Source organism: Carya illinoinensis, chromosome 7 (assembly GCF_018687715.1).
Source record: "Carya illinoinensis cultivar Pawnee chromosome 7, C.illinoinensisPawnee_v1, whole genome shotgun sequence".
Taxonomy (NCBI): Eukaryota; Viridiplantae; Streptophyta; class Magnoliopsida; order Fagales; family Juglandaceae; genus Carya; species Carya illinoinensis.
Window position 1 is genome coordinate 23,651,839 of NC_056758.1, and position 72,089 is coordinate 23,723,927.

The following is a 72,089-nucleotide window of genomic DNA, read 5'->3' on the forward strand; positions in this document are numbered from 1 at the left end:
GAATCTCTTGCATTTTTTTCTTGTTTTGTTGTTGACACAAGGCACAACAGAACCTTGAATTTAATCAAGGATTCTTCTCAGCCAAGTGTCATATAAATCTTGGTTGATGGTTAGAGAGGGTCTCTTGTTTTACGCATTGGCATGTTGCTTGAAATCAAATGCATACATTCTGTTTTATTAACTCCTTGATTGGGTTGGTAAAAGAACGGTAATGCCCAGAAGTCTTTTGAGTTGTGGAATCAAAGAAAGTTCTAAACTGCAGCCCAAGTGTTTGTTAAATTTATTCTGTGAATTTTGTTAAACTTCAGCTACTGAGTTGCATTTCTGTTTGAGCTTTGTTAAAACCAAAAATTACATTTCAGAAGTTTTTTCTGCATCCTTCAATCCTTAGCAAGTAAATAACTCATGATTTAGTTCATCTCTCAAAACATAAGTTACATATATAAGACCCTCAAAAGCTCAACCATACATTTCAATTTTCATATTCCTTCTACTGTGAATATACCACTCCTCCTTTGTGTTTGCTGTTTTCATAATCATAAAAACCCAAAAAGAGTTGATATAGTTTTTCTCTCATCACCATTCTTTTTACAATAAACTTTCACAAAGTATCATTGCTGGAAATACCTTTGTCCCTGTGGAAATGACCTTGGGATTTCTCTATTATTACAATTGATCAACTTCTATACTTGGGAGTAATAATTTGGAGACCATCAATAATGTTTATTCATATGCATATTTTATCTTATTTAGAAAGCTTGGTATGAGATAAATTTTGTGTGTGATCCATATGTTAAACTTTTTGAATAGATTGGAAGTCATTAACGCATGCATGACTCAAAACAATGAATTTTGGTTTGTAGGTCCTATACACATGGCATGGAAAGATATATTGAATTGTTGACCACCTCTAGATTGAAGAGTGTCGTATGCACTTCATCCCACCAACTCAACCCAAGTCACTCTCGCCAATCATCCACCATCTCTTCCATTCACACTCAAATAAATCCACCAACTCCTTTCCAACCCACGAAAAAATACTTCTTTTGTCTTCCAAGTGGTTGCATATCACATGAATTTAATCCATTCACATGGCAACAACTTGGCATGTTGAAGAAGGAGCTGAAATGTAATCCCATAGAAGAAATAAAAAGGTGTCGTGCATTACTTGACTTGTGGAGTTGGTGGTGATTATTAATGAAGAGCCGTGAATTGGAGGAATGAGTTTGCAACTTGGGGCAGCTATTTATATATATATATTGATGGATGAAGAAAAGAAAGGAGAGATGACGTGCTTGACTTGTGAAGAGAAGTCGGCTGGAGTGAATTGTAGTTGGGGGAGTTTGGCGCCGACTTGATATATATATATTGCTGGATGGAATGGAGAAGCACCGAATTCAACCATCTATATATATGTGTGTGTGTGTGTGTGTGTGTGTGTGTGTGTGTGTGTGGCTGGACAGTAGAATAAAGGTGTGAAAGGAGAGATGTCGTGATTGGTGTTCAGTGTATGATTTGCTTGAGCTGAAGTGTGATGTGCTGGAATTAATTGAGAGATGAGAGAAGAGAGAAAAAGAAAATTCGGTGCTGGGTCATTAAATCCGTTGCTTTGAATTGACTGGAAAGTTTTACGTGGAGAGGCAGGGACACATTAGAGTTAAGTAGGAGAGTTGAGGTGTGGTCGGTCAGCTGGAATTGAGAGAAGTCGGTGGGTGCTTAATGTGTTGTGCTGAAACTGAAAAATAAAAAGGAAAGAAAGCAAAGTCGGTGCATGATTAGAGAGAGGCATGTGAGTGTTGTGCTGGAATTAATTGAGAAAAAGGAGTGAAGAGCAAAGTCGGTGCATGATTAGAGGAAAGAGAGCCGTGCTTGACTTGTATAAAGCAATGGATGGTGAGAGAGACGTGGGATTAGAGGGAATTTTCTGGAGGTATACATACCGTGTTGGACTTGGTTTGAGTGGTTTGAATTGAAGAGAAGAAATCGGTGCTTGATTGAATAGATGAAGAGGCGTGATTGAAGCTTTCCACCGAATTGGACATCATTGAAGTCGGTGGATTAGCTCTTTAAATAAGGGGTGAAGTCCGAAAGTGAAAAAAAAAAAACTTGGTGCTTCGTTATGTTCTTTGTTATGTTCTTTAAATAATTGGCTCTTTCTTGTGTTCGGCAGCTTGTTTTTCTTTTGGCTTCAATGCTTTGTTGTTTTAGAATTTTTATTAAGTATATTAAGAATTGTTCTAGAATTTTATTTCATTAAGTGTAATACCTTAATTTCTATCAAGTGTGCTAGTTTGTTTCATGCAACAAAAGAAATTGTTTTAGAAGTTCTCATTAAGTGTGTTACCTTAATTTATTGCAAGAAAGGTTCAGTTGAAAGCTTTTGTTTTTGTTTTTGATTTTTCTAAAACATCATACGTGGGGAGTAGAGGAGTTGTTCTAGAGTTTTCATTAAAGGTTTGGAAATTAATTTTCAAGAGTGGTATGTGAGAAGTTGTTTCCTTTTTTCTTTAGATTTCAATTGAATGGTGAAGGGGAGTGTTCGTCTAGACTTTTCGTTTTCTATTTTTATTTAACTTCAGTTTAAAGTTTATGAAATACTTTTGAGATATTTTTTTTGCTTAGAAGTTTGGGTAATTTATTTGCTGTTTACTTAATTCGTGTTATTTATTTTTCTTACTTCTTTAAGCCTTCATTTAATAGTGATTATAATTGTCATGTGTTATTTTGAGAATTTGTGATTTAACTACAAAGATGAATTCTAGAATCTTAGTTTTGGGCATTTTCAATTTTCAGTTCATGTTTTGTCAATTACTTTCTAATTTAGTTTAATTCTTAATTTAGTTTTATTAATTTCTGAGTTTAATCTATTAGTCCTTTACATTCCAATCCGACAATCAAAATCTAAAAACATGAATCTGGTCCATGACTAGTAATTTTTTACATCCATTGCACATATCATCCTCTTGTTTTCTCTTTGTGAAGTTTTTCACATTTTTCAACGAGTTTAATTTTAAGTAACTTTTCCTGACGAAACGATCTAGGAATTTATTCCTAATTATTACACGACATCCTCCTGCACTTAGGATAGCATTAGTGCTACTCATTTTTGAGTGAGTCAAGTTTTTGGCACCGTTGCCGGGGAAAAGTTGTCTAACTTAAAATTAAACTTGTTATTTTATTTTATTTTTCTCTACCATATTATCTCCGTTTACTCATCTCATTTGCATCAACCACTCATCTCTACCATATTAGATTGATGTTTCATGTCATGGGTAAGAGACACTTCAAATAGGTTGCTTAGAGTCACATCGAGTGTTCAAAGTAGTACACACAGCTTGGAGGTAGATAGCTCGTCTGTCTTTTCTTTGAGTGAGCCAAGTGACGAAATTGAAATTGAACCAGAAAACATGGCTGCACCTGCACCATGCACTCTTAAGGATTATTTGCAACCCACTCGTACCACTACACCTTCATGCATAGTTTTACCAGAAAATGCACCTAATTTCTCTATTAAGCATGGCATGATGTTAGTGATACCTCAGTTCCACGGGATGGATTCTAAGAGTCCTTACCAGCACTTGACAGATTTTGAGTTGGCCTTTGCTACTTTTATCACTAGGGCTGTTACTGATGAATTCATTAGACTTCGTTTGTTTCCTTTCTCTTTAAAGGATAAAGCGAAGATTTGGTTTAACTCTTTGAGACCTAATTCTATTTCTAGTTGGTCTGATATGCAGCGTGAATTCTTACAAAAATTTTTTCCATTTCAGAGAACTCAATTTTTGCAAGAGTAAATCAGTCAGTTCAATCAGAGACCTGATGAGACCTTTCAGGCAAGTTGGGAAAAATTTAAGGATTTGATGAACATCTGTCCACATCATGGTTTTGAATCTTGGAGGTTGGTGAGCTATTTTTACACTGGTCTCACTCCAGAATGCAAACAGTTTGTTCAGACAATATGCAATGGGGAGTTCTTTAGCAAGGAACCTGATGAAGCACTATCATTTTTTGACTACCTTACTGAGAGCGCACAACAGTGGAACACTCGTACTGATCGAGTTCCATTAGCAGCACAGCCACTGAGGGCTATTTCTGGAGGGGGTAGGTATGAGCTTAAGGGAGACACTGATGTTCAAGCCCGAATAACTGCATTGACTAGAAGAGTGGAGGTCATGGAAATGGAAAAAGTGAAGGCTGTGAAAGTAGTAGAGGCATGTTCTATATGTGCTGATTCAACTCATAAGACCCAAGACTGCCCGATAATGCCAGTATTTCAAGAAAGTGGGTCTGAGCAGATGCAATCAGCTAACTGGGTCAATAGAGCACAGAATCAGCCCTTCTCCAACACATATAATCCGGGGTGGAGGAATTACCCAAATTTCTCATGGAGAAATGATCAGCCTGGTCGGTCCCCACCACCTCAACAGCAGCCATTTCATCAGGGTGCTCCTCAGCATCAGTATCCGTCATATCAGAATCCTCAGAGTTATCCTCATGTAGCTCCTCCTGGATTTCAGCCTCATGTAGCTGTACAGAGTTCTCAGCCTTCATCATCTGCAAAGAAGACTCTAGATGACAGTATAGCACAGATGGCCAATACACTTCAGCAATTCATGCAGATTCAAACCACCACAAATAATTAAAATACTCAGGCCATAAATGAGTTGCGTGACACTATTAATAAGATGAGCACAACCTTGAGCACCCTAGAGAAAGGGAAATTTCCAGCACAGCCTCAGCCAACCTAATCCTCAAGTATACAGACAACAACAACAACATCCAGTGCATAATGTCACAGGAGACGTTATTGAGACAGCGAAAGCTGTTCTTACTTTGAGAAGTGGGAAGGAAGTTCCCTGACCTGAGATGACCATAGACACAGAGGTAGTTGCTCCTACGCCTAAAGATGCAGTAGAGACGGATGAAGTTGAAAAGGAACCAGAGCTAGTAAGACCAGAACTGAAGAAGCCTGTGAGTGCAGATGTTGAGACTAGTAAGGGATACCAACATGTGGTTCCCTATCCTCAGAGATTGGCAGCTGGCCAAAAGAACAAGTATCACACGGAAATTCAAGAGATTTTCAAGCAAGTGAATATCAATATTCCACTCTTGGATGCCATACAACAAGTGCCTTCATATGCAAAATTTTTTAAGGACTTGTGCACAATGAAGAGGAAGCTGAATGTAAAGAAGAAAGCTTTCCTAACGGAGCAAGTTAGTGCATTGATATTGAGCGAGACTCCTCAGAAGTTTGGAGATCCCGGCTCTCCCAACATTACAATTATGATTGGTGAACCACACATTGGGAGAGCTTTACTTGACTTGGGGAGTAGTGTGAACTTGCTACCGTTCTCAGTATATGAGCAGTTGGGATTGGGTGAGCTGAAAAAGACCCCCATCATGCTACAGTTGGCTGACAGATCAGTTAAGGTACCAAGGGGTATTGTAGAGGACGTGTTGGTCCAGGTGGACAAATTTTACTACCCAATTTTGTGGTTCTTGACATGCAGCGGCCGGTCTCCACTATTTACCAAGCTCCTGTCATCCTAGGAAGACCCCTTCTAGCTACATCAAATGCTTTGATCAATTGCAGAAGTGGAGTTTTGAAGCTTACATTTGGGAACATGGCACTTGAGTTGAACGTTTTCAACGCTTGCAAGATGCCAGCACATTTTGATGACACAAGTGATTTGAATGCTGTGGAGAGTTTGACACCAACAGATTTTATTTGCTCAACTTCTCCCTTCTCTGATGATGATTATATTTTTCAGACACCTAAATTTTTACTTGATGAGAAAATTGATCATATCAATGAAGATGACTTTGATTTTTTTGATTGTTTTGCAGATTCATCTTTACCACTTGAAGTACAATTTGCGGGAGCAAGATGGAAACCCCAGTTCAAAGCTCTACCACCACCAGACATACTTAGATCTTCAGAGGAAGAAGTTCCTCAGTTGGAACTGAAACCGCTTCTTCAAGATTTAAAGTATGCGTTTCTTGGACCTGAAGAAGGCACATTTCCGGTGGTGATTTCCTCAAAGCTAAATCAAAAGGATGAAGCCCAGTTGATTGAAATATTAAGAAAGCATCGAGGCGCAATTGGTTGGACAATAGCAGACATCAAAGGCATTGATCCCGCTGTATGTACCCACAGAATCCATCTTGAAGACGATGCTAGACCGGTTTGTGATGCTCAACGTAGGCTCAATCCTACCATGAAGGAAGTTGTGAAAGAGGAAGTGCTTAAGCTACTCGCAGTAGGTATCATTTACCCTATCTCAGACAGTAAGTGGGTAAGTCCAACTCAAGTGGTACCAAAAAAATCTGGTTTGACTGTCATAAAAAATGATAAGAATGAGTTGATTCCAACTAGAATGGTTACTGGCTAGAGAATGTGCATTGACTATAGAAAACTTAATTCAGCCAGTAGGAAGGATCATTTTCCTTTACCATTTTTGGATCAAATTTTGGGAAGAGTAGCTGGTAATGCATAGTATTGTTTCTTGGATGGCAACTCTGGTTATTATCAAATTGCTGTCGCACCTGAGGATCCGGAGAAAACCACTTTCACCTGTCCTTTTGGCACTTTTGCTTTTACTAGAAATGCATTTTGGTTTGTGTAATGCTCCAGCTACTTTTCAGAGATGCATGATGAGTATTTTTTCTGACATGATTGATGATATTTGTGAAATATTCATGGATGATTTCTCTGTTTTTGAAAAATCCTTTGAGAGTTGTTTGCATAATTTGGCATGTATTCTCCAGAGATGTGAGGAAAAAAAATCTTTTACTTAATTGGGAGAAATGCCAAATTATGGTTACTCAGGGCATTGTATTAGGGCATATTGTTTCTTCTGAGGGTATAAAGGTTGACAAGGCAAAGATTGAATTAATATCTAAACTTCCTATCCCTATGACAGTTAGGGATATTCGTTCTTTTCTTGGTGATGCTGGCTTTTATAGGCGGTTTATTCAAGGGTTTAGTTCTATTGCAAAACCTTTGTGCACTCTTTTACAAAATGATATTGAATTTGTTTGGACTGATGAGTGCCAAAAAGCTTTTGATATCTTGAAAAAGTTGCTTACCACTGCCCCTATTGTGCAACCCCCGCAGTGGGACATTCCCTTTGAGATTATGACAGATGCTAGTGACTATGCCTTAGGAGCTGTTTTGGGGCAGCGAGTGGATAACAGACCTTTTGTGATTTATTATGCCAGTAGAACCTTGAATGATGCCCAGAAAATTATACCACTACTGAAAAAGAATTGCTTGCAGTGGTTTTTGCACTTGATAAATTTCGGACTTATATTCTTGGTTCTCCTGTTACTATTTTCACTGACCACTCTGCTCTTAAGTATTTGTTGACTAAGAAAGATGCAAAACCATGCTTGATTCGCTGGATTCTATTACTTCAAGAGTTCAACATCAACATTAAGGATAAGAAAGGAGCTGAAAACGTGGTAGCTGACCACCTCTCTAGATTGTCATCATTTCCTTCTTCACATGTCAGCCTTCCTCTTGATGATAGTTTTCCGGATGAGCAGCTGTTTGTGGTTGATAGAGCTCCCTGGTATGCTGACATAGTAAATTATCTAGTGACTGAGCGAATGCCTTCTGAATGGTCAACCCAAGATAAGCGTCGGTTTTTATCTGAGGTAAAACATTTCTACTTTGATGACCCATATCTTTTTAAATATTGTTCGGACCAATTGATTCGAAGATGCATTCCTAATGATGAGTTTTCTTCGGTTTTGAGATTTTGTCATATGGGTGCATGTGGTGGTCATTTTTCAGCAAATAAAACAGTGGCAAAAATTTTGCAAAGCGGTTTTTATTGGCCTTCCATGTTTAAGGACACTTACAATTTTTGTAAAGTATGTGAGTCTTGTCAAAAGTTGGGAGCCATTAGCAAAAGAAACATGATGCCCCTTTCCTCCATTCTTACTTTAGAAATCTTTGATTGTTGGGGAATAAACTTCATGGAATCGTTTCCGGTTTCCTTTGGAAACACATATATTTTATTGGTTGTGGACTATGTTTCAAAATGGGTTGAGGCCATTGCTTGCAAAACCAATGACCATCATGTTGTACTAAAATTTTTACAATCTTTGTTTGCTCGATTTGGCATGCCCAAGGTCATCATTAGTGACGGGGGTTCTCATTTTTGCAATAAACCATTTTCTACTGAAGAAATATGGTATCACACACAGAGTTTGTACCCCTTATCACTCTCAAACAAATGGGCAAGCTGAATTGGCAAATAGAGAAATAAAAATCATTCTGGAGAAAACAGTAAATCCTAATAGGAAAGATTGGTCAATTAAGTTTCTTGATGCTTTGTGGGCCTATAGGACAGCTTTTAAAACTAATCTAGGGATGTCTCCCTATCGATTAGTTTATGGTATAGCTTGTCATTTACCTGTTGATATTCAGCATTGAGTTTTGTGGGCCATAAAACATGTTAACTTGTCACTTGATGAAGTTTCAGGGCTGAGAAAATTGCAGATCAATGAATTGGATAAAGCTCGACGGAATGCTTATGACAATGCTCAGCTGGCAAAGGAACGCATGAAAATTTTACATGATCAGAAAATTCATCCAAAGCATTTCACACTTGGCCAGGAAGTTCTTCTTTACAACTCTCGCTTGCACATTTTTCCTGAAAAGTTGAAATCCCAATGGAGTGGGCCGTACATTGTAAAGACCGTTCATTCTCATGGCGCGGTAGACATTGTCAATCCGAAGAATGGTAATAGCTTCACTGTCAATGGACAACGTCTAAAGTCATTTCTGAAGGCCTTTGATCCACATGAAGAGATCTTGCTTGTGCAAGACCCCAAGGAAGTGTTTTAAGTTGCTTTTCCTTCTTTACAGTTTTCTTTACTTGCATTTATTTTATTTGTTCTTTTGCTTTGGTTTTATATTTCATGTTGATTGTTTGTTTTGCTTGCTTAGTTCTGTGCACTTTGTTTTCTTTCGTTCAATTCATTGAGGACTATGTCTCTCACTAGTTGGGGGGTAGCATGTGTGCACAGTTTAAAAAAAAATAAATAAATAAATAAATAAGATTTGTGAAATTTGAGCATCTTGGTGGAGTAGTTGAGCGGGATTATTTGTGAAGATTTATTTTCAAGCTTAAACATAGAGCATGATTTTTTATGCATCATATTTTGTTGATATGTGGCTTGCAACACCGGGATGTTATGCTTATTGAGATGAAACTTGATAAAATTTTTGTAGAACGAAAGGCAAATTTTGAAGGACATTTTGCACATGCTTACGCTTGTAGTGTTCCTTATTTACCATTCATTGATTTAACATTGGAGAAGTAAACTGCAGGACTACCGAACCATGCCAAAAAAAAAAAAAGGAAAAGGATTTGAAAAGAAAAGAAGAAAAAAAAACAAAAAGAAAAGAAAAAAAAACAGAGAGAAAAGGAATAAAGGCAACTTAGTGAACTTTCCTAAGTAAGAAGGATTAGAAACAGTTACCCAAGACTTTGGGGGTTGAGTGTCCAACCTTTAAAAACAGAGCTGGCGTGAAAACTGCTAGACCCTTGGGCTTTGAGGTAGTTAGAATCAGCAATGATTAATCTTAAGGTTGAAAAATCATATGGCAAATCATGGCTAGTAATGAGGAACACACAACCGGTCTAGCTCCACACACACATTTGAGTTCTAAGACAATTGCCTTAATTCTATGTGAAAGATTGTTGAGATAGTCTTGGTGGGTATAACCCTTGGAAGTTGAGTAGTAACGTGTCACTTTTGTGAGAATTCAGAATTGTGTTTGATTGTTTTTGTTTGAATTTCGATCTTTATGCAATATTCATCTCAATTAATGTTCACTATTTTGCTCAAGGATTAGCAAAATGCTAGTTGGGGGTGTGATTGAGCTGAATTATTGCACTTTTAATGCTTTTGGAACCAATATATATTAATTCTTTCATTACTTTATAATTGGTTTTATATGGAAAAATGAATAAATCAAAGTTGTGATTTTAATTGATTAAAAGCATGAATTTCTGCTCTAATTTTATCAACTGTTGATTAATATGGTTTATGGTACATATCGCTCAAGCGGCAGCTTCTGGCCGCTCGAGCGAAGTCAGGCAGATTCAAACACTCGACTTCTGCTCCACAGTGGACTCGAGCGAACTTAGGCAGAGTCGAACGCTCGATGTTCGCTCGACACTCCGCTCGAGCGAATATCGTATTTTACAGATCAGGGTTTATTCTGCCGTTAGAGTATATAAATGATTTTTTACATCTTATGGCAGACTCTTGGCTGGGAGAACTCGGTTTTGAGTAGAAAAACACGTAGAATTCATTATTTTCCATTGATTTTCATTCAGATTTGGAGAGGAGGATTCATACAATTGGTCATTCACGCAGCTACACAATTTCCACTGGATCATTCACTTACACTGCAGCAGATTGAAGAACTCCTTGAGGGGTCCAATTGCCACTGCAGCTCAGCCTCCTCCACCGCTTCGAATCTGCATCTCCATTCAACTGGTTTGATTTTTTCAATTCCCTACTTGCTATTTCATTTCAGTTTTGAGTTTCTGAATTATTTTGGAGAATTTTGATTTAGACGTTTGAGTAATTTATTTGTTATTCATGTTATTTATTTTTATCGTTTCGTTAAACTTTCATTTTAATAGTGATTACAATTACGGTGGTTTAATTTGAGAATTTGTGATTTGAATACAATGATGAACCCTAGAACATTGATTTTGGGGCTTTTCAATTTCAGTGCATGTTTTGTCAATTACTTCCTAATTTAGTTTAATTCTTAATTTAGTTTTATTAATTTCTGAGTTTAATCTATTAGTCCTTTACATTCCAATCCGACAATCAAAATCTACAAACATGAATCTAGTCCATGACTAGTACCCTTTTCCATCCATTGCACATACCATCATTTTATTTTCTCTTTGTGAAATTTTTCATCATTTTTAACGAGTTTGATTTTTAAGCAATTTTCCCTGAGGAGACGATCTAGCAATTTATTCCTAATTATTACACGACATCCTCCTGCACTTGGGATAATTTTAGTACTACTCATTTTTGAGTGAGTCACTAAGCAAGATTGTGATATAAATGGGTCATGGCCTGTTTTTTAACCAAATCTTTTGTTCTAGACTCGAAACGGGCTAAGGCCTATCTTTTAGATCCTTCTAATACCAGCCCATGTGAGGTTTTTAATTTTATAAATAAAAAGAAAAAGAGTTCCTCTAAGCAAACTGGGTCGCGAGCCTAGCATTCAAAAAATAGAACGGCCTGATGGTGGTTTGAACCCTAGATTATAGAAATCAGTGCAAACTACAGCTCAGAGGTGCTTTGGTTGATGGATTGTTACATTGTTTTCTATTTAGTAAATGGTTATGTCGCATGAATATTTATTTTCTGAAATACTTTTTGCTCAATTATGGTTACCGAATAAATGCATGCCATGATATTATGAAATCATTTTGTCACATTTGTTAGGTATTTTTATTTTATTTTATAAATTGCCTAGATTATTATTTTTTCTGAATAATAAATATTTGTGCCAAATATGATGATTTTTTATATGTATTGTAATTACATATAATTGTGTGAGCTTATTTGATCACTTATATTTGTTAGGTAAGTTTTTGGAATTAGTCTTCAAATTTCTAAGAATGTGATAAAATAGAGGACCAAGTAGTGTATAGTCCATGCTTTTATGATTGGCTCAAATGAATTTCCTCAATCTAGTAAGGAATTGTTCTTGCATGTGACTAGCTCAGAAGACTACTTTTCTCCTAGTGGTTAGTTGAGATTAATTTAGAACTAATCTCCTACACAATATAAATTTATGTGAAAATTAAATTAGAAATTAATAATTAGGCATTGTGACGGAAGAGATGATTAGGAAGTTTAGCAAATTCTCCATCTTGCAACGTGTGTTAATTTTTTTTACTCTAACTTAGATTGAAGTGGCAACTCATTTAAATGTGTGTGAAATTAAACGCGCATAGGATAGTAACATTGAGATAACCAAGAAATAAGCCTAGAGATTGGATATGAGACTTAATTGACACATTAATCTCCTCCACAAGCAATAGTTGGAAACAAATGACTTTTCTTATGGGTGTTAGATAGCCTCATGCCATCACTGTTGTGAAAACATCTAAAAGGTATTGAGTGAAATTGTAAGTTCACGTAAGACGCATACACTACAATTTTCATAAATGTTGAAGGAATCAACTAACATAGATTTAAACCATTGTTTTGCCTTTGAAAATCTTGTGGGTGCTAACATAAGTTATGTGTTTTGTAACATAAAGATTAATTGCTCCTATGAGGTCGAGCATTGTAATCTTAAAACAACTTAGATTAACTCACTATTAAGTATATACTCTCTAATTAGTAGGGGCATTAAAATCTTAATGTGCAAGATTGTTAAGGACATTCTTGACTGTCACACTGATTTAAAATATTTTTCAGTGCAGCACTTTGTGGTATTAGTAGTAGTAATCTAGCTCAAGTTCTTTTTCTCAAGAGGACAAGTAGATCCTTAGAACTTTTGAGAACACCTTGAGAGTAATGAAATACCAAGCACATTGCAGGGTTTTCCTGGTAAATGCGGCAAAGTCTGAATAATTAGATATGACTTAATTGAACTTAAGAATCTTGCTCGTGGTTGCATTGATACAAGATATGTTTTCGATAAAGATAATTTCTCACAAAGTTTTTCTCTCTCTATCCTACAGTGGATTGAAAAATAAGAAATGAGAAATAGGGATATATCGCTAGTTAGCTGTTAAAACTTCACATACTGCATTTGTCGCACAAAATGATTTTTTTGCACTTTTAATGTGATATTAACGAAGTCTATACTTAAATTGATTTAAGACTCATTGAATACAATGGTGTTAATAAGAATTCCTAGAGGTTTATAAGTTGGATGGTTACTTATTAATTTAGTGATATTATTTCTTAAGTGGAGATTTGATATAATAAAATGTGTCATGAAGGAATAGGATGATGGATGTGAAGTTTGAGAAATTGAAAGTTTTCTTGCTAATTTGATTCCTTCTCCTCTGTTTAGCATAGTCAATGAGAAAATGCAATATGAGCATTTTCTATGTCAAAGTTCCTATACTTGCACACTAAGGATATGAAATAAGAAAATTTGTCTTGTCATATATTTGCGATTCCAAAAATTTTCTTAATCAAAAGGAAAATATACTTTTCCAGATAAAATCTTTTTTGAATTGCAATTATGAGTTATATGATGAGATCAATTATCTCGTAATGTTATGACTTACCGAGAATGGATTTATAAGATAATTATGGCGCAAAGTAATTATTATGTTGCACTTTGGTTGATGTAATATGAGTTGGCAGCCTTAATCCTACATGTTTTCCTTAGATTAAGTTAATTTCCTTTTAGTAAGGCTGAGCAATTGTGTGATTATTTTGTACAAATGTAAATTCAAATCGAAATGTGGAGGATCTACGCTTGATTATTTATTTTTTTTTAGTCAATAAAATTATTCAAATTTTAGAAGAGGGTGGATATTGTGAATTTTATTAACACTTATTTTTTGAAAGAACATTTTATTCCACATTATCTGAAAATTAATATTTTCAAATTTCTTTTTATAATAGATTGCCTAAGATTATGGGAGTAATTCACCAACTAATGTGAGTATACATTTGAATGAGTGTATACCACTAGTGATAGTGACTCAAAATTTACTAAATTATAATATCCTCATAAATAGCGTGGAAGTAATACAAAAATATTCTCTCATCACTTAGAAACTAGAAAAAAAATTGTAATATATGCTCTGCAAAAAGGTATTGTATCGACATATTAGGAATCCTAGCATAGGATTTTAGATTCACTTCACTTATATGATCCAACCTAGATTATTGTTTGATTGACAGAGGAAAAGTGGAGTTGATACCTATAAATCTCTTGGCACTAATTGAATTGCCTTTAAATAACCATTGATCACAAATTTGTTGAAACGTTTCTAGGAGTTAAATAGTTTGTTCTCATAAGAAAATTAGATGGTTAGCTTTTGTGATGTTTAGGCACAAAGTATTTTGAGTGAATGATTGTTACTTGTTCTGTTTTGGTACAAAGAGCGAATGTATGATGCTGGTACTATTTTCATATAGCCTAAACCAACCATTTATTCAAAAATACCTAATATACCTAATCATTATTATTAGCGACCTATTGAATAAAATGGGTTATTTTAACACTATTTACAATTCTAGAAAAATGTCTTTCCAAGATAGATGACGATTTGGTCCTAAATTATTAATTATCATCTAATGAGTGCTAGGTAGAGGACATGGATTTGTGAAAATTTTAGATTTCGTCTCATGAGATTGTTTACAAGAAAAATAATTTATATGAGCTCTTATTGAAAATTGACAACTAATGAGATGATGTATACTAAAGAATCTATTTTTGCCTACACTATTTGGTGTTTCTATTATGGTTTGCTCGAGAGCTAGGGGTTGAGATTTTGTCAAATGGTAAATATGGCTTATTCGATTAAGCGAATTTGTGATGTGATTTAGACAAGTCATTAAAAGTAATGGCCAAACTATTATGATTATCCTTGGGGGCAAAGGCCCTAATCACTTTGCCCTTAATGAAATATAAAGGTTGGTTATATCACATGTTGTTATTAAGTCCTGGATATTCTTATGAAACCTCGAAGTTGCAAATTAAGTTTTGCTAAATGACATTTGTGGTCACTTTGTAGATTCTTAAAAATCTCAGTTGGACTTCCTGACTAGAATCTAAGGCTTATATTGTGAGTTTGACGCTAAGTGAGATTTGCGATGAATCTCTTACTTCATGGTTGTGCAAAGTCTTTTTCTATATAAAAGTATCATGTTTTATTGGAAGGTAGTAGCACATAAGATTACACACGGAGAAAAAATGTCTTAAAACACCAATTAAGAGTTGTGATTTAATTATTTGTAGTTGACCATGTAATTTTTCTCCCTTATGGTTTTGTTCCTTGTGCACATGATAGTAATGTGTTCTATGATTATGTGGCATGACTAGGAGCATTTAGTGAGCACACATTCACCATGAATTTTGGGATTATGGTTAAAAAGATACATCAACGGGCTTAAATCGGCTCACACACACTAACGATCACCTCTAGCCCTTGAGTAGCAACGGAAATGAAACATTTTGTCATTTGATGCTTACATAACATATAGAGATGGTTGATACAAATATATATGTCGCATTAACTAGACTAAGATGAGATCTTTGCTATTTGTTAAAATCGTATATGAATAGCCCACAATTCATATAGCCCATGATTTAGCCAAATGCAAGATCCTCTTTGGCACTTCGAATAGTATGCAAATAAAGAGACTCAGGTTAGGCACTGAAATAGCAACTAGACTAAGATTCTTACAGTGTATTGAGATTAGAAATATGTTCTTTTTGGAAAGAAAACTTCACCATGGCATATATTTCATTACGTGCTTTTACGACCAAGAGTTGATGTGAGTAAATAGATGCCTGCTTCCTCACCGTGTGAGCCTTATAGGTTAGTATTTATGACCTTAATTTATTTATATCCTTAGGAGACCTTTGACTGTGTCACAAGGTTGGAGTTTTAGTGTATGTTACTTTGGCATGTTGTCTTTGACCATGAATAATGCTGTCTAAAGAGACATTGCTGAAAAAATGATTGGACTAAGGTTGACATGAGGGTAAAGGGAAGACTATTTGGTAAAATACCAATATTATGCTTGTACTCATTACTGGCAAATTGTGTTGCCTCTTGGAAGTTGCAACATAGTTGTGAATAGTAACACAATCAACCTAACTAGAACAGAGGTGAGTTTCAGGTTACACCCATTACATGAGAAGGGACTAAAATGGGACTAGAATACCACAACAATAATAAAGTCTGTACAGTCTCAGATGAATATCATATTGATTGCAGATGTTTAAAGAATTAAGCATCCTCGACACAAACAACAGCAAGCAAAATGCAAAACCAACACCATCTATGGCATGTTGAACATATTCACATTTTTGTATGAAGCTCCTGATAACACAAAGGGCGATAGATTAAAAATAAGTAATGACAACGTACAACATTATTTTATAACCTTAAATACAACCATGTTTTAAAATGATGATATTTTCGTAAAATGAAGATATATTTTTAAATGATTTTATTTTTCAAAGTTAATTTTTCAAAATACCCCTCATTTAAAACATGGTTGTATAAACTATAAAGGGTTAAAAAGGTTGTGTACCTCTACCATTTTCCATTAAAAATTATTGATCTTTTCCAGCACCAAGGATCCACTGTGCAAGATGAGTCAAGTATGGCTCTGCTTGGGAACTGCTGCTCAATATTGGTCCCAAGCTCTGAAGCTCAGCATTGAATTCCCTCTCAAATTTGCTGTAATAAAGTGTAAATAAGAATGTGTGTGTGTGAGAGAGAGAGAGAGAGAGAGAGAGAGAGAGAGCTATGCATGTGTCACTTCACTTACAGAATGGAATCAGTGACCGCAGCATTTCTGGTACTTAATTTAAGTGCTCTTGATGGACTTCTTGAATTCCCGAGTGAGCCATGAGATGATTCATCTAGTTTGGGAATGTCGATGGAAGATGAAACTAACCACTGAGTTGCAGCTGCATACTGTAGGCACAGTGATTTTAGCCTTTCCACCTTCTGTGTTAAAAATCAAGAACAAGAATAAACCTCAAAGATGACCCATGAAAATCTGAAATCAAGTTCTGAACATCAGCATAAGAAGTTAGCTATCCTCCTCCTTTCGACAGTATTCTTCACAGGTGCTGATCAAATATCGTTGGGTTACTTCCTTTCTGAATAAACGTGAGATTCATTCTAACTTCTAAATCAATGTCTTTATCAAAGTAAATTCACATATCAAGTAAAAAATGTGAGTATATATGATAACAACATGGACGTACTATGATTTATAAACATGTTGAATTCTAAACAATGTACAATCCGATTTCCTTCACATCCACAAGTTTTAACTTTAATATATGGGTCTCAGGGAATGCTTATCAAACTGGGAAACTTTGCGAGTTTGTTTGAGCTCAACATGCTGATTGGGAATTTCCTCACTTTTACTCATTCACCATTTCAAGTATTCAGTCAGGAGATGTTGTTAGCCAAAATCTTTAGTTGTCATTACTTGTTAAGATTACAGATACAAGTGTTCAGACTATCTTATGAATTAATCCAAATTTCGAAAAGGTAATTGGAATGCACTAAAGGATTGCCAATAAACAGGACTAACCTTCAAGAGGTCGGGCAAAAGAAGCAAACATTCTCTGAGACACTTATCAAGGAAAAAATCATGGTGCTGAATAACCTGTTTCAGGAGTATTACACAATTACACAAATGGATGATGGAGCGCGCTTGCAAGAACTATGCACATACAAACTTTTGCTCAAAGTCCTATGCAAATTTCTTCAAACGTTGGAAAGACCTATAAGAAAATGAAGATGATACCTCATCTATGCTTTTTGCAGACTGGAGTCTGTTATGCATTATGTGCCAATTGGGTTCAAGAACCTGAGAACAAGAATTAATTTGTTAGGAAAATGCAGGCCTGGTTAGTTTCTTTCCAATATAAGGAAAGAAATAAATGTTGGGTATATAAATATGAAAATACCAAGATGAAGTCTTATATACCCAACATTTTTCCATCTTCAGTAACACTATTTCTTGTATATGACTTAGAGGCTATTTTTTCTCTCCGTACTGCATGCATGCACACACCCTACCCTCCGGCGCTCCTCACCGGAGTTGATTCTCTTTTCTCTTTTCCTCTCTGTTTTTTCCCTATCTCCTTTTCTTTCTTTCTTTTAATTCGTTTTTTTACGTCTAGCATGGCATGGTTTAGAGAGTTAGTTATCGAGTCAAAATTATTAGTGTTTGCAAAGGAGGGAGAGAACTTCCACATCTCGAAGCAGGGATGGAAGGTAAAACATGATGTGGTGGTGGGTCGAAATACTCTTCTCTAGTTCGTCAAAGTGTTGGAGGAGTGCCTGAGTGGAGGGAAACAGGAGGTGTATTCAGTGGTAAGGAAAGGCTATCGTAGTTTCGTCGGTCAACGATGTGAGAATAGACGTGGAAGATTCCTATCGATAGCCAAGTATGATCAGGGGGGTCGAAGGAGCCTGCTCTGTTTTCCCAAAGGAAAAAATGGCTGGGGTTGGATAACTTTGAAGGATATTGCTATGGAGTTGGCTTAGCCCAGGAGTGCTAATTTCGGAATTTCCAAAGGAGCTAGGGGGAGCAATGAGGGGAGGGGACCGAGACCTCTTAATCGAACCTATTCGGAGGTTCTGAAGTCGACCGGAGAACACCAAGCACCGAGGAGACAGGGAGGAGAAGCTGGGATGGTGCGCCGGTCATAACAGTTCGTACGGGGTGCAGAAGGTGGCTGGGCTCGAGGTGGTCAGTTGGCGTGGGAGAGCAGCAGACGTTTGCTGGAACTACAGGGCCAAGTGAGGAAATTACAGAAGGAAATGGAGGATTTGCGAAGATATGTGGGGCTGAGAAAGGAAACTGAAAGGTGGGAGATAAAAGGGAAACACGATGGGTATTCTTCAAGTCATTCGGACGGGCCACATTTTGGTGGGCTTATGCAAGTCCAAACTAAAGGATTAAATGCCCAGAAGGTTGGGCAGAAATCTCAGGCCAGGTGTGGGCCATCAAACCAGCTTCCGTCCCAACCCAAGCCCGATGGCTTTAAAATTTTGGGTTCTCGAGCGGAAGACTCGGACCCGGTATATAGCTGTGGGCCTGGGCTAGCTCCAGTAGCCCAACTCCTGCCCAAAACCCAATCCGGCCCTCTACCCAGCCCGAATCCTGTTGACCCTGTTAGTGGGAGACCCGATTGTAACTCGAACAGCGAAGGAAGTGTAGGCTTTGTACCGGAGACATCAACTTGCCCAATAACGACGGAAAGGATCCCGACGAGTATACAGACTCCGGCGACTGTGTCAGAGGCCTCCGGCGAGCATACCGACTGGCCGACGGTGCAGATCCTGGAGCTTATATCGAGTCTCGAAGGGCCTGGAAAGGTGCAGGGAAGCTAGACTGAGCCGATAACTCTGGCAAGCGTACAGACTCCGGCGAAAAGCTTGCTGGGACTAAGGGCACTAACCCAGAGCAGTTTTTTGAGCTTTCATCGAGTGTTGAAGGGGCTGTTTTGTTGCAAGGAAGTCAGACTGAGCCGTTAATTTCAGTAGACACCGGGGGGGGGGGGGGGTCTTTTCGGAAGGCCTAGTACAACCAAGGACCGATTCTGAGGTGAAGGATGATAAGGGGAGTGGGTTAGAAGTCTCAATATTTTTGGAGGATGACGAGCTTGCATTTCCTGATGTGTGTGGGCAGCTGGGGCTGGACGACATCATTTTGGAAAGCGAAGACAATGGAAATCAGATTTGTAGCTTGGAGGAGCCTATCCCGTTGAGTCTATGTCTTCCGATCCAACCAAATGTTTCAGATTGGGTCTTCCATAAGGTGAAAGAGATACAAAAATTGGTGGGTATTGATTGCGATGGCTATGAGGAACAATTCTTTGCGCTCTTCGCAGCGATTGAAGCAGGTCATAATTAAAAAAGTAAAGGTGAAGCGAAGAAGCATCGAGAACTTAAAAGATTGACGTGGTCAATGAACATGGAGGGTAGTGTCAGTAGAGGCAAGACGAAGGGGAAGGGGCTGGCTATTTCTTAATGAAACCAGAGATTATATCGTGGAATGTCCGTGGGCTAAACGATATTAATAAAAGGCTCCAAATTAGAAACTTGCTGCAGGAGTGGAAGGCAGACATCGTTTGCCTACAAGAAACAAAACTAAAAATGATTGATAGAAGATTGGTGTGAAGTTTATGGAGTGGGGTATACATTGACTGGGCTTTCTTGGCTTCGAATGGAGCATCAGGAGGGGTGGTATTGATGTGGGATAGGGGTGGTGGAAAGAATGGAGGATTTTGTGGGGCGGTATAAGGTGGCTTGCTCCTATAAATGCACCTTCGATAACTTTTTGTGTGCTTTTGCAGGTGTTTATGGCCCGAATCTAGATACAGATAGAAGGTTGTTGTGGGAAGAACTGGCTGGGATTCATAGTTGGTGGGACATCCCCCTGTGCATAGGGGGAGATTTCAATGTGGTAAGATTCCCAAGTGAAGTTTCTGGGTGTAGAAGATTGCGGATGGCTATGGAAGAGTTCTCTGAGCGTATTTTTGAGTTGAGCTTGGTGGATTTGCCATTAGCAAGGGGTACAACAACTTGGTCCAACAATCAATCATGGTCTCGATTGGACCGTTTCCTAATTTCACTAGAATGGGAAAGCCATTTTCCGGATATATGGCAAAAGTGAATGCCTCGTATTGGCTCGAATCATTGGCCTATTATGCTTGATTGTGGAGGTATGCGGAAAGGGCAGCAGCCGTTCAAATTTGAGAATATGTGGTTAAAAGCGGACGGCTTCGTGGATAAGGTCAAACAATGGTGGTCTTCTTACCAGTTCCAAGGTACTCCTAGCTTCATCTTTGCGAGTAAATTGAAAGCTCTTAAACGAGATCTAAAAGCTTGGAATGTGGAGACCTTTGGCAATGTTGGGGAATGTAAAAAAATAAAGATGGTGGAGCTTCAGGAAATCGAGAGGAGGCAAGAGCTACAACCACTTTCCTAGCAAGAACAGGTCCGGAAGTCCAAGCTGGGGGCGGAGATTGAGAGACTGTTATTACTAGAAGAAATGTCTTGGCGTCAAAAGTCCAGGGCATTATGGTTGCGGGAAGGGGACCGAAGCACAAGCTTTTTCCATAGAGTCGCAAATGCACATCGAATAAATAATAATATAGAGATGCTGAAGGTAGATGGGGTGGAGTGCAAAGACGAGCAGGTAATCCACAATCATGTTATTGATTTCTATGAGAACTTACTAACGGAGCAGGTGGGATGGAGGCCGCCACTGAATGGGATGGCCTTTGACTCCATCGGACCGGGTGACGTGGAGCGGTAGGAAAGGGAGTTTGATGAATTAGAGGTACATGGAGTAGTACGGAAAATGGCTAAGGAAAAGGCGCTTGGACCAGACGGATTCTCTATGGGCTTTTTTCAGGATTGTTGGGAAGTGATAAAGGAGGACCTCATGCAGGTGTTCCAGGAATTTTTCAGGGCTGGAAAATTTTAAAAAAGCCTCAACAGCACTTTCCTTGCATTGATTCCCAAAAAGACCGGGGCTACGGAGTTAAAAGGACTTTCGGCCTATTAGTTTGGTAAATGGGGTGTACAAGATCATATCCAAAGTCCTAGCGAATAGATTAAGTGAGGTGATGGGGAAGATTATTACACAACCACAAAATGCTTTCGTCAAGAGAAGACAGATAATAGACGCGGTGTTAATTGCTAATGAATGCCTTGATAGTAGATTAAAAGCAAGGAACACAGGGATCATGTGTAAACTTGACATGGAAAAAGCTTATGATCATGTTAATTGGGATTTCCTTCTTCATATGCTTAGGAGATGCGGTTTCGGGGATAGATGGAGAAAGTGGATTCGTTGGTGTATTTCTTCGGCAAAGTTCTCGGTGTTAGTAAATGGAGCTTTAGTGGGCTTTTTTCAGAGTACACGTGGACTGAGACAAAGGGACCTGTTATCGCCATTGTTGTTTGTTATTGTTATGGAGACTTTAAGCAGAATGCTCTCAGCACTGGTTGATAATGGCCACCTAGCTGGTTTTTTTATTGGAACCCCAGATAGCGGTAACATAGTTATCTCTCATTTATTGTTTGCAGATGACACCCTAATTATGTGCGAAGCTGAGCAAGACCAGATGCGAGTTTTGAAGGCCTTACTTTTCTGTTTTGAGGCAGTATCCGGCTTGAAGGTAAATCTGGAAAAATCTAAATTGGTGCCAATTGGGGCAGTTCCCAATGTCCGACAGTGATCGAGAAATTCGAGCGGCGTTTGGCAGGGTGGAAGAGAATGTATCTGTCGAAAGGTGGAAGAGTTACGTTGATTAAGAGTACACTCTCTAATTTACCCACTTACTTATTATCTCTCTTTCCCATACCAGCAAGTGTGGTGGCCCGCGTTGAGAAACTCCAGCGAGATTTCCTGTGGGGGGGTTTGGGGGATGAGTTTAAGTTTCACCTAGTTAAATGGGAACAGGTTTGCCGTCCTATTTCGGGGGGAGGTTTGGGAGTCAGAAAACTAAAGGATTTTAATCATGCCTTGCTAGGCAAATGGTTATGGAGATTTTCCAAAGAACCGGAATCTCTGTGGAAATTGTTGATTGAGAAGAAATATGGGGGACTATGGGGGGATTGGTGTACTAGTGAGGTGAGAGGGTCACATGGAGTTGGTTTATGGAAACACATAAGAAGAGGGTGGGGGGTGTTTTGTCGCTTCACTAAATTCCATTTGGGTACGGGCTCTAAAGTAAAATTCTGGAGCGATGTCTAGTGTGGAGATAGGGCCTTGAAAGTTTTGTTCCCTTTGCTTTTCCAGTTGGCAAGTGCCAAGGATGTCTCAGTAGCGGAAGTCATGGAGGCAGCGGAGGGACAACTATTTTGGAACATCAATTTTAGCAGGAGGGCACAAGATTGGGAAATGAGCAATTTCGCAGACTTTTTTTTTTTTTGATAGGTTGCAATTTCGCAGACTTTTACAGCCTTATCTAGTCCGTTAGGCCAAACAGACAACAAGAGGATGCCCTGTGGTGGTCCCCTGCATGTAAAGGTATTTTTACCGTGCGATATTTTTATAAAGCCCTCACCCAAGATCCTATTATTCAGTTTCCCTGGAAAAAGATATGGCATCACAAGGCCCCTCCCAAAGTGTCATTTTTTGTCTGGACAGCCTCCTTAGGTAAGATACTGACCACCGACAATTTGAGGAAAAGGAGGATTATTATCGAGGACTGGTGTTGCATGTGCAAAGGAGCCGGTGAGTCAGTGGAGCACCTTCTCTTGCATTACGATACAACAAGGAGTCTCTAGAATGAAGTCTTTGGACGACTGGATATGGCTTGGGACATGCCAAAAACCGTGGAGGCAGCCTTGGCTTGTTGGGCAAGCTTGAGAGGTCGGCAACCTATTAAAGCTATATGGAAGATGATCCCTCTTTGCATTATGTGGTGTTTGTGGCAGGAGCGCAACGAGAGGACTTTTGAAGACCAAGCAAGATCGTTGGAGGAGCTTAAAGCTTTATTTTGAACATTATGTAGTTGGGCTATTGATGTTGACTTCAATGGCATGGCTCTTCACGAGTTCCTTGTCTTTATTGTGCCTACCTAGTTAGGGCATCTTGCCTATTTAAAAGCCATTTGAATAATAAAATTTGTTTATTCATCAAAAAAAAAAAAAAAGAATGTATGTTATTTTTCATTCCCCAAGGGTCAACGGTAATTTGAGCCTCATACACCCTCACCCGTCCACATGCCTTCACCAAGACAGTTTTGGCAGGCTGAGGAGATGATGTAGATTTCCATTATTATACTTGCAACTAGAACTTGAATGTGCAGGCAACATTTGAAGCCAGAAAGCAAGGAGAGAAGAGAGAGACAGACAGATAGACAGAGGAAACCAAAAGGCCTAACCCCACTATAGAAAAAGAAAAGGAACAGAAGTACAAGTAAACTCATGTTACCAGTTATTTTACTTATGATACAAGTCCAGGTATCAAATTCAGTTGATCATAAAGAATTTTCCACTATTGTGAAGGACCCAGCATTGAGCGGTGTAATGTTGTTTCTATATTAATAACTCAGGTGACAAGGTCGTTTAACAAGAAACAAACCAGTAAAAACAAGCATAGTACAAAAGAAACAAGCATTAGCAATCTAGCAATGACTTGTAAAAGCGTTCAAAAAACAATTTGCTGAAGAGATTAAGGTAAGGCCGACCTCAAATGTAAGATAATGCAGAAGGCTATTAATAAATTTGAGCATGCTGCGACACAGCAGTGATGATCTAGAGATTGCAGTTCCTCGCATGTTAAGGGCACGAACTCCCTGCAAAATTTCATCAAGATCGAATTAGAAGAGTACAAAGAGGCATGGAATTTTTAAGAATGCAAGAAAATAATTATATTCATACTTGATGCACTTGCCACGCCCCACAAAGCTGGCGGTCCACATGTTTACAGTGAAAAAGAAAGCGGAAAATCAATTGATACTTTCTTAGGGCTTTTCTTGATATAACAATAGATAATGGCCATTGCACCTGAAAATGAAGAAACCATATATTAGAAATTTATGGTCAAGCCATAGAATGATGTAGGGGCATCATCAGGATAATGTAGAGGCATCATCAGGATAATGTAGAGGAATCATCTGGAGGTCTGAACCTCCGAGATGGACTAATCCAAAATAATGGATAGAACTTATGGTAAGCACATCTTCATTGAGAAATTCATAGTTCACCAAATGAATGTCAACTCTTGCGGGGACACACACACAAACAATCTCCAAAGAACAAACCTTGTAGCTCAGAGAAAATGTTTCAAGGCCAGTAACGTTCAGTGGCTCCTCTAAATTACTAACATCAGAAATGTTCCTAATAGTTTCAACATCTTTGAGTGCACCCAATCCTTTAAGCAATGATGATCTTTCCTGGAAACAGAAAGATGATATAAGAAATAGTGCAAACTCAACTCCACAAGTTTAAAATTCATAGAAGCATAGTCAGTGGCTAACCACACAACAAGTCAAGTCCTCATGACAAGGATCTGCAGCAGCTGCTGTGGTCCGTAAAGCAAGGTCTAGCAGGGACTAATTAATCAACAGGACAAAATATACTTAAGTTTTACCAAGCTTTGGTAACATAAAGTTATTCATGTTATAACGTTCAAAAAACAAGTTGTATGATAGAAAAAGCTGTCTCAAGGTGCTAAATCAAAGGGACCAAACCTGCAACTTCTCCACAGAAATGTCATCGAGCTTTTTAGTGAGTTCATCCCGAGCAATATCCATAAAATGAACCAAGAAATCACCCTGTAATGTCATATTATCAATAAAAAAACAATATGCAAAAACACAGAGAGAGAGAGAGAGAGAGAGAGAGAGAGAGAGAAGCTTCTCCCATGTAAACATGTGTTGGGATCATAAAGGACTCATTTAGCCAACCAATCTAGCTGGAATTAAGGCTTGGTTAAATCACCTAGAACACGAACTCAGCTTTGGGGACTTGCATTAAAATTAAAAATTTCATAAATAATTTCTTTGCATTTATGAATTCACTAATTATATAGATACCTGATCGAGAAGAAGATAGTGCTTTATCGAACGCAGCTTTCCAACTAGATCATACTACAACAATCAACGAGTAAATGATCAAATCAGAAAACATGGAGTATATGGGCAATTCACATATAGCGACTAAACCTCACCTTTTCTTTAATGAGATTTAAAAGCTCACTACTCGCAAAATCATAGGCAGCTTTTATACACTCAAGATAATGATGGTTTGAGCCAAAGGTCATCAATTTTGAATTCTCTGATACAGGGACCTATAAGCAAGAAGATGATCAAAGACATGTACCAATGCAATCATATGGAAGACCATACGGCTGTTTTCCCCTTTCTTTCTTTAAAAAAAAAAAAAAACTGGTAATCTATATTCTGAGGGCATAATCATAATGAAACCTGAACAGTATGCCCACACTCTCTCATGACATTCAGATATTTTCCTGTCGTCGAAATTGTTCCAGCAATATTTGCTAGGAAGCTAGGAATCCCATCCTTGAGGCTGTACCGCTGTCTCCAATACTTGGCATCATAATCCTGAGTGAGGCTCTCCTATAGAAAATTTAATATTCATAAGCATCTAAAAGATAGATCTGATAAATGAATTATTTTAAATGATGGTGATATACCTTTTGAAGAGATTTGTTCTCTACAATGAAAAATTCACCATAAGGATCATCAATCACTCCTTCATAGACCCACCTACAATTTTGTTTCATTTGTGTTTCAACCAAAAAAAAAAAATGTAGACTGTATTATATAAAATTCAAAGCAAAACAGAGAGTGCTTAAGGCTGAACGATCCTCACAAAATGAAAATATATATAAAATGCCGTGGTCATTGACTATGTGACAACATTTTTTTTTTTTTTTTGACATTATGTGACAATTAAATTAAACTAAATCAAAACATGCAATTTTTACATCAAATCTCAAACTTAAAAGTTTAAACTTTCAATTCAAGAAGGATGAACAAGAACAAGGGCCATGGATATGACACCACAGGCACAGGGAATGTTTGGCAACAAGTGATTTTTGAAGTTGTTTTTCAAAATTTTCACTCTCAAGCCAAACATTTTTACACCAAAACACTCAATAATAATTTTCATCAAAACACGTTATTCAATTTCCATGAGAAACAAAAACCAAACAACTTTCACAAAACAAAACTCACAAATTTTTCTTACCAAACATAGCCTCAATGGGATCCCACCACTTTTTCAAACCCCAATAAAAAACTACTCTCAAAACGTTCTCAATCCAAACATATTCTTAATTGATCCCACCACTTTCACAAAACCCCATAAAAACCAAATTCTAAAAGTTTCATCCCAAATTTCAGATAATTTCATGAAAGGGTTGTATCAAAACATACCGACACACACTAGATGGCAGACATGGAAAAATTAAACAAATTACTCACGCAATGGTATATATGTGTTTCTGTGTTCTAAATCTGTTGATAATTCTACAAGTGAGGGCACGAAAACATAATAATACAGGTAGAACCTGACCAACAGGATTAGCGTCATAAAAAATTTCAGCACTTCCCCCTCAAGTATGAAGGGTGAGCTAGAATAAGGGATGTCACTGATTCAATACTTGCAATTAAATGAATAAAATGGTTGGTCCTTTTCCTTTCAAAAATGAATACTAATGCAAAAGGGCATAAACCATAAGATTTATGAAAAGAGTGTCCATGAGTGCGTATGTGGCCAATCAAACTAATATTTAGAGTCCATTGCAGTATTTAAATTATTTCAAGTATGATAACATCCAAGAACAATTTCAACAGCAGCTTTGCAAACTATACCTTTCCAATATGCCAAGATACGCATTGCTTGCACATTGGACCATCTTTTCAAGCAGCAACCTCACTGCATTATCACCAGCCATGGCCTTAGCCTGGATATAGGAAAAGCAATGTTAAGAACTAAGAAAATATACCTCCAGGATGACAGTCAATATTGCTATTCTAGGATCCAATATATTTTGCTTTGTCAAAGTCAGAATAATTATGTTCACAGTTTGCTTACCATAATAGCCTTAGTCATCAGATTTTTAACAAGATATGGGTTGTATCCTATGCCTATGTAAATTTAGTAGGGGCAAGATTGGAATTTATGTATGATAAGTAACAGATATCAAACATGACCTAAACTCCTATTTCCTAAATGTGGATCTTCGACATGGAAAACTTTTATAAGAGGGAAACCTATTTGAAAGCTTAACTACAGAAAAGAAAAACCATCTAAATAGCGAACTTATAATTGGAACAAAAACAAAAGTAACATGGACATAAGGTTGTACCTGGCTCTGCAAGAGGTTAAGAACTGCAGAACCTGAAAAATTATTAGCTGACGCCCTCTGTATCACAATGGACAATGCTAGCATAGACCCCATCATGGGCTGCAACACATGGTGAAAACCCCTTCAGTGAACATACTAGGAGTGGCTGTTCAGATTTAAAACAAAAACAGACCTGACAGTAAAACCACAATCCTTGAATGGAAAGCCTTCCAAGTTGAAACTGGTGCTCAAGTTGTGCCACCATGGCTTGGTAATCCTGATAAGAAATTACTGAGAAGCATTTAGTGAAGAGCAGTCGTTTGTAAATAACATAAACCATTAAAAAGGGACATTTAGCTGAAACGGTGTAGTCCCTTATATTAATGAAAATAACAGAATATCACCAAGACATATCCAACGTAACGGACCCACTAATGAGGATCTGACAAGTGTAAAGTCTGTCAGCATCTCAATTTAAAGTTCCTTATTTCAACCAAATCCCGAAAACTTTCATACTTCATTTTATTCTCTCAATGCAACAGAAAGAGACAAAAGCCACCATGGTCATTCTAACTACAGCCTTCTGTAGAGGAATTGTTTATACAAGAATTCATAATAACCAACACATGTTATGTAATGACCGAATGCTCATAGAGTAATACAAGACATTTCATGATCAAATAGCATTTGTAACATGAAAGTAGCGTTTGCAAAAAGTCATATAAACATTATACAAGAGTAAGTTAGAAACCAACTTACAAAATTCTTGAGATATAATAAAGGTGTAGTGGCTGAAAGAAGAGATATATATATATATAAAGTTAGCATGATAATAGTTACTAAACTATACACTAAATTATTTGACATTGTGACTTTTGCTAAATTTCACCAACTATGAAATTTCATAACTTCAATTTCCTATATGACTCTCATACTTCTTGAATCAATTATTTACCATGAAAGTTCTTACCTAAGCCGTGGCATGTGATCATGAAGAAGTCAATACCAAATGCTCATGCTATCACTTATGATACTTCTTGTTACACCAATACTAAATCCTTCATTTCAAGTCCTTCATGCAATACTTTAATTTATACCTCAACATGATAAAAATGTGTTCATAAGTGACCTAGCCAAACATCAATTCTTGAATCACTAGTAGCCCGAAGCATGATTGATGATCAATCCAAGGTATTAACTCAATTCCTAAAATGGTGTGTCATAATCAACATTCACTTTGATGTTTATAACCTTATATCATGATCACTTAGCAACTACATCACAAATTTACTATGCTAACATCAAAACCTAACCCGAGCATGCATACCTTTTACTACATCAATTCTCATGGCATCACAAACTCATGCTTAACATGTTCATTCATCACTTCATCAAATATTGAGATAGACTACTTACCATTTTGAGCTTTCTTTCCAAGTACTCAGCTTTAGCTCTCTCTTTCACTCTTTTTTGGGACTTCTCTCTATATCACTCAAATCCTTTTGCATGTAGTGTGAGGTGAAGTAAAGTATGAGGGAAGCCATTTATAGGCTTCATTCGGAGACATAGATCATTCAAGAAGCAACTCAAAATGGTTACCCGTACTCCTAGTCTTACCATGGTGAACTCAGCTAGGGTTATCATGATGTTCTTCCCTTGTTTTCTTCTGTGCAGCCATGGAATCTTATGTCTACCCTAGAATGAAATCATTTCAGAGTTTGTGGGGCGTGGGGTGCAAGAATTTTCAGGAGTTTGAACAAGTTCCTATGAACTTGGCTTGATCTTGATTGGGTCCTTGCTATTCTTCAAAAACCATTGCCTAAAACCACTAGTTTTCCTTAACTAGTTCAGTTCTAAGGCCCTAGTAGTTGCAGAATTGATTTCTTTGTTTAAGACAGAGATGAGAGTGAGGGACATGTCTTCATGGTGAAAGAGGTGAAACAGAAGTGAAGGTGTTGGTGCTAGCCGAGAAGAGCCATTTGGCTTCTTCAAATCTTCCTTCAATTTTCCTCCAATTCTTTGGAGTCAAACAAAGGCTTAGGTGTCAAGTGATGGCTGAATGCCATGGTTTCTTCATCCTTTCTTGGGAATCAAGAAGGTGGCGTGGGAATAGAGTTGGTTTGGAAGAATGCTCATCATGGTGATCGGCTAGGAGCTAGAGTGATAGTTCCCTCTTTGTATGTGTGTTAGGGATGCAACCTACGACCCTATTGCAGATCTGATTCTCCCCTTCAATGTCCTCAATTAGGGCTGTGCATTTTCAGAATTTTCCTTTCAATCCTTGACTCAAACTGATGGTCTCACTCCAGGGGTATCCGATTGCACTTATTGATGCTTGGAGTGGGGTGCAATGGTTTGACATGTCGCTAGAGATCTTGACATGGGTTGGCATGTTTTCCTGGTTGAGATAATGTGTAAGGAGTTTAGTTTGAAAGGGTGGAACTTTGGTGGCAAGTGGAGGAAAGAAAAAATCAATTTTGATTAAGGGTATCAATCGGCAATCGGCCGAGATAGGGTCTTTTGGCTTCCTTTGTCTTTTCTTCTTCCATCTCTTGACTAAAAGAACTTTTGGGGGCCAAGGGAGATATGATCACTTGGAATCTATTATTTTTTTTGCTTGGAGACAAAGCTTATGGTCTAAAGAGGTGCTCCTTTGTTCATTGGGATGGTGTAAGAGGTGTTGGTGTCCAGTTTGAACTCTTGTGATGTGTACTTCATGTGAATGTAAGTGTGTGTCGCCCCTTGTCCTTTTTTCATGGTTCAAGTTTCCAAATTGTTCAGATGGTAGGGCTAAGCTTCTTGCCCACAATTTTATTCAAACTAGACAAAATACTTGGTGGCATGTATTGGAAGTATCAGTTTTGTATTTGTTAGTGGTTTGTTGGGAAGTACACAGCACGGACTTGTATCTTGTAACTATGCTATGTACTAATTCTTAGTAATATTTTAGTGCAACTAATGTTTAATCTAATTGAAAGAGGTCAAGACTAATTTTTTTTTAGAAAATTTCCTTAAAGGGTCTAATGGCCAATTGTCATCATAGGCTAGTTGACTTGATCCTTTGACTTGAGTTTGGTCATACATATTCAGAAATTGTCCTTTGAATTTTCTGAAATGAAGACCTTGGCAGCCAAATATTCCTTTAGGTGCCACCTTGAAGGGTTGTATGGTACAAGGTGTTGAATTCCTAAGGTAAAGGGTAGGGTGATAGGCAAGTTTCAAAAACATGGTCTCCAAGTTGGGCAACTTTGGCCCCAAGTTTGGTGTATTGCGCTATGTTTGGTTTCGGGCTTTGAATTGGGCCTTCCTTATTGGGCCTTGGCCCACTTGGTTGGGCTTAGTTTTGGGCCTCAATTGGGCCTTGTTCCATTCGGTTTGGGCCTAGCTTGTGGGTTCTAGTTGGGCCTTTGGCCCATTTGGATTTGAGCCTAATCTTGGGCTTCATATTGGGCCAATTCTAAGCTTTGTCCTTAGGAGTTGGATCCTCTACCTTCTTATGTTTTAAGCCCATTTTCCTTCTAACTAGGATCCTCAAGATGTTATGGGTTTGGTCCTTAAGCCCACAAAGATAAATAATTTTTTTAATATGGTCCATTCTTCACTACCCTTGTGGTTCTTTTGATAGGTTTTTGGTAGGGTGTTACAGAAACTGACCAAGATATTTGTATCAAAAATAGTCCGTTTGCATGGAACTCCAAAAACAATTGTGTCCGATAGAGATGCACAATTTACTTCTAGATTTTGGCAAGGTCTTCAGAGCATAATGGGCACAAAGTTGAGATTTAGTAGTGCCTATTATCCCAAAACAAACGGATAGACTGAAAGGATCATACAAACTTTGGAAGATATGCTAAGAGCGATTGGGAAAAGCAAATACCCTTGATAGAATTTGCTTATAATAACAACTATCAAGCCTCGATTCAAATGGAGCCTTATGAGGCATTATATGGAAGAAAATGTAGATCTCCACTGTATTCGGACAAGGTAGGGGAAAAGAAAATATATGGTCCAGAGCTAAAGGAGAAAATTTTGATAATAAGAGAAAGGGCTTTGCTACACATCATCCTACAACACACACCACACATGTTTCCTTTTATTTCATAATTTTATATATATATATATATATTTTTATTCCTTTTAAGCTAATTGAGTTCTTCTACTTATCATCCATACACCACACATTTGGTAAGGGAAAAAATAAAAAAGTCATGTGTAGTGTGTGGTGTAAGGATAATGATTAGAATTTTTCTAAGAGAAAAGATGAAAGCAGCACAAGAAACAGAAAAGTTATGAGGAACACAGAAGACGGAAATTGGAGTTCGAAGTTGGAGATTGGGTGTCACAGAGAGGAATAGGTAACAAAGCAACTTTTCTGCTCACTGCCCACTAAGAGCATTGGCATTGGTTTCATCAAAACCATCTCCAAGATTTAGCTAAAAGTACATGTTTTGCATAAATCCAAAACCATTCAAGCCATAACCCTACATTGGATTAGTCAAAATAATAATATAATATTATTTTTTAATAATAATTTTTAAAAACAAAATTTCATACTTTGCAACTACACTAACCATATATTAATTAATCATTTAATTTTCACTTAAATTATTGTTTCCCAACTAATTGCTTTCCCCAACCTAATTGCAGCCTGTAATTCATGTGGCCAAAATCAAGAGAAGGCCAAAATCATTTGCAGCCTTGAATTCATGGGGGCACCTAGAATGAGGAGTAGATTTACAGGACCAGAAATGTGAAGTAAAAAAAAAAAAAAGGAAAAGAACAGCAGAATGTATTAATATCACTTTTGGAATAAAATATCACTGCAGTTGGTCTGACATTTTGGAATAAAATATCACTTTTGAAGATGAACAGTTCATCCCTAAATATGAAGATAGACTTGGAAATACTGTAGCTCAAATTTGGAGTTCCCACCAAAGTTTTGAATAACATTTCGGTTAAGGCACTGGAACAAATTATTTTGGTACCAGTACCGTTTTGGGATAGTCTATATATATAATAAATTAATTATATATATAAATTATATTTCAAAATAATATCAATGCAAGTCTTAAAAAGTTAAAACACATATTTATAAAAATCAATAATACTTATAAGTTATCAATCCAATTATTTAAAAAAATAATCACTTATCTTTATCACGAAAAGGGGAGTAAGTATTTGATTTTTAGTCCTCGAGAAAAGAGGATTAAAAAAAGTTAAGAAAATAATCTTCAAATGTGAGAATTGGAGTAAAAATTATAAAAAATTAGAATTTTTACATTAATTACTAAAATTCACTAATTTTGGCCAGTACCAGTACTAGCCGGTATTAACTGAAACACACAAGTACGGCCAGTATTTGACCCAATACAAAACAGATGCATTTCGTATACCAGTCACTATTCCAGTACAAAATTTAAAACTTTGGTTCCCACTATTTCATTATTTCAGCTAGACCAATGCCAGTGCTACCCCCCCCCCCCCCCCCCCCCCCCAAAAACAAAAAAAAAGGGGGCAAAAGTCAAGCTGGTGATTTTTGCTGCACTAGGGGCTGTTGCATTGGGTGCTAAAGCATGGGTGTTTTTCCAATTACAAGTTACAAAGGAACACATAAAACTACCAACTTGTGATCCATTCATCCTTCCATTGCCTGTCTTGCATCATCTGAGTCATCAAAGTTTACAAAGCCAAAACCTCCAGAGGTCCCATTGTCTTCCTTTGCTAGTACCAAGGTAGCAAATTTCCCAAATTTGGAGAATTTCTCCTGCAAAACCTTTTTCGTGACCATCTATACCTAAATTCCCCATGCCAAAATATGAATATTTAGTATCAAGGCTGGGGAAAATTCTATAGCTATCTTTTTATTTTTAGAAACTTTGCACTGTATCAAAGCCAATAGTGAAGCCATTTGGCTTCTCAACAGCAACATTTGCAGGTTCCTCACACTCAATATTGGAGCCATACACTTTACTCTTCCCATCCTCGGACATGGAAACTTACAAGACAGAATATTCCCAAAGTTATGAAACGAATCTTGAAGCACCAGATAATCAATTGATTGATTCAGGTTCTACCAGAAATCCCAAATTCAGCAAGAATCCGACTCTGGGAAAGAATCAAACTACCATGACCTCCCTCTTTGACACTATATTTACTGATCGTCAGGGCTGCTGCATGGGGTGGTGGTAGTAGTAGTGGTTGGAATGGTGGTGGGATTTTTTACTCGGCTCGCTATAGAAAATAACACCAAATGCAAAGTAAAGGAGGGACAAGACTCACTTAAAAGAAGCTGATGTCAGCTTCTCATTAGTGGGTCGGTGTAAAGCCCCTCCTTTACACCAGATCCATATAGAAGATGCTTCCTATAATATATATGGAATTTCATGAACTGCTTAAGTATGTACGAGTCTTCTGAAAATGGTGGAAACATTTTTTTTATATATAAGTAAAAATGGTGGAAACATTAACATGTAAATCATTTTTAATAGTATAAATATATTAACATACAAAATTAAGACATTCTTCACATTTGAGCTTACTAACCAGAGTTAAAAGGATACAGAATTAACAGATATGGAAGAGGAAAATAATATTAAAAGCCATCAGTGAAAAATGAGGATGATTCTAACATCTCCAAAATAAGGACTACATACACCACAAATTAAAGAATAACATTTATTGCCATTTACATCAAGTACAAAGTTCATCAAGACAATATATGGAACAGAGTACCCTAAGAGAAGAAGGTTCATTCTTAGGCACAAATACTCCAAATATAAATAAATAAACAAATAAACTTGAGGCTAAAAGAGTTCCATCAGTAGCTACAGCTATTTTTGTAACAATCATGAAGCTGTGCCAGCCATCCCCATTAATTAGAGACTTTCTAATTAAAGAAAAGAAACAAACATGCAAAAACCTTTGCTTTTATGTGAGAACTAAAACAGATCTTAACTAATTGAGTAGGGTATATATTCTTGCACAGATCCCAAACAAAGACATTAGGAATGATTGATGTATTTTGATATGATACCCATTCAGAACCAAATTATCCAGCTGTTCTGCAGCCTGATGCATAATTTTCTAGAAAGGAGGATGGTGTCTACCCTCACGGCCATTTCAAACCTTGGTTTGAAACCAGCAATTTCAATGAAGGTTATGTAAATCCATTCTATTCTTCTTCTTTTATTTATTCTTTTTTTCCAAGAAAATTTTTCTTTTGTAACTGGAATCAACTATAAGTTGTATTTCAAATGCAGTTAATTTTTCTTGCTTTGTACATAAAATACAAGCAACATTCAGATGAGGCCAAATCTTATTTAAAATATAAAATAATTTATTAGCCAACAAGTACAAAAATTTAAAAAAATAATAATAAATGAATAAGCTACCAGAAGGAGTGCCCGTAGTGCAGCAGCAAAGGCATGATTAACTAGGCCATTTTTGAACTGGGACCTCGACTCAACAAACTGGCTAATCATCAGAAAGCTCTCACACAGGGGGAAAATCTTTTTGGCCAGTTCCTGCAATAATGTCTGTCAGTTCAAACCATTTCTAAAGGCTAATGCTCAAATAAGACAACAAAATATGTTAACAGGCACCACTGTCTTCTTTTAAATACTTCATCAGCTGGGTCAAATCTTTTGTCAAGCACTTTATCCATTTTTACGAAATCCAATAAACTTTATTATATCAAATGATTCAACTCATTTCTAGGCAACAAGCATCATCAAATAAAATTTTAAATCGTAATGAAAGTGGCATTTATCTATGATATATTGAGATATTTTATGTAGACAGAAGTCTAACTCAAACTAATGCAATAAACCCTTGTTAATTGAGGCATTTCACAAAGCCACTCAGCTATGTTTGACTTATTCAGTTTTACAAACACCACACTAATCCGACAATCAACATCATCAAGCAGAATGTACTTAGGTACCTTATGTATACTTCGTGTGTACATGGGCCATGCCTATTATATTCTGATCAATAATATTTATCTCTTACTTATCAAAAAAAAATACATCATCAAGCTACATTTCATAATCAAAATAAAAACAATAGCACAGCATGCCCAAGTATATCTTTGTGTGTATTAAAAAGGAATAAAGAATTCAACAAGTACATTATCAGAAAGAAGTATAATACGAAGCTTTATAGTTGCCACAAGATTAAAGGCCTCACTAATTCATACCTGGAGTGCTAAATCCATAGATGGATCAACCAAGAAGGTAACACTATCCTCCTTTCCACGAACTCTTTTAATTGAGATGTATCGCCCTTCAATTGCAACCATAGCAGAAAGGAGATCATCAATAACAATAAGCTCCTACAAATCAAGGAAAAAAACATGTACCTCAAATCCATATTTCACTCCCAACAATATTACCAGATTATGAACTCAACTATATCTATATTATCAGCATCTCTTTAAAAAAGAAGCCCATTTAAAAAACATTCGTGGGCTTGTTTGTACAATTTTTTTTTATATAAATACTAAGTTATTTCATTGATATAAAGATAGGCATAATCCAGGTACACTGGAGGTATACATGTGAATACACCTATTTAAGAACTAGAAATAGTTACAAGGAAATCATGAAAGCTGAGACCATTCAAATCTAAAGCAATGGCCCACAAAAACAAAATCTTCCAGAAAAAACTCCTCCAAGGAGTACTCATGATCCTCAAAAAGTCTCTCATTTCTTTCACACCAAAAAATACAACATATAGGAGCCATCTTCCACACAGCTGTGATCTATGGTGTCCCAGTGATCCCTCTCCAGCTTGCTAACAGTTCAACCATCCTACCTGGCATTACCCATGTTATTCCCATTCTGCTGAAAAAGTAATTCCAGATATCTCGAGCAAAATCACAATGTAAAAGTAGATAGTCCACTGTTTCACCACTATTTGTGCACAAATAGCACCAATCCATGATTATATGGCCACGTCATCTAAGATTATCCATGGTCATAATCTTCCCTAGAGCTGGGGCTTGTCTGTACGTTATCAATATGATTTTTTAAAAGTAACTTCGTTTCATTATGAAGCACAAGGGGACACGACCCTAATATACAGCATGTATACAAGGGATAACCCTTTAATGGAAGAACTATAAATTCAGAAATATTAGCAAAATGAAAAATAGTAAACACGCCTGTCCATGTATAGAGAAAATGGAGCAGCATCTTCTTGAGCTCTTACACCGACATCTTGTGATCTTCAAACATCTTGCATTCCACTCTCTCAATAAGCTCCACATTAAACACAACAGTGCCATCCTCCATCAGTTAAAACTAAGCTAGCTCCTAATTGACCATTCCACATATTTTCCACCTCTCACTCCTACCCTAGTCTGATCACCATTTCCATTAACTCAGGAATACAGCGTAAAAGGATAAATTTCTAGTTCCTTTACACTCTTCACCAATTGTAAGCATTTTTTTTATTCCATACTTGTGACAAAGGATACTTATTCCTTTTTTCTTTGTTCTTTCTTTCCTTTTAACTTTATACGTAAGAGTCTTCCCAGAAAAAGCACAAAAGAGGAGTACAACATCATGTACATTGTCCTAGGAGGTGTAAAACATACCTGAACCGCAGCATCAAAACAGCCAATGGCCTTGTCCACTCCACTGCAGCTTAGAAACATGCAAAATCACATACATAGAATGAAGACTTTACTTTCTGAATAAAGTAAATTTACTGTAAAGGGCTGAAACGGTGTGTATTGGGTAAGTGATACGGGGAGTTTTAAATAACTGTAATAACAGCCTGAGATTAGTGTAAAACGGTAACGTTTTACTTCTGTAAAACGTGTATAAGAACCAAAGCAACCTGTAAGCAAATTCATTTCAGAAAGTTTAATAGAAAGGCAGTTTTGGAGGTTGGGAGCTCCTCGAAAGCTTCTTCCAAGAATCAAGAAAGTGATTCTTGGGTTTTCTTTTCATCTCATTCCAGTTTGTGTTGTGATCTTGTGTGTAGTATTTGGGTAAACTGTAGAATACCCATTACAATTGGTATCAGCAGTCGTCGGTTCTGTGATGGCAGAAGGCACACGAGGAGCGTTGAAGAACCAGCAGGAAGAGCTGCATAAGCATCAGGAGGTCGTCCAAAAGCAGCTGGATACTCATCAACAGGCTATTACGGGTATGTCTGAAAAGTTACAGCATGTTTCTGACATGCTTTGTTCTTTGGTTGAATCAGTACAAGTTAATCTTCATAGAGAAGGGGTTAATGAACCTAGAAGTCATGAAGATAGGTCTATGCAGAGAAATTTTCGTTTGGATTTTCCAAGATTTGGTGGTAGTGATCCTGCTGGGTGGGTCTTTAAAGCTAATCAATACTTTGATTGCTAATCAATACTTTGATTGCTATCAAACACCATTTCATCAGAAATTGATGGTGGCATCTATTCATATGGAAGGTGAGGCACTGGTTTGGTACCAAACTGCCTTGAATTCAGGGCAATTTAATTCTTGGGAGTCTTTGGTGGTTGCAATGCAGGTTCGATTTGAACCATCATCATATGATGATCCAATGGAAGTATTAGCTAAGTTGAAACAGACAACTTCTGTGACTATGTATAAATCACAGTTTGATAACTTAGCAAATAGATTACAAGGCTTGTCTGAGAGACACCTACTTAGTTGCTTTGTGAGTGGGTTGAAAGATGAGATCAGATTGGGTGTGAAAATGTTGAGTCCAGTCAATCTTGGTGCTGCTTATGGGTTAGCAAAAATCCAAGAAGAATACATATTTGCTATCAAGAAACCATGGAGAGGGTTTTCAGTACCAACTGAGCCTGTGGTGGAAACTAATAAAGTGCACAGACCTCCTTTAGCAGTAAAGAAAGTTTTTTCTTCACAAATGGATGAGAAAAGGAAGAAAGGCCTTTGCTATCATTGTGAGGAAAAATGGAATCCTGCACATGTGTGTAAGACTCCTAGGGTGTACCTAATGCAAGTAGAAAATTTGGGTGATAAGGCCATAGAAGTAGAGGAGGTGATTAATGAACCTCCTATAACCAGTGAACAATTGGTGACAGATGAGGGTGAGGCAGTGGAGGTGTCCATTCATGCAATTTCTGGATGCTCTACTAGTAATGCCATGAAGTTACTGGGGAGGGTAGGAAGTTGTGTGGTGGAAATTTTGGTGGACTCGGGGAGTACACACAATTTTTTGGATCCATTAGTAGTACAAACTGCAAAACTGAAAGTCCATAAGGATTCGAAGTTACAAGTTAAAGTAGCTAATGGGGATAAGCTGATTAGTGGAGGAAGATGTGAGGAAGTCATAAAAGTTCAAGATTCCAAGTTTAGAATTCCTTTTCATGTTCTGACATTGGGAGGTTGTGATATGGTTTTGGGAGTTCAATGGCTCAAGACTTTAGGGCCAATTTTCTAGGATTTTAATTCAATGTCTATGAGTTTTTCAGTGGGTAATTCAAAGATCACATTGAATGGGTTAAAATCTGAAGGAATAAGGGTGCATAATGGGGAGGGCAATCTCAAGTCTTCCTTGGTAAGGCAGCAAGGGTGGTTTTTGCAGTTAAGGGCTGAAGATCAATGTGGGAAACCTGCCAATCAGGTGAAAGACGTGGAGGAATTATTGCAAGAGTTCAAGGAAGTTTTTGCAGAACCTGTTGGTTTACCTCCTAACAGGTCATTTGATCATAGTATTCCTCTTAAGGAGGGTACGGGTCCTGTTTCTGTCAGACCTTATAGGTATCCTCATTACCAAAAAAATGAGATTGAGAATATTGTGAGAGATTTGTTGAAAACTGGAGTGGTTAGACCCAGTCAGAGCCCTTTTTCATCACCAGTCTTGCTTGTTAAAAAATCCGATGGATCATGGAGGATGTGTGTGGACTATCGAGCCTTAAATCAGGTAACAATCAAAGACAAATTCCCTATACCTGTCATTGATGAGTTACTTGATGAATTATTTGGAGCATCAGTTTTTTCTAAACTGGATTTAAGGTCTGGATATCACCAAATTCGTGTAAAAGATGTGGACATTGGAAAAACAGCTTTTAGAACTCATGAAGGCCATTATGAGTTCTTAGTAATGCCTTTTGGCCTTACTAATGCCCCTGCAACCTTTCAAGGGTTAATGAATGATGTGTTTAAACCTTTTTTAAGAAGGTTTGTCTTGGTGTTCTTTGATGATATTCTCATTTACAGTAAGAATTTGAGGGATCATGTTTCACATCTCAGAGCTGTTTTACATGTGCTGAAGCAACATACTTTATATGCAAAGATGTCTAAGTGTAGGTTTGCCATGCATGAAGTTGATTACTTGGGGCATATCATTTCTGCTGAAGGTGTTAAAGCTGATTCTTCTAAGCTTGTTTCTATGGTGGAATGGCCGATTCCGAAATCATTAAAAGCCTTGAGAGGATTTCTGGGCCTCACTGGCTATTACAGAAAATTTATCAAGGATTATGGCTCTATTGCTGCCCCTTTAACAGTTTTATTGAAAAAGAATTGTTTCCATTGGTCTGAGGAGGCATTTCAGGCATTTAAGAAATTGAAAGAAGCTGTTACAAGTCCACCAGTACTTCGATTGCCTGATTTCTCTAAAAGCTTCACTATTGAATGTGATGCTTCTGGTATTGGATTGGGGGCTGTACTCATGCAGGAGGGTCAGCCTATTGCTTTTTATAGCAAGGCATTAAAAGGTAAGGCATTGCTTTTATCAACCTATGAGAAAGAGCTACTAGCTCTTGTTTCTGCTGTAGCTAAATGGAGGCCTTATCTGTTAGGGGGAGTTTTTCAAGTTAAGACTGATCAGCAGGCTCTTAAGTACTTATTGGAGCAACGGGTAGGTACAGAAACTCAACAGAAGTGGTTATCTAAGCTAATAGGCTATGATTTTACCATTGATTACAAGAGGGGAAAGGAAAATCAAGTAGCTGATGCTCTTTCCAGGAAGTCTGAAGAGCAGATAGCCACTTTAGCACTCATTACCTTTCCTACTTCTCTTTGGATAGAAGAGTTGAAACAAAGCTATCAGCTTTGTTCCCCCATTCGAGAAATTTATGAGAAGTTGCAACAGGGATCTGAGGGTCCAAAACATTTCACCTTACAGCAGGGCTTGCTGTTAAGAAAAGGGAAGATTGTGGTGGTTTCAGATTCAGCATTCAAGACTAAGGTCTTGTATTACATTCACAATAGCCCACAAGCTGGTCATATGGGTTATCACAAGACATTACACAGGGCCAAACAAGATTTTTATTGGAAGGGGATGCGCAAAGATGTTAAGACCTTTGTCAAAGAATGTGAAATTTGTCAAGCATGCAAGCATGAAACTCTGCATCCAGCTGGACTTTTGCAGCCATTACCTGTACCATCTTCACCATGGGCAGATATTTCCATGGATTTTATTGAAGGATTACCTTCTTCAGGTGGCTATACTGTCATTTTTACTGTGGTGGACAGATTCACCAAGTTTGGACATTTCTTTTCTTTGGCACACCCTTATTCAGCAAGTAAAGTGGCTCAGGTTTTCTTTTCTGGGGTCTTCAAGCTCCATGGCTTGCCAAAATCCATTGTGTCAGATAGAGATGCTATCTTTACCAGTAATTTTTGGAAAGAATTATTTAGATTGCAAGGCACTTCTCTCAATTTCAGTTCTGCTTATCATCCACAATCTGATGGGCAAACTGAAGCTTTGAATAAGGTTGTTGAAGGTTATCTTAGGTGCTATACAAGTGACAAACCTAAGGAATGGAACCTGTGGCTTCCTTTGGCTGAATGGTGTTATAACATCACTTGTCACTCTTCAATTAAAATTTGCCCTTTTGAAGCGTTGTATGGTTATGTACCTCCCAGATTAGTTTCTTATGTAGCAGGAACTTCTGTCAATCCTGCAGTAGATCAGCAACTAAGATCCAGAGAACAGCTTTGGGTGATGTTGAGGGAGAATATATTGAAGGCTCAAAATAGAATGAAGGATTTTGCAGATAGAAGAAGAACTGAAAGGGAATTTCAAGTGGGGGGATTGGGTGTTTCTCAGACTACAGCCATATAGACAGAAAACTGTAGCCTTACGCCATAATCTTAAGTTGGCTCCAAGGTTCTTTGGACCTTTTAAAATTTTGGAGAGGATTGGGACAGTGGCCTATAGGCTTGAATTGCCTTCTTCTACAAAGATCCATCCTGTGATACATGTCTCTTGCCTGAAGAAAAAGCTTGGCCAGAATGTTATACCATTGCCTACACTACCACCTGTGGACTCTCGGGGGCAAGTTCAACCTGAACCTGAGTTGATTTTGCAAAGGAGGATGAAGAAAATCAGGAACCATGCTGTGACTGAAGTCTTGGTAAAATGGTTAGGAGCTGCTGCAGAAGATAGTACTTGGGAACTTTTGTGGAAGTTACGTGATCAATACCCACACCTTGTGGGCAAGGTCCTTTGAGAGGGAGGAGTGTCAAGTTCTTGAGGACAAGAACATTGTTAAGGGGAAGGGAATGTAAAGGGCTGAAACGGTGTGTATTGGGTAAGTGATACGGGGAGTTTTAAATAACTGTAATAACAGCCTGAGATTAGTGTAAAACGGTAACGTTTTACTTCTGTAAAACGTGTATAAGAACCAAAGCAACCTGTAAGCAAATTCATTTCAGAAAGTTTAATAGAAAGGCAGTTTTGGAGGTTGGGAGCTCCTCGAAAGCTTCTTCCAAGAATCAAGAAAGTGATTCTTGGGTTTTCTTTTCATCTCATTCCAGTTTGTGTTGTGATCTTGTGTGTAGTATTTGGGTAAACTGTAGAATACCCATTACATTTACCTAACCCATCAATAAAATAAGATAAAAGTAGTAACTTTAGCTTGTAAATTAGATGACAATAACAGTAGTAGTTGCAGCAGTAGCAACAATAATCCCAATAGTCATAAAGTTAACAGTAATCAAGCCAATGATCCCTAGCCTAATGGCATCCCCTCCAACGTAAGAATGGGATGGAAGTGTGACCGCAGGTTCAAGACCCAGAGGCCGCCTGCGTAACATACCAATGAGAGGAAGACAATCAAAAGAAAAGCCAAGAAATAAAATATCCGTACCTAAAGGACTCCATTGAGAGACCCTTTGCTTCAGCGAACCGAGACATCGCCTTGCTTTCCTGCACAAGTCAAAATCGAATATCTAGTGTTCCGAATTCACCATTTGATCGCCGAGAAAAACAAAAAAAATAAAAACCTCTCTACAAATATATGTAAAACACAAGCAGCTTCAAATTCATGCACGGGTGTGCATTCTTAGAAACTTCTTTCCCAAATTACTTTTCAAAAAGAAAACTATGTTTCCAGCATTTTGTTTTCAAATCAAATCGAGAGAGAGAGATTACTTGGTGGAATCGGCCAGTGAGGAAAGGACGCTCGACATTCCAGCGAGGAGTGGAGGGGCAAGACGAGTTCGCTGAATCCATTTGAAAGAAAAACCTAATTGAACCGAGCAGCAAACGCAATTACTGCGATTTCAAAAACAATTCTGCTACGGTCAGACAATTTTAAGCACCCTTTGTGCTCACCTCTGCACGTTAGCAATTGTTTGATTTAAAAATAAAAAATTGAAAAACACAAATACAACGGACTCGACGGACTACTCCCAAATCTCTCCCATTTTCGCACTCGATGGTCTTTAGAGTTTTCCTTCGAAGAAACAAGAAAACTACGGAGTCGGATCACATAAATGGGGGAAACCACTTTCTCCCTGTGCGCTTGTATTGTTTTGCATGCAGTATCTTTTCTCTCTCCTAAAAACAGCTCGTTAAAATGTCACCTTTCCAGGTTCCAATTCATCAATTGCCTTCGTCACTCGCCCGCTGGACCTTTTTGAAATGCGAGGAGCGGTACTATCTACTTCTGGCTTTTCTACCGTTCTTTTTCTTTTTCTTTTTTTTGAAATAAAAGTTTGATTCATTAAACTGTCGTTAAGCCCGATACAATGGCTGGAAGGACCTCACTTGGTACCTCCTCCACCCACACACCTTCAGTATCTAAGGATAGAGCTACATGTGCTGCACTATTGCCCTCTCTCCTCACAAAAGCTACAGACCACCCAGGTTGGGCATGCACTGCAGCCTTGATGTCCTCTATCACCTGTCCATCCCACGATGAGTTGAAAGATCTAGAGTTGATTGCTTCCACTACCACTTTTTCATCACCCTCCAACTGCACCCGAGTGAGTCCCAGTTTACTACACAGGAGAATTGCTCTAAGCATGGCCAGACTCTCTGCTGCACTAGCATTCTTTGTTAACTGTCTAGGGGCAGCAACTATCACATGCACCTATCCTCTGAAGTCCCTCACTATACAATACCAATTCCCACCTTTCCTCTTTTTGAATCCACTTCTGCATCCACATTCACCTTCAGATAGTCTTGGCTTGGAGGTTTCCACACGGTTCTCACTACCTCTACTGGCCTTGTTTGATTCTCTCTTGGTTTTTCATGAGCCAATGTGGCTGCCTCTGCATCTTTCACTGCCTGCTGGATCAACACGCATGGCCCCTTGAATTTTCCTTCAAAAACCATAGCATTCCTTCTCCTCCACAGGCCATAAAGCACCTCAGCTACTATGTGGAGCTTTCCTTCCTCTAACTTAGACTGGAGCTCAGACCACAATGTTGTGAAGTCACCAAAGTTCCTTCCCCATTTTCTGACTGGACTACAGTCCTCGCCCCATACATCTACTATTGCAGGGCAATCCCAAAGCACATATATGTCTGTTTCTTCCTCTCTGCTACACATAGGACATGTTGAGTTATCAATGACCCTTCTCTTGAAGAGGATACTCCTCATGGGAAGTATTCCATTGAGAGCCTTCCATAGGAATAGTTTCACCTTACCTGAGCTTGTTAATCTGCACAGCCTCCCCCATAGCCCTTTACTTTGATCTCCACTGGATGTTTCTCCCATATTTTGGTTCTTAATCCCCAAGTCTGCATGATAGGCACTCTTTACTGTAAATATCCCTTTTTCTGACAGTCCCCATATTGTTTTGTCACCCATCCCTTTTACACTAATAGGAATGCTGCAAATACTCTTGGCTTCCTCTTGACTGAAGATTGCTTGCACCAGTTCTTGTTTCCAGGTTTTGCTTCCATCTTCAATGAGCTCACTAACAGTTGCATTACAGTCCAGTATCTTGTTTGGTGTTTGAATTTGAAATGTAGAAGGTATAGGCACCCACTTGTCTTTCCATATTTTAATGCTTCTTCCATTGCCAACTCTCCACACTAGCCCTGTCTTTATCAGATCCATTACTGACATTAAGCTCCTCCATATTTGTGATGGGCAGTAGCCTACTCGTGCCTCCATTAGGTTGCCTGACTTGAAGTATTTCTCTTTGAAAACTTGAGCCACCAATGAAGCAGGTTCTTGTATAATTCTCCATCCTTGCTTGGCTAAGAGAGCTCTATTGAAGCAGTTAAGGTCTCGGAAACCCAACCCCCCTTACCCTTTGTTGTTCCAAGTTTGTTCTAGCTCTTCCAATGAATGCCCCTTCCTTCCTTTCTGTGATTCTACCAGAATTTGGCAATCATAGACTCTATTTATTTGAGAAGCATACTCGGCATCTTGAATACACTCATTGTGTATGCTGGTATGGCTTGCAAAACACTTTTGATCATGACTTCCTTTCCTGCAGAAGACAGAAAGGAATTCTTCCAGCTGTTAATCCTTTTCCAAAAATTTTCTTTCAGGCCTCTGAATGTGTTATACTTGGATTTTCCTATCGTGGTGGGCAATCCTAGATACTTGTTGTAATTCCCACACACTACACCTTCAGCATGTTGGAGGATGCATACTTTTGCCTCGGTCCTTGTATTTGAGCTGAATAGAATGGAGGTTTTCTATCTATTCAAGGTTTGTCCTGATGCTTCCTCATAGACTTTTAGCAAGTGAACTAAAACTGACCATTCTTCTAACTTGGATCTACAGAACATCACACAATCATCAACAAACAAAAGGTGATTTATTCTTTTGCCCCCCCTTGTGACTGCTACTCCTTTAATGAGACCCTTTACTTCAGCATCCTTTAAAAGAGAGCTTAGTCCTTCTGCACAAAGCAGGAAAAGGTAAGGGGAAAGAGGGTCCCCTTGCCTTAATCCTCTTGTAGGTCGAAATACAACTCCAGGTGTCCCATTCACCACTACTGAGTAAGAAACAGATTCCACACACACCATAATCAGCTTCCTCCACTTGTCACTGAATCCTAATTGAGATAGCATTGATTGAAGAAAGCCTCACTCCACCCTATCGTATGCCTTTGACATGTCTAGCTTGATAGCCATACTGTCTTCTCTGCCTTTTTGCCTAGCTTGCATAGTGTGCAGGAGCTCGTAAGCAACCATTATGTTGTCAGTGATTAGCCTACCAGGTAGAAATGCACTCTGGTTCTAAGATATGACATCTTGCAGCACAGATTTCAGCCTGTTAGCCAAAACTTTCGAAATTAATTTGTACCACACATTGCATAAACTGATGGGCCTGTATTCATTTACTGATCTAGGGGCACTTGTCTTGGGAATAAGAGCTATAAGGGTATGGTTTAGGCTTGTAGGCATCTCAGCTGTTCTAAAGAAGTCAAGTACTGCCTGCACCACATCAGAGCCCACTATATCCCAATGATCTTGGGAGAATCCTGCACTGAACCCGTCTGGCCCTAGTGATTTGAATGGAGACATTTGTTTAAGTGCACCCAGGACGTCTTCTGATGTAAACTCTCTATCCATTTGCTCCCTCTTGTGCTGTGAGATCCTATGTCTTACACCATTCAAGCACTGCTGTATGGTTCTTTCAGATGGGTTAGCAGATTGGTACACCTGTTTGAAGTGAAGCCAGAACCCGGTTGCCACCTCTTCCTTTGAACTCAACACTCTCCCCTCTCCATCCTCGATCTGTTTTATGGTGTTCTTTTTCCTCCTTTGGTTGACACATGCATGGTAGAACTTAGTGTTTCTATCCCCTTGTGTCAGCCAATGGAGTTTGGCTCTTTGTTTCCACCTTGCATCTTCCTGATCTAGCAAAAACCCAACCTCAGATTGTAATCTCTTGAGGTCATTCATGTTATCTGCTCTTTCTTCCTCTTGCAACTGTTTTATTTCTTCTGTTTTCTATTTTATGGCTGCTAGTCTGTTCCTTCTCAGGTCCCTACTCCACTTCTGAAGCTTCCTGCTGCACATCTCTAGTTTATTTTGCATCCTGCTATTTTGCCTTAGATGATGAACTTCTCTTTGCCAAACCTCAGCTACTGTGTCTTTGCAACCATCCTCTTTTGCCCAATTCATCTAATATTTAAAATGGTAATGGAAATGGGACCCCTGGCCCCTACCACTGGTACCCTCAAGAAGGATTGGTCTATGATCTGAACATAGTGCCACCATTGTGCTGACTCTAGCATCTGGAAACATCTCCATCCATTTTTTGTTTGCCATACCTCGATCTAGTCTCTACTTAGTGAAAGTTTCACTCTCATGTCTGTTACACCATGTGTACTTGGCCCCCCTTCACCCTAGATCAAACAGACTGCACTTTTCAACCACCTCTCTGAATGATCTCATCTGACTTTCTGCTCTAGCCCTTCCACCTACTTTTTCATCATGGGACAAAATTTCATTAAAGTCACCTATTACTCCCCACCCCATGTTCCTAGGATTAAAGGACTACAACAACTCTCATGCTTCCTTCCTCCAATTTGTTTTGGGGTGTCCATAAAAGCATGTCAATAGCCAACTTAAATTATCCTCTTCACTCCTCACGATTACATTGATGTGTCTTTGGGAGTAATTAACTAATTCCACCTGCACTTCTTGTTTCCACATGAGCATCAGTCCTCCACTCCTTCTCACTGCACCTACTGCTACACAACAATCATACCGAGCTTTCCTGGCCACCTTAGTGGCTCTAGCTTGAGGCAGCTTGGTTTCCATCAGGAAGACCAAGTCGGGAGCTTTTTCCTTTGTTTGAAAACAAAGGCTTTGAACTGTTCGGGGGTTCCCAAGCCCCCGACAGCTCCAACTTAATATTTTCATAGCATTCGGTGGGGCTGATCACCAGCCTCCACCGATTCAGTAGAGATAATGCCATTACTTCCAAGGCCAGGATTCTTACCTCTTCTCCTTTTCAGAGGTGCAGTTAGGATCTCCTCCTTGGTCTCTGCTGGCCTTTTAACTCCCGGTCGCAATCCTCCTTCCACAGGAGTGGATCCATGTCCTCTTGCTTGACGTTTCCATCTACGGCTTCCTTGGTTTGGACTTGTGACACCATCTGCTTGTTCACTTGGAATAAGCTAGTTGTTGAAATCAGTTGATTCCCGCGCAGGCCTCTTCCCTTCGCCATAAGTCTTGACCTATGTCTGGTTGATGGGCCTGTTATTTCTGTTCGGCTTGTCCGTCGTACCTATAACTATCAAGGCCTTATTTCTTTCAAGTATTTCCCGCCCGGCTTGTACTTCATCCTCCTGCATGCTTCCTGCACTGTGCTGGTTCTCACCTACTCTTTGAGTTACCCCATACTGTGTCCCATCATCCTCGGCCCCTGCGTCAAGCTTGCTACCGTTTCCCGCCAAATTCCTCTACCGTGTATCCACAAACACCATTCTTTCTGTGGAGTCGTAGGTCTCACTGCCCGCGTTAACCTCTGTGTTTTGCTTCTGGCCAAGGTCCTCTAGTTGTCTCCTACTTGCAGTACTTCCGATAAACCCCTCTATTTCGCCACGTCTAGCTTCCTTAGTAGGATCTTGCCGTCCCTCCTCCCTTCCGTAGCCACGAACCAAACTGGGATATGGAATCTTGGTTGCCTCCTCCTGTCTTCACGCAGCCACTTTCATTGTGTAATATCCACCCGCAACTGAGGCAGATTTTAGGAAGCTTCTCGTACTTGAAATTAAGCCACACCTTCTTCCCATTCACCATTACAGTTCTCCCCCTAGCTATAGGTTTCTGTAAATCTATTTCGACCTTCACCCTTAAGCACTTGCCCCATCCCACTCCATCCTCGTCTGCATCTATATCTAAAACCTTCCCTACTGATTTTCCTATACGCCTTCCCCAATCTTCCGTCATGAATCCTAATGGCAAATTATGTATTTGTAACCAAAAAGCTTCTTTGTCTGCTTGCATCTTCCCTGGTTGTAAGTTTCTATCGTAAGCCATAATCAAAAAGAGTACGTTCACGAAGAGCCACGGTTTGCCGTCCAGAATCCTCTGTCTATCAGCATGGTTTGCAAACGTAATATATTTGCTTGGAACACATTTTTCCCGACCTCTTGGAAGACGGCACGTTTACTTATTCTCCAAATTTTCCCCATTGCACTTGCTATGACCTCCTTTCCCACCATACGGTCTGAGCATATTTTTCCGATTAGGCTTCTTTCTCCTTTACGATATATTTCCTCTTCACTTCCCTGGGAATACTCAATGACTTCTTCTTCTTCCTCCGTGAGCCTCAGGTTACTCCACCGATCTTCAATGTCTTCCATCGTTCTTTACTTTGGACTCTCCCTGACGAGGACTGGACTCTCCCTAATGGGGACTTTTTTATCAAATGCTAATGGCTTTTCTACTGTTCTTCAACATATGTAATGATAGTTTTTCGTGCATGTATACCATAATTATTCATAAGATTCATTTATTTTTTATCTTTGAGAATGTAAATAGGTGGAGTTAATTATAGCTTTGATTAACACAATTTTAAATAATAGAATTGCTAGATTTACAAATAAATCATGTAAACAATTTATAAATTAATATAGCTTACATAATTCGTCAAATCTGCTTTATAATTATACAAGACTCTATTATTACCCAATTTGATAATAAAATTCATGATTAAACATGACATAACTTCCGCATATATCTCTCTTGGAAATAATATAATAGTCCAAAAAAATTGTCTAACAAAATAAGCAGACCAATAAGTGGGTCTTTAATTTTAAGTAAAGCATAATTTAAATTTTGTGAATTATACAATGTAGTATTGAATTGAGAAATGCTTGTTCTACAAAGGGATTCTTAAAAAAAATTTATAAAGTAATATGATTTGATATAATACGTTAGATTATAAAATGTTATTTATGTAAAATATATATGATGTATCACATTAAATCAAGTCAGTTTAGAGCATTGTCATTGGATTGGCCATATACATCTTCAAGTTTTAGCTAATATCATATGAATTTGCATTTGTTTATTCCATTTAAATTAAATCCCCACAATGAAGTCTAAAGAAATGTGGATCCAAATTTCCTCTTTAGGTTTCCTTCATAGAGATGATGGTATTGCCTGTTGAGTGCAGTTTCTTTACGTGGAGGACTGTGATGCGAGTAAAGTTTTAGGATTTAAATGCATAAATTGTTTCTAGTGGAGTTTGAAGATATCTATGACAAAGAACGTGTTCTTTGAGAAGGGCCATAGTTGTTTGATAAGCACACTATCTTAATGAAGGAAGTGGACGGTGGTCTACAGGTCCATTAGCTTCAACTTACAGAAGCTTTGTTCTAGGTTCATCTTCTTGATCTTTCCTTTCGGGTTAGGAATGAGTTTGTGGGACACTTAGTGGGAAACAAAATTGGTATAGTAGAGGTGGTGGATCTTGATAAGGACAAAATTGTATGGGGAGAATACATGCATGTTCGCATTGCTATAAATGTGCAAAATCCTTTGTTAAGAGGTACCAAAATTAACATTGGAATAGGCACAACTTTTTGGGTCCTATTTTCATATGAAAGGTTGCAAAATTTCTGTTATAAGTGCAGTTGATTGGGCCATGCTGATAAAGATTATATGTTTGCAAATCAATCTTGTAATATGTATGTCAATACATTTCTTTCTTTTCTTTATGCTTACTAATGTGTTTAAGTGTTGAAGGTCCTGTGGCTCGATCTGGTTCCCTGAAGCTTTAAGTCAGCATTAAACAGGCACGTGAGAAGCATGTGTCGTGCAATCTGAAGAGATGATCTGAGCCGCTGGGTGTGAGACACGTGTCGCAAATCTGTTGCATCATATATATACTCACTTATGTGTTGTAACCCTAATGGCAGACTTATTTGTATCGGCTAAAATCAGAGAGGCAAAGAGGGAGAGAAAGGGGTGATTGCTCTAGGGTTTTTTCTAGGGCTTGCTCTTAAGTGAGAAATCCGTACGATTTCTATGTGAGAAATGAGAGGGTTTTGTATCACCATGAACTGAGACTTCTCTGTGATTCATTGGTTTATCAATAAAGATCTCTGAGGTCATTCCTGCCGTGGATGTAGACCATTAGGGTCGAACCACGTATCTTGGTGTATTCTTTCTATGTTTTAGTTATTTTTCTTATTTCATTGTTCATGCTTATTTCCTTGCTAATTTTCTGGTATATTTGTTCTCGGTTTATTTTGTTGATTCGTACTTATATTGGATCTGGAAGGTGTTGTATATTCTTGTATAGATCTGTGTTGGTATTATGCTGGTTTTGTGAACATAGCTGATAATATTGTGACTACTGTGAATCTTGAGCATTTCGGTTTTGAGTCAAGAAACAGAAATATAATTGTTGAGTTTCAGAACCGAAACATATAAAGATTTGTTATCTGTTTTGAATTTCTTTATTAATAAAATCTTGGATATTTTATAACTATAAAACACAAGTTTTATAACAATTGGTATCTAGAGTCTAGGTTCATGGGGACCATGAGGTTTGATATAGAGAAATTTACTGGTGAAAATGATTTTGGCCTATGGAGAATCAAGATGAGAGCACTGCTAGTCCAACATGGACTGCAGGATGCTCTCCTATGTGAGAAACAGAAGGGCTCTTCCTTGAAAGAGGAAGATAAGGGGCTTGTCCAGAAGGACATTCTCCAGAAAGCCCATAGTGCCCTAATCCTCTCTCTTGGGGATAAAGTCCTGAGAGAGATGGCTGCAGGCATTTAGCTGAAATTAGAAAACCTATATATGACAAAGTCTTTAGCAAATAGATTACACAAGAAAAAAAAAACTATATACCTTCAAGATGACCCCTGGGACTCCAATAGGACAGCACCTAGATGCGTTCAACAAAATCATATTAGACTTAGCTAATATAGACATTAAGGTGGAGGATGAGGATCAGGCCATCCTCTTGATGAGTTCTTTGGACTCATCATACATAAGTCTAAAAGAAACCATGATGTATGGTAGGGACTCTTTGACACTTGATGAAGTACAATCTGTACTTCATACAAGGGAACTTCAAAAGTAGGGGAGATACCAAACAGAATCATGGGGAAGGCTTGTCTGTTAGGGCTAGAACAGAAAAGAGAGAAAGGAAGGGCAAAATGAAAATAAGAGATATAGGTCTAAGTCAAAGGGGAAACAATTCAAATGTTTCCACTGTCACAAGGAAGGGCATTTTAAGAAAGATTGCCCTGATAGGAAAAATAATTCTGGAAATAAAACCAAAGAGGCAGGGGATGCCTCTGTGGTTTTAGAAGGGTATGAGAGTGCTGAGGTACTCACAATGAGTAAGGTTGATTAAAAAACAGAGTGGATAATGGACTCTGGATCAAAGTTTTGAATACCGTACCGGAAGTCGTACCGGTCAAGGCACTGGAACGAAATATTTTGGTACCGGTACCGTTTCGTGTACCGTTTCGGAATAATATTTCGGTACCGATACCTTTTCGTGCACCGTTTCGGAATAGTTTATACCTGAATAAATTATATATATATAAGCATTAACTGTATTCCAAAATAATAACAAAATAAGTCATAAACTCAATACTTCTCAATACAAGTCTTAAGTTTTAAGTTACAAACTAAATAAGTTCTTAATCCAACTATTAAAATAAAATCACTCATCCTCATCAAAAAGACAATAAGGATCAAGATTCGACATGTTAATCAAAATATTTTCATCAATGTCACCACCATCATCAACATCAACACCAACATTATCAACGTCTTCCTCATTTAGTGAGATTAATGGCTCCTCAATACTTGCCCAATCCAAATCTTCTCCATCAAGAAACTCAGATTCTTCACTCACCCATTCTTCCATCAAGCCAATATTTTCAAGATTGATTGGATTTAAAGCATCTCTTCCCTTTTTTATGCTCCTGTCAAAATAAAATCAAATATAATTGAAAATATTATATATATTTTCAAAAGTGAAAGACATTAATATTAAAAAAATTTACCTCTCTCGCAGCTTCAAGTTATAACGAACAAATACTAAGTCATTCAAACGTTTATGTACTAATCTATTTCTCTTCTTCGAATGAATAAAATCAAATGTACTCCAGTTTCTCTCACATCCAGTTGCACTACAACATTGACTTAGTACTCGAATAGCAAACCTTTGAAGCGTTGGAACCTCGCAACCAAATTGGGTCCACCATGCAACTATAACAATAATGCAATTATAAATTATTAATTAAATGCAAGTAAAATAAAATAAGATAAAATTTAAAGTACAAAGTCATAGTATTTAACAAATGATATTAATAAATGATAATACCTGGATTAAGCTTATCACGCTGGCGGATTGCTAAAGCATGTCCAAACTCACCTACTGCATTATTATACGAGTCAAGTTCTTCAATGATCTTTTCTTGATCATCAGGATCAAGTGCCATCTTCATAACACAACTGCTGAAGCCTTTTACAACATCATTTTTTTTTTTAAGCTGGGGCTATAGAAGATTCTAGGGTTAAGAAGACAACCCGCCGCATGTAATGGACTGTGAAGCTGCTTATCCCATCTAGAATCAATGATCCTGGTGAATGGACTGAATATACTAACTTTGTTATTACATCTTGCTTTTATGTTCTCTTTGGCTCTTTCCATTGCATCATACAAGTATCCCATTGCAGGCTTCTCATCCCCGTCAACAAGTCGTAGAACACGAACCAAAGGCTCACTAATTTTAACAATAAATTGACATTGAGCCCAAAACTCTTTATCTTCTAAAACAATCCCAGCTATCTCTTTCCCTATGATACTTTTAGAATGGCTTGATGCAATCCATTTATCACAAGTAAATATTTGTCTCAGTTCTTTCTTAAACAAGAGCAACCATTGGATACTTAAAAAATTTGTCGCAAACCTTGTAATTGCAGGACGACACAAATCATGACCTTTGGTGAACTCTTGTCTCATCAATGCCAAAACCCAACCATGGTTATAGATGAACTTTGTTATCTTTTTTGCCTTTTTTATAGTATCATCAATAAGGGGAAAATATCTTGGATTAGAAAAATTCTCCAACATCAAGTCTATGCAATGAGCTGCACAAGGGGACCAATAGAAAGAGCCATACTTCTGCTGTAACTTTTTTCCTGCAGCTTTATAACTTGCATCATTGTCCGTTATGAACTGCACAAGATTCTCAGCTCCAATTTCTTGAACAACCTCATCAAAGATATTAAACAATGTTTCAGCATCTTTTCTAAGGCCAGATGTATCAACAGACTTCAAGAACATTGTACCTTTCGGAAAATAAACTAAAAAGTTGATTATTGATTGTTGCTTCTGATTTGTCCAACCACCTGCCATTAGTGTACAACCGGTGTCATTCCAAACCTTCTTAATTTGTTGCAAATAATCTTGAACCTCATTCATAGCCATCTTTAACAAATTTCCTCTCAACTCATATAAAGAAGGGCCCTTAAATCCTGGCCTGATAGCAGTCATGGCATCGATAGCTGGTTGATAAAACTTGGATTGAGCCGCATTGAAAGGCAGATTAGAATCATACCACCAGCGTGCTACAGCCATCTTTGCTTGTACAAGCATCTCATTTGAACACATTGAACTCTTAATTGAAGGTTGGGCCCCAGGAGTTGTTCTTGGAGCAAAAAATCTACTCAATCCCCCCACTGACTTTCCAGTTCCAGATTCTCCTGACTACCCCTTACCTTTTGAAAGCTGAGATTGTCCCTCCATACTATTACTATCATCAGATGTTAAATCTATATCACCTCCAATCTCTGAGCTTATTTTTCTTTTCTTCTCTTTGCTTCTTTTCATTTCATCAAGCAACTCCTTCATTTGCCATTTTACATCTTCAGAGACCTTTTTACATGCCTCTACATTGCCTCGAATCCCAGCTAGATGATACTTCAATCGAGTGATCCCGCCACCTCTAATTACTTTATTACAGTATAAACATTTAGTATTATTTCTTGCCCCTGGCACTGCACATGCATGGGCCCATGCTGGATCTTCTGATCTTACAGGAGCAAGTGTTGTAGATGTAGCACCGGTTGATTGACAACTAGACATTTTTATACTCCTATAAAACAACCTCATAATTCAACACTTATTCAAATTTAAGTGTTCAACACTTAATAGATTGAAACTTAACATAATTTATCAAATGGATTAAAAAATACTGCTGTCATTTGTAAATTAATTAGCCTCAATAAATTCAAGTTTCTATACATGCATGCATGCGTATATATATATAGAGAGAGAGAGAGAGATCCAACCTTTTCAAAGTCTAAGCTCCCTTCACAAACTATGCTGATAGAAGAAACGCTAGGATCATGACTGTGATCATGAGAGTGGTGATGATCATGATTTCTGCATATGAATACCAATATAACTGTTATAACTCATAGATTTATATAGTTGTAAAACCTAAAGAGTAACAATAATCTTTTTTTTTTGTTATTTGATATTTAAATAACAAAATTAAACCTACTCTTTTTGTTTGTCTGCTGTAGTTTAGTCAACTATAATATCTGCTTTCTTTTTTTAACACGTACAGAGCTTTTCCTAAACATTCTTTTATATATTGGCATTGCATACAAATATAAAATAGGCTAGCTTGATCCATCAGAGATATTAACGATTAATTTTAGAAATAAATTTAATATTTAAATTATATTTTATAAGAATAATGTTAGATATAAATTATAATTCTAACACATGTAAATTTTGCACTCTTTTTTTTAAAAAGCTTTGTCATTAAAAAATAATTTGTTTTTAAATATCAAATTTATATACTTATTGCTAATTCTTATTGCTAAATCATGAAATATTATTTTTTTATTTCTTATAAAGATTAAAAAAAAATTCAAGAAGTTAAAACTTGAAAAAAGAAATGTAAAATACCTTCATCATCAAATCCGAATGGCCAACCAAAACAATAGCAAATCAGCAAGTAAAATGGGACAAGCAAACTAGCAAGTGTACTGCATGCCAAGAAGAGAAGGAGAAAAAAAAATTACAGTGCCGGCAACAAGATCAGATCATCAGAGAAGAGAAAAAAAAATAAATAAGAGAAATAGGCCAAAATATAAAAAACAACTAATCAATTTAATGAGTAGTAATTATTAATTTATTATCTTTTTATCTATGCTATTGCTACCTGTAATGGAGAATTAGAGATGATGCAGATGGACTCCAGGAGGACGGGCTGCAGCTGCACGGCGCAAAGGAGAAGGCAATTCACGGGGAAGAGGAGAGGAATCAGTAAAGACTAAAAGTAAAAGCAACTAAAAGTAAACCTAAATGCCTAAATGACATAAATAACCTTGACCTTTCACATAAATTAAAAAATTGCCATAATAACAAAACCGGCTGAAACTTTCTTCAGAAATTCAAAATTGTGTACTGGCCGAAACACATATTTCGGCCGAAATCCAGAATACCGGCCGGTACAGTCCCGTACCGGCTGGTACACCCGGTATTTTGACCGGTACGAAATACATATTTTTTTGTACCGGTCTAGATACCGGTACGGCTGGTACGGTACGATATCAAAAACACTGCTCTGGATGCTCTTTTCATATGTGTCCAGTAAGGGAGTGGTTTGAGACATTCTTTGAACAAGAAGGGGGATATGTAATTCTAGGTAACAATAAAGCCTGCAAAGTCATGGGAATAGGGTCAGTTAGACTTAAAATGCATGATGGAATTGAAAAGGTTTTGAGTGAGGTCAGATTCATACCTGAATTAAAGAGAAATTTAATTTCTCTTGGTATGCTTGACTTGGCAGGTTATTATTTCAAATCTGAGGCAGGGGTACTTAGGATTACTAAAGGTTCCCTAGTTATCATGAAAGGAGAAATAAAAAAATGGGTTATATACACTACTTGGAAAAACAATAGTTGGGGAAGCATCCCCAACTCAAAACATAGTAGAGAACAAAGCTGTACTATGGCATAGGAGGCTTGGGCATGTAAGTCAAGGGGGCCTTTTAGAATTACAAAAACAAGGGCTGCTGAGTGATCCAAACCTAGGAAATTTTCCTTTGTGTGAAGATTGTATTTATGGAAAGGCAAAAAGAGTTAGTTTTAAGTCAGCAACCCACAACACTAAGCAAACCCTAGATTATGTTCATTCTGACCTATGGGGACCAGCAAGAGTAAATTCACATGGTGGAGGGAGTTATTTTCTCTCTTTAGTGGATGACTACTCTAGGAAGGTTTGGATTTACATCCTTAAAAACAAGAGTGACACCTTTGAAAAGTTCAAGGAGTGGAAGACCCTTGTGGAAAACCAAGTAGGTAGAAAACTCAAGATCTTAAGGACTGACAATGGTTTAGAGTTTCTCTCAAATGAGTTTAACATGTACTATCAAAAGGAAGGAATTCTTAGACATAAGACAGTGAGGGAAACCCCACAACAAAATGGCTTAGCTGAAAGAATGAATAGAGCCATCTTAGAAAAGGTAACGTGCATGTTGTCAAACTTAGGGCTGCCCAAAACATTTTGGGCAGAAGCTGCCACTACTGCTGTACATCTTATTAATAAGTGTCCTTCATCTGCCATAGGTTTTAAAACTCCTCATGAGTTATGGTTTGGAAAACCTCCAAAGTATGACTACGTAAGAGTTTTTGGGTGTGTTGCTTATGCACATTCAAAAACTGACAAGTTAGAACCTAGGACACTTAAGCACTTAAGTGCATCTTCATAGGGTATCTTGAAGGTGTTAAGGGATACAAGTTGTGGGTAGATGGACCAAGAAGATACAATAGCATAGTGAGCAGGGATGTGATACAATAGCATAGTGAGTAGGGATGTGAATTTCAATGAGTCACAAATGGCTCGGGTACAGGGAGAAAGGGTAGACCAAGAAACTGTTAAGTCCCCAAGAGGATCTCAGATTGAGGTGGAGCAAGTAAATGTCCAATCTGAACCTAAAATTGGGGAAAGTAGTCACCCTGAGGAAGAGTACTCAGGGGACATGGTTCAAGGTGGAGCTAACTCCTATAATCTAGTAAGAGATAGGCAAAAGAGAGTCATTAAACCTCCTATAAGGTATGGTCAAACTGATTTAACTATGTATGCCTTAACAATAGCTGATGAGGTAGTTTATCAGGAACCTAAAACTTATAAAGAGGCAATGGCTAGCAAGGATTCCTCCAAATGGATCCTTACTATGCATGAGGAAATGGAATTTCTAAATAAAAATAAAACCTGGGTTTTAGTGCCTAAACCTAGAGGGGTTAAGCTTGTTGGATCCAAGTGGATCTATAAGAAAAAGGAAAGCATGCTAGGGGAAGAAGGGACCAGGTATAAGACTAGATTAGTAGCCAAAGGTTTTACACAGAGGGAAGGAATTGATTTCAATGAAATCTTCTCCCCTGTGGTTAAACACAGCTCCATTAGGCTACTGCTAGCTTATACAGCTTTTGAAAACTTGCATCTAGAACGGTTAGATGTTAAAACTGCTTTTCTGCATGGAGAACTTGAAGAAGAAATTTATATGCAGCCTCCTGAAGGTTTTACCAAAGAAATTAAAAATAATCAAGTGTGTCTTCTTAAAAAATCTTTATATGGTCTCAAACAATCACCTAGACAGTGGTATAAGAGATTTGATACACACATGATTAATAATGATTTTAAAAGAAGCTGCTATGATAGTTGTGTCTATTACAAGGAAGAAAAGGGAATATTTGTTTATCTCCTATTGTATGTTGATGACATGCTGGTAGCTTGTAAGGACATTGTTTTAATTGATCAAGTTAAAAGCATGCTAAAATCAGAATTTGAAATGAAGGAATTGGGTCCTGCTAAGAAAATTCTAGGAATGGAAATTGAAAGAGATAGGAATGCTGGTTTGCTTTACTTATCTCAGAAAAATTACATTTCTAAAATTCTCAATAGATTTGGTATGGAACATGTTAAGCATGTAGCTACACCCTTAGGACAACATTTCAAATTGTCTTTAGATCAAGCTCCTAAAACAGACTCTGATATTAGTTTTATGCAACAAATCCCTTATGCTAGCATGGTGGGAAGTATAATGTATGCAATGGTCTGTTCTAGGCCTGATCTAACCTATGCAGTGAGTGTAGTTAGTAGATTTATGGGTAACTCAGGAAAAACCCACTGGCAGGCCATTAAATGGGTATTAAGATACCTGGTTGGCACTACTAACTTGGGTCTCACCTTTGGGAACAATGTGAAAGAGGGTTGTGAATTGGCTGGTTTTGTAGACTCTGATTTTGCTAGGAGCATAGATACTAGGAAGTCATTAACTGATTATGTATTTACTGCTTTTGGGGGGGCTATTAGCTAGAAATCACACTTACAATCTGTAGTGGCATTGTCCACCACAGAAGCAGAATATATAGCATTGACAGAAGCTATTAAAGAGGCCATATGGTTAAAAGGGATTGCAAGTGAATTAAATATTTTCAGTGGTAACATCATAGTGCATTGTGATAATCAAAGCACACTTCACTTAGCTAAAAACCAAGTTTTTCATGAGAGGTCTAAACACATGGATATACGGCTTCACTTTGTAAGAGATGTTATAGAATCCAAAGTAGTAGGTGTGGAAAAGGTCTCAACTGAGGATAACCCCTCAGATATGATGACCAAGTCTATCCCATGGTCCAAGTTCAGACACTGTCTGAGCTTAGTAGGTATGGAGTCAAGAGTCAGTCCTCATTAGGGGGACAGTGCAGGAATGAGCCAATGATGAGGGTCATTATAAACACCAAGCAAGTAAATGTTTTGCCAAGGTGGAGATTTGTAATATGTATGTCAATACATTTTCTTCTTTTCTCTATGCTTACTAATGTGTTTAAGTGTTGAAGGTCCTGTGGCTCGATTTGGTTCCCTGAAGCTTTAATTCAGCATTAAACAGGCACGTGAGAAGCATGTGCCGTGCAATCTGAAGAGATGATCTGAGCCGTTGGGTGTGAGACACGTGTCGCAGATCTATTGCATCATATATATACTCACTTATGTGTTGTAACCCTAATGGCAGACTTATTTGTATTGGCTGAAATCAGAGAGGCAGAGAAGAAGAGAAATGGGTGATTGTTCTAGGGTTTTTTCTAGGGCTTGCTCTTGAGTGAGAAATATGTGTGATTTTTATGTGAGAAATGAGAGGGTTTTGTATCACCATGAACTGAGGTTTCTCTGTGATTTATTGGTTTATCAATAAAGATCTCTGAGGCCATTCCTGTCATGGATGTAGACCATTAGGGTCGAACCACGTATCTCGGTGTGTTCTTTCTATGTTTTACTTATTTTTCTTATTTCATTGTTCATGCTTATTTCCTTGCTAATTTTCTGGTATATTTGTTCTCGGTTTATTTTGTTGATTCGTACTTATATTGAATCTGGAAGGTGTTGTATATTCTTGTATAGATCTGTGTTGGTATTCTGCTGGTTTTGTGAACATAGATGATAATATTGTGACTACTGTGAATCTTGAGCATTTCGGTTTTGAGTAAAGAAACAGAAATATAATTGTTAAGTTTCAGAACCGAAACATATAAAGATTTGTTATCTGTTTTGAATTTCTTTATTAATAAAATCTTGGATATTTTATAACTATAAAACACAGGTTTTATAACAAATCTCAACATGCTATAGTTGGTGCACTTCCATAAGGTGCTTGGTTTTGAGCCACTGGTTATGGGGATTGGGAAAACTATTAAAAAATTGCTGAATGTTCAACGAAAATCTATCTTTGGGAGAAGTTCAACTCTGGTGAAGATAGCTAGGGAGGCAGCGGTGGTGTCAATCGAAGGTATTTCCATAAGGGTAATAGGGGAGCATCATTTTTTAAAGTGATAAGGGTAAACATGTTCATTTAGTTACAGATGAAGAAACAACGGCCAAGTTGAATAAGGGGATGCAAAATGTGAACTTTGAGGCACATGACTAAGAGAAGATGGATATCCAACTTCAGAGTGGGGAGTCTCAATCCACTGTAAGTCTTGACAGCTTAGCAGAGAGGCGCGAAGAAGGGAAGTTACATGTTGACTCAGAAGTTGGGCTCGAAGAGTCGCAAAGCCCACTCTTGATTTCTAAAGACCAACCGGAGAATGGGCTAGTGGTCTCTATGGCTTACAATATAGACAATGGGCCTACCAATGTTCAAGATAGGCGTCTGTTGGAGGTGGTCCATGGAACTTGAAGGCCTGATGGTGTTATTACTAAAAAGTGGAAATGGGGTTCAATGCAGAATAAAATGACTAATTCTCAAAATTTAGAAACCCAATCTCTGAGGATTTTGTGAAAAAGGAAAGTCAGTTATGAAAGGGATGAAATTAATTGTTTCAGTGGAGGTTCATTAAAGAAGCATACTATGATCTCACCTACTGTGGATGAGAAAGCAGATGATTCAGCAGTTCAATCGGCGGCAACTGAGGTCCAACGCCACCGGGAACATGAGATTAATGAGTTGGATCACCTGTGGGCTTAGGAACCCACAACGCATTCGTATCCTCTATGATCTGATCAAGAGGGAAGGGCTCGATGTTTTGTTCTTGCAGGAGACAAGGCTCACTAACCGTGAATTTAATCTTTGTAAGTACAAGTTTGGTTGTTGTAATTGTTTACCGATTAGTTCATGGTCGAAATGGGGGTTTGGCTTTGTTATGGGGAAAGAAGTTGATTTATCTATTATTAATTATTCAAACTCTCATATTGATGCTATTATTAAATATAATGATTTGAATACTTAGTTCTTTACTGGAATATATGGTAATCCTAATGCTACTAAGTGAGTTAGAACTTGGGACTTGATTAGGACTTTGTGTCATAATAATGGGAGTTCGTGGTTGTTATTGGGGGACTTTAATGAAGTTTTGTTCCAACATGAGAAAAAATGTGGGAGACCACATCTAGAGAAGCAAATTCAATCTTTCAGGGAGGTGGTTGATGTATATGAATTGAGGGATCTGGGTTTTAAGGGTTATCCTTTTACTTGGTGCAATCATAGGGAAGGAGATCAATGTGTGAGTGAGAGGCTTGATCAATGTTTAGTTAACTCTTCTTGGTGGCATTTATTTCCTAACGCTAGTGTTACTCATGGTGCCTATTTGGGTGGATATGGAAGGAATTGTGTGGATCATTATAGACCTAAAAAACTTTTTAAGTCTAAGGCCATGTGAGTGGGTGAGACAAGTTGTGAGGAAATTATATGAGATAATTAGGGTAGCTGTACATCTCAGTCTAGTATAAGTGAAGTGATGAACCTAATTAAAACATGTGGCAATAAGTTGACTGTTTGGAATGGGCAGTCTTTTGGTCGTGTTCAACAGTAACTCCAAAAAACTAAACAGAACTTGGCTATGGTTCATAAAAGAGGAATTTTGGGAGGGTGGTTAGTAGGGAAGATAATGATTTAGCAAGAAATGAAGTGTAAAAATGGCACAAAAGGGATGAAATTATGTGGCGTCAAAAATCTAAAGCCTTGTGGCTTAAGGATGGTGATCATAACTCACAATATTGCCATATGAAGGCCTCACAAAAAAGAAGGAAGAATAAGTTATTGAAAATACAAGATGACAGTGGGATTTGGCATGGTTCAGAAGGAAGAGATAGGGTTATTCTCGATTACTTTGAAACTCTATTTACCTCTTTATAACCAAGTGGATCTTTGGATTTTTCGGAGTCTTTAATTGGAAGTGTGACCAGTCAAATGTATGAGCAGCTTACTAGAGTCTATTCTATAGATAAAGTGAAGGATGCTCTTCAACAAACGAACCCCTCGAAAGCACCAAGTCCAGATGGCATATCACCAGTATTTTTTCAAAAATATTGGCATGTGGTTGGTGACTCAATGATAGCATCAGTTTTGAGTGTATTGAATTCAGGTTCTTTACCAGCTTCCTTAAATAATATTTTTATTACTTTTATCCAGAAAAAAAGTCTCATGCAAAAGTTAGCGATTATAGGCTCATTAGTCTTTGTAATATGGTCTATAAATTAATTGTAAAGGTGATAGCAAATAGATTGAAAGTTGTTTTGCCTTCTATCATTGGAGAGAGCTAGAGTGTCTTTGTTCATGGGCGTTTGATTACGATAATGTTCTGATTGCCTGTGAACTTGTACATTAATTAAAGAGAAAAAAGAAAGGGAAAAATTGGTATATGTTTATTAAATTAGATATGAGTAAGGCTTATGACAGAGTGGAATGAGGTTTTCTTCAATCAGTTATGGAGGTCATGGGTTTTGATCCTCATGTAGTTAATATGATCATGTATTGTGTTAGATCAATTTCATTTTTTGTGATGATCAATGGTGATCCTAAAATGCATGTTTATCCTTCTAGAGGATTGAGGTAAGGAGATCCCTTGTCTCCTTATTTGTTTCTACTTTGTACTGAAGGATTGATCACCTTTATTAAAGAAAGCATGGATGAGGGGGATGAATTCTGGTTTGAAAATTTGTAAGGGAGCCCCAAACATTAATCATTTGCAAAGTGCAAATGATTTGTGTTATTTTTTGTAAGGCTGGGATGGAGGAAAATAGAAGAGTGTAGGTTGTTTTGGATAGATCTGAATATGTCTCGGGTCAAAAAATAAATAAGGATAAGACAACAATGATTTTCAGTAGCAATGTTAGAAGAGGGGTTAAAGATGACATTAAACAGCTATAGGGTAATAGTGAAATACATCAATTTGAAAAATATATAGGACTTCCTCATATAATAGGGAGGTTGAGACATCGGGCTTTCCATTCTATTAAGCAAAAAGAGTGGCTAAAATTTCAAATGTGGAAATAACAATTGCTTTCACAAGGGGGGAAAGAAGTGCTTTTGAAAGCTGTGGCCCAATCTATTCCAACTTACTCTATGAGTTACTTTTATTACCTTCCACTTTGTGTTCTGATTTAGAGAACTTAATGGCAAATTCTGGTGGGGCCAAAAGGGTGTGGAAAGAAAGATTCATTGGTTGAGTTGGGCTAAAATGTGTGAGACAAAAACTTGTGGGGGTTTGGGGTTCAAAGATTTGAGGATCTTTAACTTAGTTCTCTTAGCTAAGCAAGTATGCCATTCGATGCAAGATTAAAACTCCTTAATTTTCAAATTATTTAAGACACAATATTTCCCAAGTACAACTTTTGAACAAGCTGGTTTAGACAATTGTCCCTCCTACACTTGGAGGGGCATATGAAAAGCTAAGAAATTGGTGATTGAAGGATGTAGATGGCGAATTGGGGATGGATGAACTGCAAAAATATGGTCTAACCAGTGGATTCCAGGTCATGTGGATTTATTTTCTTAAGGCTTTCATGGCTCAGATAAGGCACAAGAAGATATAGTGACTACTCTTACGGATGTTAACACAAGAAGTTGGAATGTTAACAAACTTAGTCTCTCTTCAATCCAAGTGTGGTGATAAATATCCTCAAGATTGTTATTTATCCAAGTGTTAATGGTGATAAACAAATTTAGGCTCATGAGAGAATTGGTGTTTTTAGTGTTAAAAGTTGTTACGGGTTTATTAAAGTAAGGGATCTCAGATTGTAGAATCATCAACAAGAAGTTTATTTAAGGTTTTATGGAAGCAGCTATGGAGGATGCCAGTGCCTAGCAAAATTAAAATTTTTACTTGGCGTGCTTGTAAAGAAGGTCTTCCCACTAAACAAAACCTAATGAAGAAACATGTGCTCACAGATCCTACTTGCTATTTTTGTGGTTTCCAATGTGAAGATCTTAACCATGCATTGATTAGCTGTGATAATTTACTATGGAAAGAGTTGATGCCAGACTTGCATTTTGATGCTAATATGAAGATCTGTGAGATAGCTTTGAATCTGTATAATGGGTCTCAAAGTGACAAATTATCTCTTTTCTTTACTTTAGCTTGGAGTTTTTGGTATAGGTGTAATCAAATGGTGCATGATCAAGTGCTACTAAGTCCAAGGAAGGTTGCAAATAATGCCTTGAGTTTTGATCAGGAATTACAAATAGGTCAGATCAAGTGTTCAATTAAAACAACATTTTTGTTGTAAAACTCCTCCACCTAGATTGCTAAAACTTAATGTTGATGGACTTATTTTTGGAGAGTTGTGCATGTGATGCCCCCAAATCCCCACGCCCGAACACGGGGGAATTGAGACGTCCGGATGGTGACAACCCGGGTCACCATCCCATCGACGGGTGCCGAGTGTGTGCAAGGCAACAGATGTGCACAGAGAAACACGCAGCGGATAACGAAAGTCATAACTAAGTACCAGAATTTTTCTTAACGTAATACAAGCTGTTTAAAACATACCTAGATAAAATATTACAAAACACAAATACAGTTTTGACAAATAAAAAGATAGCATCAGCCTCCTCCTCATCGTCCTCTAACTCTGCACCAAAAGCTACGGAACCACGAATGGTACCGCAGGTAAGTAAAACCCAAACACTACCAGATAAAAACACATAAAACTCAAACAAGATGCATGAACCATGCCCAATGCACAAAGCCCAAAAACACCAGTTTTCCACACATGCCAAAAACCCTTTTGGCCCAAAAACACATATCCTTTCCAAAAAAACACGCCAAAAGTCACATTTGGCCGCCAAAAGTCCATTTGGCCCAATATCTCGCCAGAAGTCCATCCGGCCCAATATCTCGCCAGAAGTCCATCTGGCCCATGCCAAAAGTCCCATTTGGCCTCATAAACCATTATCCAATTTTAACCGTATGCACCATGACCTCCCCTAGGAGTCATCCGCACACCCTGGCTCCAGTGTCACACCGTAGAGTACCACCACACATGTGACACCTAACGAGCGATGCCCAGTTCCGCGCCCCACGCGTGCGTAGCCAAGCATCCTCTAGCCCTCGCCAGCGAAGGGCCACGGAGTCGGTGAGTAGGGCGATGCCCGGTTCCGCGCCCGGCGCGTTTGTAGCCAAGCATCCCCTAGCCCCACTCCCGTCATCTCTCTCGACAACTCAGGGGACATCACTCAGTTTATTCCGCTCTCGAGTGACCAGAGGAGCTCCACCGAGATAATAACCCATCCCGGCTTGGGCTCGTGATACACACGCACCCGCAATACACTTACGCCAAAACACAGGCTTTTCACATAAATCCACAAACAGACGTGCATGCACCATGTAATGCCATAACAATGCATAATAAAATAATCCAACAAACATAAGTCACATAAATAGGCAACTCCGTCCTCCATCCATCCGACTCCCGAAACTCCTCGGACTCAGTCCGGAATCAACAACCAACAACAGTAAATAATTGAATGAGCAATATATATTAAAATCTGAAAATAGGGTTTGGAAAATACTTACTGCGCTATATGGCAATTTTAGAAAACAAGCGGCGTTGCAAACGGCGGAAAAACAGCAACGTCACAGTGAAAATTCACTGTGGTCGTGGGTTTGAAAAACCCACTTTTGAACGGGGACAAACTAGGACACGAGATTGATAGGGAATGGTCTAGGGATGGTTGTGAAGCTATTGGAAGTGGTGGTTGGCCGTGGGTGGCGGCGGAATCGGCGGAAATGGCCGGATTACCCAAAACGGAAACTAAGCTCGTAGGAGCTGTTCCGGTGGTCGTTGGAGGCCGGAAATGGGTGGGTTAGGACGGCAAGGAGTCGGTGATGAAGTGGTGAAGAAATGGTGGCCGGAGGTGGAGCGACGGCGGCGGATCGGAGCCAAAACCGTGCGGCTTTGCTGGGCTTTTTCCGGCCAAATGGCCGGCCGGTTGGGGGTGAGCTTGGGTGGGGTGGTGCACCGGAGGGAGAGGAAGAGAATGGGACCGGTGGGAGGCCGAACGGTGGCTGGACGGCGGCGGTAGGGGCTGGAGAAGGGGGCGCCGGCGTGAGGGAGAGGGAGGAGAGAGAGAGAGCACGGGGGGGTTTCGGATCGGGGAGAGAGAAGAGAGAAAAAGAAAAAAGAAAAAAAGAAAAAGAAGGAAAAAAAAGAAAAGAAGGGAAAAAGAAAAAAAGGAAAAAGAGAAAAAAGGAAAAAAGATGTGAAAAGAGATGAGGTCCAGTCCTCACTCCGGGAAAACGAAACAAACCGCCAAAAAGATTAAAACCACAAAACAACTAAAAGAAATAAAACACAACCTCAAATAAATTAAATTAAATAACTGATATATTAATTAAAATAAAAACAACCATTTAAGCGAAAATACACTTAAAAGCGGGTCATCACATCCTCCCCTCCTTAAAAACAATTTCGTCCTCGAAATTGCAAGTCAACCACCAACTTAAAGCAAGCCACATAAACGCTCATAATCCAACTGAGATCAAGATTAAAATACATACCTTCATCATTCGAACAAATACGGGTACTGCTCCCTCATGTCCGCTGCTCGCTCCTAAGAGAAGTCTTGAGCTAACGGATCTCCCCAAGCCACTTTAACTAAAGGTATCGTCTTGGACCTCAACTGTTGCTCCTTCCAATCCAAAATCTGCGACGGAACAACTTCGTAAGTGAGATCCGGTTGCAACTGAATACCTGCTGGGTCGACGAAGCGAGGCTCTTGCTGCCCAAAGCTCTTCTTCAGGGATGATACGTGGAAGACATCATGACCATCCCCAAAATAATCTGGCAAAGCAACTCTATAGGCGACAGACCCTACTCTCTCCAGAATCTAAAAAGGGCCGACGTACCTCAGATCTAGTTTCCTCTTCTTACCAAAACGCTTAACACCTCTCATGGGAGAGACTTTAAGATAAACCCAGTCACCAACTTCAAATGACAATTCTCTCCTCCTGGTATCAGCGTAGCTTTTCTGGCGACTCTGAGCTGCCGCCATTTTATCTCTAATGATCCAGACTTGGCTTTGCATTTCTTGAATTATTTCGGGTCCAATTACCCTACTCTCCCCAACTTCATCCCAACACAAGGGCGACCTACACTTTCTCCCATAAAGAGCTTCATAGGGAGCCATCTGAATGGTCGCATTGTAGCTGTTATTGTAGGCAAACTCAATGAGCGGCAAATGATTTTCCCAACTCCCTTGGAATTCCAGGACACATGCTCGCAACATGTCTTCCAGGGTCTGTATGGTGCGCTCTGACTGGTCGTCTGTCTGCGGGTGATAAACAGTACTGAACTTCAACTTAGTACCCAAAGCTGCCTGCAAACTCTTCCAGAACTGCGATGTGAACCTCGGGTCTCGATCCGACACTATACTCTTTGGTATGCCATGTAGCCGCACTATCTCCTTGACATACAAACGGGTCAACTTACCCAAAGAGTCGGTGTTATTAACAGGCAGAAAATGAGCGCTCTTCGTTAACCGGTCCACAATCACCCAAACAGAATTCTTTCCACTAGGTGTTCTCGGCAAACCCACTACGAAGTCCATCGTGATGTCATCCCACTTCCACTCAGGAATAGGGAGGGGTTGGAGCATACCTGCAGGTCTCTGATGCTCGGCCTTTACCTGACGGCACGTGTGGCATTTCTCCACATATAAGGCAACGTCCTTCTTCATTCCATCCCACCAGTAATTTTTCTTCAAGTCTCGATACATCTTTGTATTGCCGGGATGAACTGAATACGGGGCCGCATGAGCTTCCGCCATGATCCGTTCTTTGAAATCTGAGTCCTTTGGGACCACTCTGCGATCTCGGAACCGAAGTATCCCATCACTATCCATGCTATAGTGCAACGGCCCTCGAGATTTTCGGACTCTTTTCCTGATGTTCAGCAGCTTCGGATCCTTTCTTTGGAGAGCTTTCAATTCTTCAAAATCAGTTACTCGAATATCAAGAACTGAAGACAAAATCTCCACTTGCTGCGAACTCTCTATAAGGAGCCTTCTCATCCCACAAAGCAACAATTCCAATTCTGACGGTTCGGCTTCATCCTCCAAATGTGACTTCTGGCTCAAAGCATCAGCAACTATATTAGCCTTCCCCGGGTGGTACTTGATCTCACACTGATAGTCACTGATTAGCTCCAGCCATCGCCTCTACCTCATATTCAGATTTTTCTTGGAAAACAAATGCTTCAAGCTCTTATGATCAGTAAATACCTCACAAGCTTCCCCATACAAGAAATGCCGCCAGATCTTGAGTGCAAAAACAATCGCAGCCAATTCTAGATCATGCGTCGGATAATTCTTCTCATGGTCCTTAAGCTGACGAGATGCATAGGCTACAACCCGTCCTTCCTGCATAAGGACACAACCCAAACCGAACTTAGACGCATCACTGAAGACTACGAATGGCTTATGCGGTTCTGGGAGTGCTAACACTGGTGCCATTGTCAACCTGTTCTTCAATTCCTGGAAGCTTCTCTCACATTTCTCTGACCACACAAATTCTGTATTCTTCCGAGTCAAAGCTGTGAGAGGTCCGAATAGGCGAGCAAAACCCTCTACAAATCTTCGGTAGTAACCGGCGAGCCCCAAGAAACTCCTGATCTCGCGTACTGTAGTTGGGTGTGGCCATGACAAAATGGCTTCTACCTTACTAGGATCAACTGCCACTCCGCCCCGGGAAATTACATGCCCAAGAAATTTAACTTCTTCCAACCAGAACTCACACTTGCTAAGCTTGGCGTATAGCTGGTGTTCTCTCAATCTCTCAAGTACCAGACTAAGATGATACACATGCTCTTCAACATCTCGGGAATAAATCAGTATATCATCGATAAATACTACCACAAAGGAATCCAGGTAAGGTTGAAACACCCTATTCATCAAATCCATGAACGCTGCAGGGGCATTAGCTAACCCAAACGGCATCACCTTAAATTCATAATGCCCATACCTCGACCTGAAAGCAGTTTTAGGCACATCCTGGTCTCTGATTCTCAGCTGGTAGTATCCCGACCTCAGATCAATCTTAGAGAACACGGCTGCTCCTTGAAGCTGGTCAAACAAATCATCAATCCGCGGGAGAGGGTATTTATTTTTGATGGTCACCTTGTTCAATTCCCGATAGTCAATGCACATACGGAGGGTTCCATCTTTCTTCTTAACAAATAAAACTGGTGCACCCCATGGCGACGTACTAGGCTGAATAAATCCCTTCTCTACCAGTTCTTGCAACTGAGTCTTCAACTCTTTCAATTCAGCCGGTGCCATGCGATAAGGAGCTTTATGCACAGGAGCCGCTCCAGGTTCCAAGTCTATAACAAACTCCATCTCCCGAACAGGGGGTAGTCCGGGCAAGTCATCCACAAATACATCGGGGAACTCTTCCACAATTGGAATGTCTGCCAAAGACTTCTTCTCAGACGGCGTGGACACCATCTGCACCAAGAATGCATCCGCTCCCCATGCAATCTCTCGTCTTGCCTGAATCGCCGATATAATTATCGGTTTCTCCTTTAATCTACTCCCCACAAATTCCAGACAATCACCATCTGGAAGCTGAAAGCTAATTATCCGACTTCTGCAATTAATACTCGCAGAATATCGGTATAGCCAATCCATTCCGAGGATAATATCAAAACCCAACAGCTTGAACACCACCAAATCAGCATCCAAGAATCTTCCCTCAAAATTTAACGGGCATCCCAAAGCAACCTTAGAACACCACACCATCTCGCCATCGGGTAGCGCCACTACCATAGCCTTCGGCAACGGATCCGTGATCAAGTTACACACCCGAGCAAACGTGGAAGACACAAACGATCGTGAAGCACCGGAATCAAACAAAGTACAAGCATAAAACTCATACAAACGGACTCTTCCTGTGATTACTCCAGCATCATGGGTCGCTGGTGCCTCATCATCCACCTCTCCGGGTGTGACAGCATAAACCCGGGCTTGCACTGCTTGTCTCGGGTTGGTTCTCCCACTGTGTCTACCTCCACGGCTTCCTTGAACTCTGACGGGGCAATCCCGAGCAATATGTCCCACTTGGCCGCACCGATAACACTGGGGTCCGCTACTCGTCCGACACTCGCCCTCATGAGCTCTATTACAAACTCCACAAACAGGCATACGTCCTCCCATGCGAACACTTGAGGATGCTTGAGGTTGAGTTCCGGTCCGCTGAACAAACTTCTGAGGTGAACTCGAGCTGCTTCCTTCACCAGAAAAACTCCGCCTCTTTTGCCCTGGAGGGGAGCCCATACTCAGATTATTTTCCCGCTCTATAAGGGTGGCCACATCCACTAACTCCTGAAAAGTGGATATCCGATGGCTGACCACCATACGGCGTATGTCCTGACGCAGCCCCTCCTGGAAACGATCTGCTCGCATCTCCTCAGTGGCGACAAGGTGAGGAGCAAACCGCTCAAGTTCTATGAACCTCCGGGCGTACAGCTCCACTGTCGCGCCCCCTTGGACCAGATTGGAGAACTCTCTTGCCTTTTGCTTCCTTACCGATGCGGGAAAGAAGCGGTCATTGAACTCCTTCTTGAAACGCTGCCAGGTCACTGCAGCGAAAGATCCCAGTTCAGATTCCAATAGCACCCTTTTGGTATCCCACCAATCGGAAGCGGTACCTTGCAAGAGATAGCTGGCGTAAAGTACTTGCTGTGCCTCAGTGCACCCACACACCTCAAAAGTCTTCTCCAGATCTTTGATCCATTTTCCAGCCTGAAGTGGATCCTCATTTCCAGTGAAGTGTGGGGTCCGATGCGCCAAGAAGCGCTCATAGGTGCATCCGGCTTGCACCATGCTACTGGACCCTCCTGGATACATCCAAGGCCCTCCCTGATATGGCCAGGGACCTCCTGGTTGTGGCCAATACCCTCCTTGTTGCGGACAAGGCTCTCCTGACGGTGGACAAGGCCCTCCTGATGGTGGCCAAGGACCCCCTTGTGGTGGCCAAGGTCCTTGTGGTGGCCAAGGCCCTGCCTGTTGAGACCTCGCACTCTGTTGCATAAACTCCGTCATCTGCCGAATTGCTTCGGCTATGGAGTCATCTCTGGAGGTATTTTCCTGCGGTTCCTGAGTATTTTTCCTTGGTCTCCCTGGTCTCCCCATATTCCTGTCACAACACTACTCTTGACCCTCCTTTAAGAAAACAAATAAAACCATCATAAAACCAACAAAAACAAAAACAGCACTACTCAGCAAGAAACAAAAGAAACCAGCATGCCAAAACATATAACTAAATAAATAAAAACAAACAAACAAGCTCACACAAATAAAACAAATAAAACAACTATACTTAACATAATTTTCAAAACACAACTTTAAAAACATTCTGGTACTACCTACGGGACATGTGGTTTTACCCAGAGCCAAACCGGCTCTGATACCACCTGTGACGCCCCCAAATCCCCACGCCCGAACACGGGGGAATTGAGACGTCCGGATGGTGACAACCCGGGTCACCATCCCATCGACGGGTGCCGAGTGTGTGCAAGGCAACAGATGTGCACAGAGAAACACGCAGCGGATAACGAAAGTCATA

At 38.8% G+C, this 72,089-nt stretch overlaps 3 protein-coding genes across 10 annotated transcripts; all 3 read right to left on the reverse strand.

Moving 5' to 3' along the window:
* Window positions 1-15,758: 15,758 nt before the first annotated feature.
* On the reverse strand, window positions 15,759-43,455 carry LOC122315818 (gamma-tubulin complex component 2). 8 transcript variants are annotated; one of them, XM_043132009.1, is made up of 23 exons: window positions 43,105-43,453; window positions 42,922-43,015; window positions 42,638-42,696; window positions 37,169-37,226; window positions 35,768-35,902; window positions 34,962-35,093; window positions 27,764-27,847; window positions 27,592-27,690; window positions 27,095-27,186; window positions 25,912-25,984; window positions 25,682-25,834; window positions 25,426-25,545; window positions 25,292-25,345; window positions 24,947-25,030; window positions 24,734-24,808; window positions 24,518-24,649; window positions 24,135-24,260; window positions 23,942-24,049; window positions 17,530-17,592; window positions 17,314-17,388; window positions 16,534-16,715; window positions 16,294-16,442; window positions 15,759-16,079 (listed from the first exon to the last, which is right to left on the reverse strand). In XM_043132009.1, exons 2-22 carry the CDS (start codon window positions 43,000-43,002, stop codon window positions 16,316-16,318), a joined length of 2,112 nt encoding a protein of 703 aa, XP_042987943.1. In that variant the 5' UTR covers window positions 43,003-43,015; window positions 43,105-43,453; the 3' UTR covers window positions 15,759-16,079; window positions 16,294-16,315. The 8 variants fall into 8 exon arrangements, with proteins under 8 accessions (XP_042987943.1, XP_042987944.1, XP_042987945.1 ...); XM_043132010.1 differs by having other exon boundaries at window positions 42,922-43,024; XM_043132011.1 differs by having other exon boundaries at window positions 16,534-16,712; window positions 42,922-43,454.
* Window positions 43,456-43,495: 40 nt separating this feature from the next.
* On the reverse strand, window positions 43,496-45,806 carry LOC122316245. The gene is made up of 4 exons (XM_043132775.1): window positions 45,493-45,806; window positions 45,035-45,217; window positions 43,906-44,992; window positions 43,496-43,747 (listed from the first exon to the last, which is right to left on the reverse strand). Exons 1-4 carry the CDS (start codon window positions 45,804-45,806, stop codon window positions 43,496-43,498), a joined length of 1,836 nt encoding a protein of 611 aa, XP_042988709.1.
* Window positions 45,807-51,562: 5,756 nt separating this feature from the next.
* Window positions 51,563-54,312, reverse strand: LOC122316246. Its single transcript, XM_043132776.1, has 5 exons — window positions 53,349-54,312; window positions 53,053-53,193; window positions 52,733-52,937; window positions 52,461-52,651; window positions 51,563-51,597 (listed from the first exon to the last, which is right to left on the reverse strand). The coding sequence occupies exons 1-5, from the start codon at window positions 54,310-54,312 to the stop codon at window positions 51,563-51,565; spliced, it is 1,536 nt and encodes a 511-aa protein (XP_042988710.1).
* Window positions 54,313-72,089: the final 17,777 nt, after the last annotated feature.

Coding starts and splice junctions, on each gene's coding strand:
- LOC122315818 (XM_043132009.1), bottom strand. CDS start 43,002: ATGGATTCAGCGAACTCGTCTTGCCCCTCCACTCCTCGCTGGAATGTC. Junction 25,985..27,094: donor TATCTTGGCATATTGGAAAG/GTATAGTTTGCA, acceptor ACAAAATTGTAG/GTGGGTCTATGAAGGAGTGA. Junction 16,443..16,533: donor GCGGTCACTGATTCCATTCT/GTAAGTGAAGTG, acceptor ACTTTATTACAG/CAAATTTGAGAGGGAATTCA.
- LOC122316245 (XM_043132775.1), bottom strand. CDS start 45,806: ATGCTATCTCAATTAGGATTCAGTGACAAGTGGAGGAAGCTGATTATG. Junction 45,218..45,492: donor AGATCCAAGTTAGAAGAATG/GTCAGTTTTAGT, acceptor TGTCTTCTGCAG/GAAAGGAAGTCATGATCAAA. Junction 44,993..45,034: donor CAAACTTGGAACAACAAAGG/GTAAGGGGGGTT, acceptor CTGCTTCAATAG/AGCTCTCTTAGCCAAGCAAG.
- LOC122316246 (XM_043132776.1), bottom strand. CDS start 54,312: ATGGCTGTAGCACGCTGGTGGTATGATTCTAATCTGCCTTTCAATGCG. Junction 53,194..53,348: donor AGAGAACATAAAAGCAAGAT/GTAATAACAAAG, acceptor ATGTTGTAAAAG/GCTTCAGCAGTTGTGTTATG. Junction 52,652..52,732: donor AACTTGAAGCTGCGAGAGAG/GTAAATTTTTTT, acceptor TTATTTTGACAG/GAGCATAAAAAAGGGAAGAG.